The sequence below is a fragment of the Colossoma macropomum genome, unplaced genomic scaffold (genome assembly GCF_904425465.1).
Source record: "Colossoma macropomum unplaced genomic scaffold, Colossoma_macropomum, whole genome shotgun sequence".
Lineage (NCBI taxonomy): Eukaryota > Metazoa > Chordata > Actinopteri > Characiformes > Serrasalmidae > Colossoma > Colossoma macropomum.
In genome coordinates, this window is record NW_023494808.1 from 18,071,477 (window position 1) to 18,124,578 (window position 53,102).

Sequence of the window (53,102 nt, forward strand, 5' to 3'; positions counted from 1 at the left end):
TTTTAATTTGTTCTTGAGAAGAGTCCTAAGAAAAAGTCTATGTCAGATTCATGATGTGTTCTTGAACCGCAGAGTTGTTCGCACGTTCAAGAGCACAAAGGTGCAAAAATTCTATTCTTACCTAAGAACAAATCCCAAAAAAGAAAACACTGGTGAATGTTTGAACCTTTGTGAAAACTGTGTAAGTGGGTTTTAAGAGGAAATTTCATCTTAAGAATGGCTGGTGAATGAGGCCCAATGCTATTTTCATCATGGCAGAGTTCAAAACACCAGCAACATAGGCCAACGCCTACAGGATCCAGCTGTTGCTAATAAACACTCATTTCACAGCCTCAGTGTCCTGTTTATCTCTCACATAAACCACATTAAAACCCACTGAAAACTACCGCCCCGACATGCATATGAAAGATTGGACACCCCTGCTCTGTCTGGAATCTCCCTTAAAATGTCTCCCTTAAAATGTCCCCACTTCGCAGGGAACTATTAGGGCGATTGGAATGCACCCCCTGTTTGCACCCCAGGACGTTGAGCGCTGTAGACCAATGATTATTGTCTCCCCCTGGGGGAGGGTCTCTGATACTGCGGTGGGACCCATTTGTATACATGTTTAATACATGCAGCGTTCTGGCACAGCGATAATAATAACTGTGCTCTGACCTTAATAAGATCACCATGTCCAAAAAGACGTACTATCAGAGGCGCGAGAGCTTCTCCTCAGAGTACTGCTGTGTTCCTCTGTGTGGAGCCACCGCCAAGTACAACTCGGTGCTCAGCTTCCACGCTTTCCCGTCGGATGACGAGTTGAGGAAAGCGTGGATAATCAATATACGACGGGATAACATTACAATAACACCTCATACTCGGGTCTGCAGCCGACACTTCAGGCCAGAAGATATCAAGGACCGAACGGAGTACGGCGGCAGGCGGAGGCTGATAAAGGGCGCCGTGCCGGTGCTGTTTCAATGGAACGACTACGGTGTCGGTAAGAAGCCGAGGTTTGGAGCTGGAGTTTGGGAGAGGGAAGAGGGACCAGGGCGTCGGGAAAACGCAGAAAACGAGCGAGATGCGGAGATAAATGACACAAAAAGGGCTCAGTAACAGCTCTGCTCAGCTTCCAACCTCTCAACCGTGGACCTCCTCCTACTAACTAGCAGCTGCAGCTGCTGCAGGCTATCCGATTCATTGTTGAGGTTTTTGAGAAAGCTGTGAAAACAATTAGCTTCCCTGCTAACTTCACAAATGTCATTCACAGGAAACAAATGCACGACATTTAGGGTTTTCAGACGGGCGACGCCGTTATTTAGCCAGCTGCAGTCGCTGTTCCCAGTCAAAACTGTTCACCTGAACAAAGCAAGCAAGCTAGCTACCTGCTCCTTACTCAGACAACATGCTAACGTAGGCAGCTAGCATGCACGTCTGTGTGTGAGATCCTGCAGCCATGCATTCATTACGGCACCGAAGGTGCAGACCCGTGGTGTGTCGGGCTTACTTCACACCTCGTGTGGCCACTATTTAATGTTAAATATCACTACCAGATGTGAGAAAGACACACCGCTGTCATTTTTGCTTAGCTTCTTTTAACTACATTAGCTGCTAGCACACTTGAACGCACCCAGCGCTGCTTTATTCCACACACACTTAAAAAAAAGATGGTTCTGTAGTGAAGGGAATGGCCCTATTTAGAACCGTGAGTACCATATAGAACCATTTCATGGCGTGAATGGTTCTTTGCTTGGTGAAATTGTTCTTCTTTATGATGGGAAACCTGTTGTATGTGGTTCTTTAACCAAAAAAAAACTTTTTAAAATGGTTCTATATAGCACCAAAAAGTATTCTTCTGTTGTTACAAGCTTGGCAGTGTGACAGTAGAAGAACCCTTTTTGGTGCTGTATAGATCCAAACGTGTAGAACCACATACAGTACATTTTTTTATCAATCTGAAGAACCATTTCACCATGCAAAGAACATGAAATGGTTCCATATAGAACTATACATGTTTCTAAATAGAACCTTTTTTTTACTGAAGAACCATCTTTTTAAGTGTGAAAAAAGACACGTAGGGTTAAATTTCACTTACTGTAGGCTTCTTCATCAGGGGTCACAGGACGCTGTTGGTGGGATATTTTTGGTTGGTGGACAATTCTCACTCCAGCAGTGACACTGAGGTGCTTAAAAACTCCAGCAGCACTGCTGTGTCTGATCCACTCGTACCAGCGCAACACACACTGACTGAGAATGATCCACCACCCAAATAGTACCTGCTCTATGGTGGTCCTTTGAAGAACAGAGTGAAAGAGGCTCAAACAGAGTATGCAAAGAAACAGATGGACTACAGTCTGTAATTGTAGAACTATGAAGTGCTCCTATATAGTAAGTGGAGCTGATACAATGGACAATAAGTGTATATACAAGGAAATGTTCCTAATAAAGTGCTTGGTGAGTGTATATTCTCTATTTAAAAGTATGTAATATATTTAAAGTTGAATGCTTTTTTTATTTATTAAGTATTGCCTGCATATGTCTCTATATATGTGATTGATTCCATCGTAAGTCAATGGCAAAACATTAAAAACTTGAGAACACGTGAGAAACATTTGATTTTTTGGCACACTAGTTTATTTGGTAATTCATTATAATATGCATGATTTATTTAACTAAGCCTAGAGTGAAAGACAATAATTTACTATATTTGATCTTTCGTCATGTACTCGTGGCCTAAAGCTGGAGCTCTTGTTTTACAAGGGGGAAGACTCGACGGACTGAAACGACTTGTGCTGGAAACGGAGGAGGAGATCATTTCAGTTCTTACAGCTTCCCATGTTAGTGATGGTGGTTATCATTATGACACACAGCAGACAAAAGATATCATCTCAGCACGATATTACTGGCCTGATATGTCGAATCGCATAAAAACATGGGTAAGGCATTTACTTAGGCTTCTTATGTTCTTAAAAAACAAAAAAAAAAATTGAAGAGAAAGTACAGCACTGAATAAAGAATTGTGTAGTAAAATGTAAAATAATAATAGATACCATGAATAATAATACATTTTCTTCTTTCGTTTATTTATTATTTCTAGGTAGACGCATGTGACGGATGTGTAAAAATGGATAACGGAAGTTCTGGTTGCGCAACTGGTTATCTAGATGTAAGGCACAGTAACGTGACTGTTCTTGATATTATCTTGTGATTTTCACATAAATAAAAACCATGCAGTACTGTGCAAAAAGTCAGAGACCACCCGTAAGTTATTTAATTTACAGTCAAAACAGACCTTAAGTACAAGTTATTCATTTTTTCAGCATTAGTAAAAAACAGAATACGTATAATTAACAAAAAATTACACAGAAGCATCGACAATTAAATATAGTATCAACATTTTCAGTATTTAGTGTGTCCAACGTTTTGCCACTCTTTTGGGAGATTTTTTACAAAGGAATCTGCAGGGATATTTTTCCACATCTCTTTTTTTTGTTAATGAGATGTGAACACTAACACAAGAACCTTTTAACTTCAGAGTCCTATATCATCTTTGTCTTCTTTTAAGTGCTGTGTGAATGGAAACTTATGGGAGCTGTAGACATGTTTCAACATTTAAATGTGGTGGTGAAAATTCTTGACTAAGAAACTGAGAAAGAAACACTATTGTTCTAAAACATGATCAAATTGCCAGTGATACTGCCTTAGTGAAGTGTTTTAATGTATGGGTTTTTATTGGTATTTAGCCGTTATGAGAAAGTCAAGGAATCAGAAATATCTCTTGAAATGAATGACAGTTATTGTGCATTTTGACTGAAAATGAAATTAATGAAGGGTGGTCTCAGAATTTTGCACCATACTCTAGCTAGAACATAAACAGAGCGGTATCATGCCGTGTTGGCTTGTTTTGATATTGAATAGCGCTTTTGTTTTTTGTTTTTTTTTCTCTTTTTTCTTCAGAGAGCACCCCAAAAAGCCATCAATGATGCAAGAATCTCAGAAGCAACTCATGTTGTCAGAGAAGCTCAGGACATGGAACCTAAGTTCTCAACCACAGCAGACTTCAAGAAGCAGATGATGAGCTCTGGAAATGGAGGCAGTAACCTGCAGTGTCCATACTGCTACTTCCAGTGCAACACCAAATGCTCTTTTCAAATCCATGTTGGCTCCCAGCATCCCCTCCACTGTGAAGATGTATCTGTGGGCCGCTTGGGTAAAGTTATTTTCTACCAGCGCACAGCCAAGCTCTTCCACTGCTACATCTGCTTCTTCACGTCCAAAGACTACAGCAAGTTGTTCGACCACCTGTTGGTCCAGCACAGCTTCTCTGGCAAAGCACTACGGAAGGATGAAGCTTTGGGGTTAAAGCAGAAATCTGACGAAGCCAAGGAAAGCTGCAGAGCCAGTAAGGACAGCAAAGATTCAGATTCATCTGAGGTTGGACATGGGGAAGGAAGTGAGCGGGACAAGGTCCCTAGTCCCAAGATGCAACCCGACAGTTTGATGGATGTAGACACTCTTAAAACAGAAGAAGGACAGAGCATTGAAGGGGGAGCTTCGAACGGATCAAACGAAGACTCCAACTTTTCCAGCAGCTTGTTAAAGAGGAAGCGGAGCTCTGCGTCTTGCAGCGAAGATGACGACGACGAAGAGGAGGACGAGGACGAGTTAGACAGCAGCCAGGCAGCTAAAGAGGAGAAAAATGCTGCAGTCATGAAATACACTGAACACTTGAGCACGCGCTATTACTACTGCAAGTTCTGCAAGTGGCGCTCCAAGAAGAAAGGCTTTTTACTGTACCACGTCAGCCAGAAGCATGACGTCCCCAAGCCGCATGCCTGCAAAGAGTGCAAGAAGACCTTCATGCTGGAAACCCTGCTGACCAAACATGTTAAACTGTTCCATAAACAAGGGTTGTACCAGTGCCCGTTCTGCCCTTTTGAGTCCAATTTCCTTCGAGGGATCCGCCGTCACCTCAATAACTGTAGAGGAGAGGAGGGGGGTGAGATTGAAGGACACATGGATACTGAAGAAAAGGAATGAGGGTGGCAATTGGAGAATGTTGGAATAGGGTGCTTATAGATCATTGAGCTTTGGCTTAAATTGAAATTCCTTCTTTACTCTTAAAAAAATTAAGGTGCCAAAAAGGGTTCTTTGGAGTGATGCCACAGAAGAACGTCTTTGGTTCAATGAAGAACGTTTCAGTGGATTATTCTTCATGGAACAGTATTTAACGAATGAGATTTTTTTTTTAACATTTCAAGAACTTTTTAAACTTTGTTGTTCATGTTGCCAGTATTTTTGAACACTACATCCTAGTAAATGTCTTTTATACTGCATTGTTCGAATGGAAACCTATGGGAGCTATGGACTTGTTTCAACACCTTTACATGAGGTGGTGAAACGTCTTCACTCAAAAACAGAGAAAGAATCAGTAGTGTTTTAATTCAATTGCCAGTGATACTGCCTTAGTGAAGTGTTTTAGTATATGGGGTTTTATTGGTATTATCTTCAGCTGTAATAAGAAAGTCAAGGAATCTACTCACAATAGCATTTTGCTGTTTTAAGAAAAAAGCTATTATACGTATGTACACAGTTCATTGACAATGGTTATATAACCTTAATAGATATTTGTAGTTGATAAAGGTTGATCGCCTTTGCCAGACATTGTTTGTTATTGTTGTAGCCCTTCTCATCGTTTTGGGGGGCAAAACTGCCTTTTTTTCTCTCTCTCTCTTTTTTGTTTTACAGGGTCCATATCATGGAAGACCAAATGGGGATTTTTTTTCTTTGTTTTGTTTGTTTTTTAGATAGAATAATGTAATACAGAAACACTTTCAGAAGGTTTCAAAAGGTACCATACACTCCTCAGTCCATAAATGAAGGCCAAGCTGCAAAAACAGCCCATTTTGGGTTCACTGTTTTCGTGATGTCACGAAAACCAGCACATTTAGTAGTATGCACAAGTTTCCTGGATAATTTACATGTTGATTTCCTCTATGAAAATTAGTACACATCATCTACACTTCTGCACATTGTGTTTTATTTTGCTGAACTCAGTATAACAATATAACTATATAATATACCAAATGGTAAATATGCCACATTTATTTGGCATGTACAAAGGTTGTGGCACATTTAATGTATTTTATTTTTCCAGTGTGTTAAAGCTCAGCAAACAGGTTTACTGTAGGGGATGTGTTCACTTATTTTCACTCAGAAAATCAAACATGACCAGACTTGATCCACATGTTTAAATACAACTGTATATTGTCTTCATCTGGGGCTTCAGTTGTTGGATGCTCTGTGGGAAATGAATTGTCAGTAGTACTAGTTTGAGTAGTATTATGGTTTTGTAGCAGTTACTGTCAAATAGCTATCTACACTATTATTACACTAGCTGTGTTTGTGTACGAGTGTAGTGTGTCAGTACCTCTACTGTTTTAGCAAATACAGTGTTAATGTTTCAGTCTTTTCAGTGTTTAAATAAAAAATGCATGTTGTCATATATTAAAATTGATCTTTATTCATTACATTTAATTCTATAAACTGCATTATACCCCCACTGAATGTAATCTCTACAACATTCAGCATCACAGAAAAATCTTTTATTTCAGTTTTAAAAAATATATATTTTTTTTGTCTATTGTTTTATACATAGAGAGGTTCTCAGGTTAGGAACTATACCAAATTTCAGCTTTGCTAACTCGATAACCTTTCAGTTCTTTGATGCGGGTTTTTGACATTCTCTATACTTTTGTGTTTGCCTGAGCGAAAAATGGCCCTGTGTGCTCGTGCAGCAAGTCACGTCGTCCAGTTTCAAAATGACACACTGTGAGTTGAGATGATTGTAAATTAGTAAATGCAATGGATAATCACATTTAATATGAGAACGCAGCTTCAAACAGCTTTGTAGGTTCAAGCATGAGTCTGTTTGGAGGGTTTTGTTCTTGACAGGTGTGGTTTCCTGGCTGTGACATCATTAATGGTAACTTCCTGTGGAACCCAATGTTCAGTAGCAGTATGTTCAGGGTCTTTCTGTGTTTTAGGCTTCTTTTGCTTAGGAAACGCCCCCTTATGCTACAGACAGTTTATTTACCACTGATGAGGAGGGGGTACAGTTGATATGGTACACTAGTGATGTATTTCTTTGCATTTTTTTTAACGAAGTATGAGTTTACTTTCCTCAATAAACTTGTAAGCGCATGACACATCGGAAGGGGATTCAGGACTGACAGTCAGAGGCGTTTCCAGAGATTGCTTCCACTTTATCAAGCCATGTGAACTGAGAAGCAAGCAAGCATGTGTGCGCGGTTGTAATCTGATAGAGCGTAATTTATATTAAGACGGTTTTCCTCAGCCTTCTTGGGTATGTTTTTATTTCACATTGTTTTTTGCCTTTTAAATAGTAAATTGTATCTCCTAAGTAGTAAATATCTCTGGTAGAGTTTTGTTGTTTATTTATTTTTTTAGCATGAAACTGCTTTGTACAGTTTTGCATGTGGCTTTACAGTAAAAGGGAAACTTTATGTAGATGAATATATAAATATATAAACATATATGTATATAAACTAACTGCATAAGTCTGTAGATTCACAGATGATACTGTGAAACTTCTCAGTTCTTAGCTTGTTCTCCTTTTGTTTACCTTTGTTTTGTTCAAGAAACTGGAAATCACGAGGAGTTTCCACAACATGTTTTCAAACAGTGTCTAGCGTATGTGCATTTTTAGAGGAAGAACAGCTGCCTTGGGCGATAGAAATGAAAAGTAGAGTAGTAGAGGACACTTCTCTAAAAAAAAAAAAAATTCTCACGTTGTGGTGTTTTCCATTTTAGTTTCCTATGTGGTCACAGATGAGAAAACAAAATGTGTGAATATGTGAATGGAATTTCCCTTCAAGAACATTTCTCCTTTGATCACTGAGATCCCATCAGGCATGTTTAAAATGACTCCACCCAATCTAATATTAAACTCAGTAAAAAAAAAAATAACATTAAACGAGCAAATTAATAAAGAAGAAAATAGAATTCACACCAGTGCTTGACTTCGTAGCTGTAAACTAATATAAATAATCTTTTTAGAAAGCTTCTGTAGGTAACAATTTGACAAACTCAGCGCCAGCTCATTTCATGTGTGGTAAAATCACTGAAAACCAAGTCATATCTAGAAAAGAAATTAGCATGTCTGAGATTTCGTTAAAGTAAACCCCCACCTTTGCTCATAAATGCCTTGTTAAAATAATAATATACAGTCTGTACAAATATTTACTGAGTGCGAAAAACATCAGGGAAACCTACCTGATACGTTTACCCCACAGGATGCCTTACAGCTGTCTGCAAGACTGCATTCTAAAATAAATGTAATATAAAAAAATGCAGTCATTAAAATATAAATATAGTTGTATTATAACAAAGTATAAATTCTAAAAAAAAAGCTACAGAAAACTTATGGTACAAAGACTAAAGAATCTGGAGAGATTTTACAGTGAAGAAAACGCCCAAGATACTTTTATACAGTCGTATGCAGAAGTGTGGGCACCCCTTGTTAAATAACATGTTCTGCTGGTGTTATAAGTGTAAATAAGCTTACACGTCCTTCACTGTGAACACGCTTCTGCACATTATAATGCACAATTACTGTTTATTCATTGAATTTACCATTTGGGAAAAAAATGTCAAGTTGTGGCACATTGATGTTTTGTTTTATTTATTCTAATGTGTTAAACTCAGCAAATAAATAGAAATCGTCCACTAAAATCTGCAGAAAATTGTCATATTTAAGTTGTTCTCTGTAGAGGATGTTTTCACATATTTTCACTTAAAAAATCAACAAAACGTGTCATTTGACTGGGGGTGTTCAAACGAGTATATGTGCTCTACCAGCTCAACCATTAAATGAGAAGGTTTAGTGCTGTTATATTGACAAAGGGCTGCAACAAAGTAGTTACTAAATACAAAGTTTGCCTTTTCTCATATTTTCTCAGACAACTTACATATAAATAAAAAAAAAAATCTGTGTTATATAATCAGGGATCCCAGTAAATCTTTTACAGTCAGTTTGTTTACTAAAATCAAAACATTTTGCCGCAGCTGTTTTACTCTGAACACTTGATTAACTGTAACAGAGTCTTGGACTCTTAATTTGTGCCTATGATCAGGTTTGACCAAATGACAAGTGCTAGCCAAAATATTTGGGGAGATATTTCATGCAGTAAATAGAAATATAGGTAAATTGTAAATTGAGCCGGGCTGTTACTGCCCTATTACCTCCACTTTCCGTAAAAGACTAGCTAGTGACACCAAAGATAGCGCTTTCTAAACGGGTGCGCTGGTGTCTCATTGTGGAGGTATGACTAATTTCTGGAGAAAACATACGGTTATTTATTTAAAAATGACGACATTTATTTGCTCCCATGGTTACCACATCTCTTTATGTATGACACAGACTAAATTCAGATGCATTTGTGTCAGCTTTATATACAGTACAGCGCCAAAGTCTTGGGCACCTAGGCAAAATGTTTAAAACTGTTTATATGGGCAATCATTGTGTTCCTCCATGTAAATACAACATATAATATTTTAATATTAGCAGTAGTAGTTTTTAAAAAGAAGCTGATATCTTTTGAGCCGTTAGAAGAACGCAGGTTTAGTTCCTGATTTCTTCTCGATGCCCTCGGCCATCATACAAATTTCTTGAAATGCATCACCAGCAAACCTGATTTAGCTTAATAATGCATTGACTGAGCCAAACAAGGGACTGGATGATAACCACAAATTATACTTAATAATCTAATAGTACTTAAATGATCTAGATAAGGATCTGCAAATGGTTTAACTTTTCCTTTTTTGCATTAAAGGTATTTGTATTTATTCTAAAATTAGTGTTTTTCTGAGCAAAAACATTCACTGTCTGAATAAATAGCTTTTTAATAAAATTTTCTCAGCTGCCTAAGAATTGTGTTCTGTACTGTATAAATTTAGAATTGTTTGCATATATATATATAAGTTATTACTATGTAAAATACAGTTAGAAACACACAGGTTAAATTCCTTTGTGATTTAATGGAACGAATGATTGATTAGTTGAAGAAGGTATTGGATGGTAACTGTAAATACGGGACGTCCTCGAGAAGAGCTTTGGAAATGATTAAGCTTACACATCGATAGACATCAAATCACAGTGTCTTGTTTGTTTGTTTGTTTTAATTCTATTTTTAATTTTTCTGAGCAAATAAATGTCCAGATAAATGGTTTTACACATTAAGACTTTTGCACTGTATTGTGCACATTTATATAGACATAGACATACACACAATATACACAAAGCACAGGTCTATGAGTGTCATTAGGCACAATTTTTCACAGTTGATTATTTTGTGAACAAAATAAAAATGGTTGTGCAACTCAACAGTAAAGTGCATGGCAGGGTGCCTATTGGATATTAACCTATTAGGAGCAGTTATAGAGTAATATGTATTAACATTGCCATTGAGGATACATGCTCACTTTTTTTGTTTGTTTTTTTGTGTGTTGTTTCAGATCCACAAACTCCAGCTGCTCCAAAATGAACAATTCCTCTCAAAGTATAGACAATGCCACACTGGACGCACTGGTCAGCCCTCTAATGACTGTTGCTCTGCCTATCATCTACATCATGGTGTTTGTTATCAGCACTCCGTGCAATCTTATCGCCCTCATTCTTCTCTGTGGCCTTACGAAGCGTGCAACTCCCACAATTATCTATTCCATTAACCTCTGTCTTGCAGATCTGCTCTACAGCATCACGCTACCACTGCAAGTAAGAACAAACACTTCTTAAAAAATTATTTTATTTAAATGTGTATTTTTTTTAACACAACAGATCTTAATACAATGCAGTTTTACAGAAAGTCCGGACCCTTAACAAGCAAGCTGAGGACAATAACGGAAATGAAACGCTCTTTAAGAGCATGAGAAAGAAACCTTCAGAGGAACCTAGACTCAAAACAGCCCAGAACAACAGCAGATAGCTGAGTTGTGATAAAAGTCATACATGAGTAAAAGTGAGATACTCTGATGGGTGGCATATGCCAATGGCTAACGACAGAAGTTACCTAGGGCTGCTGAGTGGTGCAGCCATGTAAGCGTTGACTCATTGTCTGATCTCCAGCATTGCCACAGCCACACATGGCCAGGAGTCCTAGAAAACATAGCTGGCCTTGCTCTTTCTGGGTGTGTAGGATGACCCTTTATCTCCCCAACGCAGGCGTCTGTTACCTGATGTACCAAAGACTCCTGTAATCTTAATCTTTCAGTAGAGATCTCAGTAGTCACACATTCTGAGTTTTCATGCCTTGAGTAACTAAGGAATTTTAGGAGAATCACATTTAAGTTTCCTGAGCCATCAAAGACCAACGCTTGTACAACAGCTTAACCAGAAAAGGACACCCAGAAGATAGCCCTTCACCTTTTACCTGAAGAGAGAATCGAGTCACCAAAGGGCTGAAATAAACAAGTAGGTTTGCAGCCTATTTTAAAAAATAAGACTGTGTAGGAGAACCAAACACTGACAGGATGGTTATTCCACAGATCTGATAGAAGAAAGGATGGAACCTCATAATAGGTGATGAGTTCACTCAGTTACCTGCCAAGGCCATTTAGAGCTTTTTAAGTTTGTCGTTTAATTTGTTGTGTAACCTAAAGAGAACATGAACTACTTTCTCCACATCATGTGAAGTACATTTCTCAACATAGATTTTCTAGATGGAGGATGCGTGTTTTAGTAGTCATCTATATGTCAAGTGAGATTAGAATTAAGAGTGACACCAAGGTGTTTCACAGCTATACTTAATGCAAATAAAAGGCCACCATAAATGGCATTAACATAAACAGACAACTTGTTTCTAGAAGCTTTTGGTAAAAGCATGTCTGTTTTGTTTAAATTTTGCAGGAGCATTCATCATTGTTTGGCATTAAAAACATTATTTTTTTCAAATCATCTGATTTGGCTGATACAAGCAACTATGTGTCATTGTAATAGCAGTGAAAGCAAATGCTAAATTAATGGATAGCATTAACAGCAGGATATATAATAGAAATTGCAGTAGTCCTACAAGAGAGCCCTGGGGGATGCCACACTTTACTTTTGTGCTTGCAGAAACTTACATTTACGTTTACAAACAGTTAACAGCCATTAGAGTGTCACCTCTCAGGTCTTCACAAGTTCAAACAAATACACATAGCCCTGGTTGTATACTATCTGCAAAAATGCTGCCATGATGAGGTCTAAATCCTAACTAAAACCTTATATGTCAGTGATTCTTATGCATGTTTATCTTCAGACATTTGGCCTTTGACATGGTTAGATAAACAAACAATATGTAAAATACCATCATACTGCTTAATTTCAACTAATTGACAGTTCAGTCACTTCCCTGATTTTTCTAGGTGTGCTATCATCTTCAACGCAATGACTGGATCTTTGGCAAGGTGTCTTGTGGAATTTCAACAGCTGCTTTCTACTGCAATATGACCTGCTCAATCTTCACAACCTGTGCCATAGCTCTGGAGCGATACTGCGGTGTTGTACACCCTTTGAAAACCAAACATCTGCGAAGCACCCGAAAAGCCATCCTGATCTGTCTCCTCATTTGGGCTGTTATGCTTGTCTTCCAGATGCCTTATTTCGTGCATGATTTTACTCGGTTTATTCCTCAGCTCAATGTTACCACCTGTTTTGATGTGATTCCTAAAAAAGTTTTTGAAGGATGGAAAGGATATCTCTACTTTGTTTCCATATATTTATTCTTCAATGTGTTGCCAATGATCATTTTAGTTGCTTGTTATTGTGCAGTGGCTCGTGCCCTGAGACAGACGCTTGATGCAGGAGTCCAGCGTTCACACAAGCGCACACAGACTTTGGTGATAGTTGCGGCCCTTTGCTACATCACATGCTACCTGCCTAATATGATCGTCCAGCCCATCCACATGGTTTATCGGAGCAAAAACCATGGCATATATGCCTACTACAAGCTCACATTGGGTCTTAACAGCTTCAACTGTTGCTTTGACCCTTTTGTGTACTATCTTGCTTCCAGAGAGCTCCGGCAAGCGCTGTGGAGAGTGCTTGGCCGGTGGAACTGCTGTCCCAGTAACATGGGAGAGGAGACTGTTGCCTCAAATTTGTCTGAATTGCCCAGTGCCACCAGAGGAAATCAAAATGACAGTAGAGCCCTAATAAGTCAATAATGAAATGCTGTAAAAAGATTACTTGCTTCTGAGGGCTACATGAGAATGCGGAGCTTTTTCTGTGGTGCTCAGACAACGGGCAGACAAAATAATGTAAATAGCAATGAAATTAAAGTACTTAAAGAAATGGTTTGGTGAAATATCAAATTTTCCCAACTTACCCTGTATGTAGCCAAGACATGTCCAAATTTAGTTTATAACTTGAATGCTGAGGCTAATATTGCTAACAAACACTAGAACTCAAAAGTCACCCAGATAGCCTAAATTGTTTGTGTAAAAATATATCACCAAAACTTCTCTCAACCCACTCAAACCACATCCAGGGGGAATCCACTTTAGACTGTCTGTATTCACAAACCACCACGGGTAATGATGCAGCAGATGTGGGGGGGGTGAAGGGGACATGTCCCCTGCACTCTCACAGTCAAGAGATTCTGTCCACACACTTTTCACACACTGCGTTTTTCCTGAATTGAACTTGTGACTGGCAATCACAAATCACTGAGGAAAAAACACCCTTTTAAGATTAATAGCATTTATAGGTATAGGTTACTTGGCTGACTGAACGGTGACCCAGCCAATCACAATTAAGCAGCGTAGGCCGAACCAGACCAAACGCATTGCACAAAGTCTTATGAGTTTAAGAGAGTGGATTAAATTGGCTGGCAAATTTGCCTTGACTAAAAAAAATAAGAACATGTAAAATTTGACCACGTTCTGGTATTAAAAATATTTTGTCAAAAACTATTGAGTCAGGAAAAAAACTGGCTAGTAGTAGCTTGCTATTACAGCAGTCATCCGCTAGTGGATATATTCTGTTGACTAACATAACTGCTCAGTCAGAGATGTATCGCCTCCTGTTTGGCACTTACTGCTTCTAGTGATGGGGTGTCAACTCCAAAAAGTCAGTTCTTTGACTCCAGCATGACTGGGAGTCAGGTTTGATTCCTGGCCAACAACTTTGAGAGTCGCTTTGTCAAACATAACGTCATTGCATACTCATCTGAGTACTAGAGTTTTTCATAGTAACTGATGTTGTAAATATGCATTTTAGAGAACAATTTGAGCAGGAAGGGTTAGGTATGATAAGCAATCTGAAAAATGTGCTGTTAACAGGAGTGGTGGATGACGTGGTGCATATGTACCCAGAACTAAAGAAAGGATTCTAGGAAGTACAAATAGCAATGTTCAGATTTATGTATAATATACAGTCCAGCAAGCATTCTTCAAGAATTGTGTCCAGCAGTATGTGCCCTGTTGCTTACTGACAACTGTGTCCGCTTCACTTTTGATATGGCTGCTTTGCCCTGACCACCGGAGCAAGACTGCAGATTTAGAATCAGACAGTGACAGTCAAAAATACAGAGCAATCTGATCTAAGATCAGTCCTGCTTTGTGAATACCAGCTCTGGTGTCGTCTAAAATGGCTACCCATAGCGGTGAAGTTTAGTTTATTTTTATAGCTCACAGTGCTCTAAACCACATCAGCAAGTCTTTGCAACCTTAATGAAGACCTGGTTGCAGTTTAAGATGGCTGAGAGGAGTTTTGGAGACGTATTTTTTACAAAATCCATTTTGGTAACTGTTGTGTTCTGCTGTTTACTAGCTACGTTAGCCTTGTAGCTCCAGTACTGAACTAAAGAAACTACATTTAGACTCCAAACATGTCTTCGCTGACTGGCTACATCTAGAGTTAGTGGAAGATTGATTGGCCCAACCATTTCTTTAAGAAGATGCAGAGCACCCATTGCCTGCAGAATACCTTCGGCCATTATTGGATTTACGTCATTCTTGAACTATACCATCCTGAAAGGAAAAGAATCCAGTGTTTGAGAGCTCGAGGTGGAAATTTTCACACTCTGTGCTCCAGAAAATGTCCCATGGAGACATTGTTGAGAGGTTTTAGTTATGGAGGCAATGCAAAGCATTTTGCTTCATAATCACCATTCATAAGTTTGTTTAGTAATGTCCTTAGTTAGTTTTCAACACAGGCTACAGTTCAGACCTGTGCCCAGACATTTCGGAGAGCAAGAGATCAAAGAAATATTTTATTAAATTAAATTTAATTTAATTTACAGCATGTCTTTAGAGCAGTGGTTTGCAACCCTGGTCATGGAAAGCTACCTTCCCTTAGTTTAGTTCCGACCTGTATCCAATAAGCTGCCCTGTCCTCTAACTCAAATACATCTGATCCAGCCATGATTTGACTGATGTGACTTGGACAGAGGTTTATTAGCTGGAACAGGTATGGCACAAATTGTGGTTGAAACTAAGCTCTGCGGGAAGGTAGCTCTGCAGGATCAGGGTTGGAGACCACTGCTTTAGAGGAAGGCAAATGTCAGGTTAGGCGTCTCACCTAAAGTTTTGCATAGTTCTGATTTGAGAGCATTCTAACGAAAGAAGAGCATTGGACAGACAATCTCCTGTTTCGGAGCTATTAAAACCTTCGTAAAATTAAGTTGTAACTTTCTTTAAGGTGGTCTGTGCTCGAGCCCACAGAGCCCTACACAGTTTCATGCTTTTACAATAACAAAAACTTGATTCAGCAAGGTCGAAGCAGCTAAGGCAAAATCACCGAAAATGGCCGGTACTACACCAGAGGTGGCACCCAAGAGAGATCTAGCTTGTGGAACCTGAGCCAACCCACAAGTTCAAACCCCAGCACGATGCAAAACTCAGCCTCACTGAAACGGATCTTGAACAATGGCGAAGGCCAAATAAAATGCAGCTATTATACGCAATGATCAAGAGGGCACTGCTACAGTCTGATGGCGAAATGGCTCTTTGATCTTGCAAAGTGGCTTTATATTCATTCACTATTATCTAACCATGCATAGAATTAGACCTTATGACTCAATGTGAGGTGGCTGTTCGTGACATTATGGATCCACGCTTTCGGAGTTGAAAACAGACGTGGTTCGAAAGCATCTTTTGACTTTCTCCAATGTAAACACATCTGGATGTAGGAATGGTGAAAGATGATTAGTCAGATTATACCTCTTTTTCATTGCGCAAGGTAGCATTGTGCTTCTTACAGAAAGAATGCATTTCATTGAAACTGGGTCACGGAGATGCTGAATTAGGTTTGCGCTAATTTATGAGGCCCTTTTTTTAGCATTGACTTGTAAAAACTGTTCCTCTTTCCTGACTCAGTTGGTCATGTTTAACTATAAGTTTTGAGATAGCTCTATAAAGACAATTACATATTTTACATTTTTGTACATGCAGCAGGGCCTTCTAATATGTCGTCATTTGCTTGCCTCATGTATTTTCGAAAACGCACAAATCCAGTCTTTAACAGCGGATGTTTATTGTTAACTATTCAACCAGATATGACTCATCTGCTTAGCTGCCTTTGTAAATCTGATTTAGCTATTTAGCATGTTAGTGTTTTTCTTGTGGTGTTTCTGTTAATGTGTCCAACCTTTAAATGATGTGTTTTTGAAATGTACAGCATGTTCCTCAGGTAATTTCAGTTTTTGTTATGCGCTGGCCTGCGGGACATGTGTTTTGCATTAATATTATGTTTATTTTTAAAAGCTATTTCATTTTTAATGAATAATGACCATTTTTTGCTTCTGTGTATTTCATATGGAGATATTAAAAATATCAAAAAGCATGCAGTGGTGTCAGAGGGTCAGATTTGATGAGGAAAAAATCACTCATTCCAAATTATTTTTCACAAGACTGTTGTATTTCGAGGTTACGGCCAAAATATCCAGTTGTGGAAAAGAAGTGTCGTTCATTACTGCTTTAGCTAAGTCCAGGAATGAGTGCTTACTTGTTATTTTTCTATGTCCCATTAAATGGTGGGTTGCATGAAAACATGCAGGGTTGCGGCTGTCGTTACAGCCCAGTGAAGCTGAAAGGAAGAAGGACAGGAAAAACACAAGCCTCTCAAGAAAGAAAGACATGAATGTGGCTTCATAATCACTGCTTGGAAAAGCCCAGATGTCATTGCTAAAATCTGTGCCCAAAAATCCAGAAAAACGAACTGCCAGTTGAACATCATTGGTTGCTGCTAACTGGCTCTTATTTACCTGGTTTATACTTTATATTCTCAGTAACTGGATATAATCTGTCTTCACTAAATTAGGCTGCAGGTTAGCAGAAAGCTAAGTGGCTAGCAGGCTAACAATCCAAGATACACTTTCAGTTTAGGCCTTCACAGACTCTCTTTAACTGGTTTACACTAGATTCTCTGTAACTGAATATATTCTGCCCTCTCTAGAGTAGGCTGCAGGTTAGCAGAAAGATAATGGCTAACAGGTTAACAAAACAGACAGACAGATAGACAGACAGACTGAGTTTAAGCCTTCACAGAATAAGTTACTTCAAAACTGAGACATACAAAGAAAAAAAATGTTATTTGGATGTCTGTTATGAGCTTGAAAGGCATGTATTTAAACTAAAGCTAACATCAAAATCCAGTATAGTGCTGAGCTAAACCCACTAGCTTCATGCTAACATACTATAGTAAACATAGGGGCAGCATAGAGCTGGTTTAAAAAAACTTGCAAATGAACAGATTTCTGCATTAATGTAATGCTTTACGGTTTTATGTATGTAAATGACAGTGTAAACAAAATTAAAAAGTCAAAATAAAATGACTTTTACAGTAAATAATTAGTGAAGGCTATGAAGAGAATGCTTTGAGCAATGGGCTTCTCTCCTGCAGGTGCAGGTTTCTGTTAATGAATTGATTACAAGCATTGACACACAAGAATTTTATCAGCATCCCAAAAGAAAAATAAATAAATAAAAATTATTTACCACATTTTTTTTGTCATGTTAAGGTTGTTATTAGCATTTAACACATTGTCTGTTTACACTTTGCCAGAAGTTCTGTCCATACTTCAATACAAGGTTCTGTCCATACAAGGTTGATGGGGTGCAGGAATAAAATACATAAACTCGATAATAACTAAAAACTTTTACTGTGAAAAAAAATGGAACAGAAAAACAATGTAAATTATGATCATATTAACTATGAGACACAAAATGTTGCATTTTTTTTTTTTACATTTTTTTTATTGTGATGTTTCACAGTTTGTTGAAAAATCAGTTTCTCATGGGTTCTTTTTTTTCTCTCATTGTCACATAACAGTTACTTAGCAGTGTGGCTCCCTCTCACCTGGTGAGAAAGTAAGAATTCAAGTCTCTCACTAGGCAAAAGCATGACCCAGAAAAAAATGTACAAAAAGTCATGGTTCAAAATAAAGTAGTGCATGCTTCTCACCACAAGCCTATAACCACAAAATAACCTACACAAAGTTTGGGGCATGTACAGTGAGCTATTTACCAACACATCAAAATGCTCTGTCCAATTATAAAAGTTTGGTTGATGTTGTTACCTTTCCTTTATTTCTGTTCTGTGGTCAGTTTGGCTTTGCTCACATCTCTGAAATGGAAAATTAGAGGCACTGAACCTTTGGTAGTCAGTTAAATTGATTGACTTGAATTTCTGAATGTCATTTTTCAGAAACTCTTGGGAGCTAAAGCTATAGAATACAATACAGAACATAAAGCTCAGGATATGACATAATTTTACAACTTACACACAACAAACTGAACTGAAATAGAAAAAGCAATTTTGGCATGTTAAAATGTTTGGACACCCTACTAAGTCAGTACTTAGTAAGAGCCCCTGTGGCAGATGTTGCAGTTTGCAAATGCTTTTTGTAGCCAGCTAGGAGTCTTTCTATTCTTGTTTTAGGAATCTTCATCCATTCATCTTTGCAGAAAACTTCTAGTTCTGCGATATTCTTGGGTCGTCTTGCATGCACAGCATGTTTAGGATCCATTCCAAGAGCTTTAGCTGGCATTTCTGAAAGTTAGTCATGGTGATTTTTCAGGTATGTTTAGGGTTGTTATCCTGTTATAAAACACATCCTCTTTTCAGTTTCAGGTTCTTGACTGACTGTGTCACATTTGGTTGCAGAATTTGCTGATGTTCAGTAGAATTTCTATTAATGTTTCAGACATTGACTTTTGTGATGGTTGTCACAGATAAGGTTTCCTTCTGATGCCATGCAGACCATGTTTGTGCAAGTAACACTGCACAGTAGAACAATGCACTGCCACTTCCACTAAACTTTCTTGCTGTCATATGGAAGTTTGCTTTGACTTTCTGACCAGCCTAGCTGAGAGTTTTCCTCCAGATCTTGCCTTGACTTCCACATTTACCCTGACCTGCCTCTTCTAAATGACGTTTCAGACAGTGGACATTGGGAGCTGGAGGCACTTTGGTATCTTTTTACTGCCTTTCCCTGCTTAGTGGGCCTCATTTTCAGATCTTAAGCCAACTGCTTAGAGGAGCCCATGGTTGTTGACTGTTAGCACAAGGTTTGAAGAGTCAGAGAATTTATTACACTCTGATACGTCATGTAACAAGTTAATTAAGTTCTGCGACTTCACAACTGGAAGGGGTGTGAAGTCCAAATGCTACGATTACAACTATTGTTTTTCTTGTTTTTGAGTTAATCAAATATAGATATATAAAGTAATATATAAAATATAAAATAACATACTTACTAAATAGTTTTAAACAGTTTTCTTGATTTGGTAGCAACTTTCTGTTTTAGAGCAGGAGCACAGGTCAAACACTGGTCAAACCGGTGATGTGGCACAGTTTCTTGACAAATTCCAGCCAGGGTTTCATCTTTGCTTGATCCACTAGAGGTCACTTCTGACCATCATAATCAGTGAGTGTCACCACAGAAACTGGAGCTTTTGTACCAGCTAGTCAACGTTTTAGAAAACGTTTCTGGTATATACTTAAAAAAAAGTTGCCACAATAGATTCAGTAGCAATTAAAGGTTTTGTCCCAGAATCATGCATCCAAGTCAAAAACCGCTCAGAATTTCAGTATTTCCTCGAAAAGGACATTGTACATATTGAAAAAGACCACAGTTTGGTCTGACCTTTTTTGTCCAAAGTTTACCAAACTGTTTTTCTGTTCATCACTTTTGTGAGACAACAGATGTGAGTGAAGGCTTGCACTTTAGCATTGTTAATTATGTATAATTACTCAGTGCTTTTCTTTTAGAAAATGGCATGTGCTTTTTTTTTTGTCCCTGAACTTGAATTTCGTTTTGAATTTTGTCTGCAGCAAACTGAGTCTATAGTGCATGCCATCCACTGAGCCTATAGTGCATGCCATCCACTAAGTCTATAGTGCATGCTATCCACTGAGGCTATAGTGCATGCTATCCACTGAGGCTATAGTGTATGCCATCCACTGAGGCTATAGTGCATGCCATCCACTGAGTCTATAGTGCATGCCATCCACTGAGTCTGTAGTGCATGCCATCCACTGAGGCTATAGTGCATGCTATCCACTGAGGCTATAGTGCATGCCATCCACTGAGGCTATAGTGCATGCCATGTGATACAGAAACATGAAATCAAGATGCAGATGGTTGGTGGGAGTTGGGTAACGTTTCTACAGCATGACTGAAATATGGAGTTATTATTCATAGACTGCATTTCTTGTACTCAACAAGGTGCTTCTAAATTATTCAGCAGACACTGCAGACATTAAATGACAACCGAAAAACGATTTCCTTTCATCCCACTCACTTCTGAAATGTGTGCTCAGCACTAGTGAAATACTAGTAAAACTAAGGAAGGTGACCTCTGGTGGATAACAAAAAGAAGTTCAGCAGATACCCTTGTTTTAGTACAGAGGTGCCCAATCCTGGAGAGCTAACACATTCAGATCTGACACACCTGGCTCTAATATGCAGATGGTTATTAAAAGCCTTCATTACCTTCATTACTGCTGACCCATGATCGGCACTGGCAAACTGCATGTTAGCCAAAACTGGCCCACATATTAAAAATGCTCATTTGGCCCACATGTCTTAAAACAGATCTGCTAGTGTTGACATGAGCTGCATGACAATATGTTTTAAATAGGGATTAACAGGATTGTGAGGGGAGTATAGTTTAACTTCAGATCTTGGCCATTTATGGCACAGTACACTGTAAAAATCCAACCTAAAATGTTGGATAATGTTGGGTGAAAATGTTAATCTCAGTTACTCCAACACAATCTACTTCTGTACTAGGAACTCAGATTTAATTCAAGTTAATTCAGATTTAGAACAATAAAACTAATTTGATGATCAGTTAACTATAATTGCAGTAAACAGGCTGGATTCCGGCAAGCGTATCCGGCCCTCTCCCGTGTCATCATTCCATACGGTTTGTGGGCCACAAGTAAAAGCCGGGTGTGGCCATTTTAAATTTGCTATATTGTGTGTGTTAGAGTTGAGTTGGAGCTAATCTCTGTAGGGGGTAGATATCCAGGATCAGGATTGGTCAGAATTGGGCCACCACTTCAGAGCATTTCTTGTGGTAGGTGATTGGTTGGGAGGTATGGACAGAATTGAACAATCCATGCTCTGCCCACAGACCTGTTCATTCTTAGCTAACACAGGCAAAAATCTCATTCAACCTAATGAGTAATTGTAACGATCTTGGGGATGATTCTCTATAAAAAGTTGAGTTTCCAGTTTGAAATGCTACACTACTGAGCCAGATTATGTTGCTGTAGCTAAGTGAAAACAGGCAGGTTGAAACTAACAATGACAAATTTATCACCATGCTTCTGTTAACTTGAATATGCAATAGAAGACTACACTTAGTCTATCCCAATGAGACCCTTCACACGCATAAAAATAAATATCTAGAGAGAACTAGAATGTTGATCTGCAGTGAAAAGCAACGAAACAGTAAACAGATCAATTAAATGTCTACAAATGCTGTAGGTTGTATGTGTAGTTCATTTAGTCTTGGAATTTCAAAAGTCAGTCAATGAGAAAGTTGTTGCTAGAGACGAAGGGCTTGGCTAGCCCAGGGGTCAGCAATATGCGGCTCCAGAGTCACATGCAGCTCTGTTACTAACATAAAATAATACCCATTTGCAGTAAAATAAAGCTCTGCTGTTCGTTCTCACAATAAATGGTCTTAAACGCTGGAGTTAATGTATAACTGCTAATTCACCCTATAACACTGAAGATTGGCGCCAGACTGCCAGTCACCATAGCAACGCAGACAACGTTACCTAGTTAGTACCTAATGAAAAGAAAAAGATTTAAGATGAACATCATCATTTGGAAACGATCGGACAAAATGTTTACATTTACAACCCCAGTCCTAAAAAAGTTGGGGCGCTGTCTAAAATAGAGAGCAATCTGCAACTAACTCACATGACTGTGTATACAAAGAGCATTTTAGAGAGGCACAGTCTCTCAGAAGTAAAGATGGGCAGAGGTTCACCAATTGTGGAACAATTGCAGAAAAATGTTCCTCAATATAAAATTGTGAAGACTTTGGATATCCCACCATCTACACTAAATAATATCATCAAAAGATTCAGAGAATCTGGAGAAATTCTTGTACTCAAGGGACTGAGGCAAAATGGAAAAATGTCCTGTGGTCAGATGCATCAAAATTTGAAATTCTTTTTGGAACCATGGATGCGCACAGTTCAAAAGCCTCCATCTTTGATGGAATGGGGTTGCATTAGTGCCTATGGTGTGGGCAGCTTACACATCTGGAAAGGCACTATCAATGCTGAACAGTATATAGAGGTTTTAGAACAACATATGCTCCCATCCAGAGAATGTCTCTTTCAGAGAAGGCCTTGCATATTTCAGCAAGACAATACTAAACCACATCACAACAGCATGGCTTCACAGAAAGAGAGTCTGGCCAAGAAGACCCAGGACTGTTGAGCAACTAGAATCCTACATCAGACAAGAATGGGACAACATTCCTCTCCCAAAACTCCAGCAACTGGTCCCCTCACTTCCCAGACGTTTACAGACTGTTGTTAAAAGAAGAGGGGATGCTACACAACGGTAGACGTGGCCCTGTCCCAACTTTTTTGAGATGTGTTGCAGCCTTTAAGTTTTAATAAGTTAATATTTTTTCATGAAATGGTAAAATGTCTCACTTTCAACATCTGATATGTGTTCTGTGTTCTATTATAAATAAAATATGGGTCTATGAAATTTGCAAATCACTGTGTTCTTTTTTTATTTACACTTATTTATATTTTACACAGCATCCCAGCTGGTATCCTGATATGTTTAATCTGCCTTGAGAAACTGTGAAACATTAAAAAGTTGCACAGCTGAAGTCAGTTTCTCCCTCACCAGCTTCTTGTTTGAATTTTCCCATTCGACCTTAAATGGTGCAACAGTTACATTCTGGTACCTCAGGCACCATTTAAGGTGGAACGGGAAACTTCGAACAAGAAGGTCAGCCTCGTAAAAAGTCGAATGTTGAGAGACATTTTTCAAGAAATTATTTTACCTTTGAGAGAAAGTTTACAGATGTGAGAAAAGCATCTACAGTTCATCTAAAATCGAAATGTTTTCATTTATATTAAATTTTTTAGCCTATACTAGTACATTAGCACATACTGAGACATATTTACAGCCAAGATGGTAAAACGTTATGGTGGTAAAAAATTGTGGCTCCCAAGGTGGATTGATTTTTGTTGAAAGGACAGAATGGCTCTTCTTAACATTTGAGCTGCCGACCATTGGCTAGCCAAAAGGTCTAAGCCTTCTCTGTTGCCAAATTGCAAAAATTGTCATAGTGTCAATGGCTTGAATTTTATATTTCCTGTGAATTAAACATGTATAAAACAACATTTCTTAAACTTTCAGAAACAGACTGTTTTTGTTGACTCAGGATATTCATTTAAGTACGGTGGAAACTCTCATGGCTTACGTGTGTAATCAATGTGTAATTTGTAAAAAGCTAAAGCACAACTGAAAGAGGTCTCCAGTGACCACTCAGTTTCTTCATGACTCTTGACTTCAGACTGTGGTTTAGTTTCTCAGAAAGATGAGGTTGCCCACCCGATTTCACAGCCTAGGATGATATGCATGTTATTATCTGCTTCAAAAGAAGTTAACTTCATTGACATGACTCCTTGTGCAAGGAAGTCTTTTTGTAATTGTAGGTACATTTTGTGTGGGGGGGTATATTTTTTGCTGCATTTATAGATTTGTAATTGTTTTGATTGTTAAAACCACCTATTTTAAATACAAAATTCATATACTGCAATGTAGGGAATAAGAAATGGTGGATGAAGATGCTTAAGCAGTAGGCTAGCGTTAACACCCTGACTTCAAATTCAGCAAACCAAGATATAATGCCTAGAGTCCCTGGGCAAGATAGCTCATGCTACCTAATGCTTATATCTCTAAATAAAAATGCTGCTAGATATGCAAATGCATTGCTTTTCGCTCTTTACCTGAAAAAATGTGTTGCGTAAAATGTGATCAGTGACGATTAGAGAGGACATAAGTAGTTTCTAGACAAAAATTCAGTGTACAGCTCGCATGAATACTTCTTAGACCTCCAGATTTCCATCTATATTAAACAGGAAAAGCAACCTGAAGTAATGTATCCAGACAGCTAGATAGCTAACTAGCCAATTTTAGCTTTTAGCACATTGTCCCCCACATTTTGATAGTCATTTGTTTTACTTGAGTAGTTCACGCTCTTCATTGATGACTTGATGAAAAAAGTTACCAATGTTAAACTGTGGTAATAAGATATTCCTAGCAATGATGTTAACTATCTGTATGTCTTTCTTCAGCATTAGCCAGTTAGTGCTAAAAAAAATAGAATAGCCTATGCAAAAGTATCCACCTAGGCCTTTCAAGCATTCCTCCCACCGTCTCTATACATCATCAGAAAGAGAGTTTTTTCTATTCTTTGGAAACTGGAAAATCTTGGTCTAGAAAAGGTTAAAGAGCTTTAAAAAGGGCTAGATGGAATGTGCTTGGGAATGTGCCTCGTAGCCACCGCATACTTTTATAATAATTATTTCACTTCAGATCAGTGAGATTATTGATTCTTGGCTTTTTTTCTCATTTTTTCTCAGCAAAGATAATGCTAATTTCTGTTGCATCTCTATGGGATTTTCAATGTCAGCACCAAGCTGAGTACATATATTTTGTATATTCACTGTTTGATTGGGCTTAATAGCACTTATGGTAACAGACATTTGAAGCTTGTAAGAGATTTTCAAATAACATTTCTTATCTAATCTTCATTAAACCTTTTAGCTTAACCTGGTGTGGGTTTGTGCCATTTTCTTCTCAGTAATGCATTTTTCTAATAAAATTAAATATATATACACAGTTGTTTTTCATTTAGATGCAGTCAATACTAGAAGAAAATCTTAGCCTGCCTCCTTCTGCAAATTATTCAGTTTTCTTGATGCATCCAGGATTATCCAGTCTCTAAAAGTCAATCATGATGGAGGGTTTAAACAGCTGTTTTCTGTAATTTGGATAGTGGGCCATTTATGACATGCCAGACTTGGGCCAAAAGTACAGAGCTGTAAATCAACAAATGTGCTATAGCCCTCTTTCAGCCCAGCCCAAAGAGTGTTTGCTCTGTGAGCATTTGGCCACAGGTTCAATCTATTAAATGAACCCCTGCTTTAGAGACCACTATCACCCCTATAGGGAGTGAAGATGGTTTGCATCTTAAAATAAGTTCTTTTAATCGGAAGAATGTTGTTCAATGTCACTTAAATGTTCACATTTCTTCTGACCACCAGGTGGCACCAAATATCAGCACTGTGGACAAACCTTCAAGATGTTTCTGGGTGTGGCTCTGAGATTTAACCTTCCCTGGGATCATTTCTGTGCCTCCTCAAACTGGCTTTAAAAGCCGCCAGAAAGTTGATGAGTCTTTTAGAAGCTTTCTGTGTGCAGGAGCTTCGGTGGGAATTGTGCCTTGCTTGTGTTGTAGTTGTCTATTTTGCGAGTATCATTTCAGTTTGGTCCAGGCAATATGACAATATATATCATTATCATGATGGATTATGTCACAGTACAGCATGCTTTTCTGAACACATTGTGTATATCATCAGTACTTGTAGAACACTGACCGACTGCATGTTTCACTATAGAGAGAGCAAGATTAACTGGATATAGTGCAACACAGCATGCCAAATATATAAAAAACACTGAACTCACAGTTTTCTGCTAAATATCAGTCAACTTTAAATGTAGCTTCTGCTGCTATGGCATTAGAGTCCTTTCTGCTCTGCTCCACAGTGCTGTCCAGAAGAAGATAAAAAAAGCTAACTGTATTTCATAATAAGTGAAATGTCAGCCTGAATGCTGCTAAGAGTGGGCTTCTGTGTGCATATTCCAATTATCATACACATTGGCTGAATATATCACATACCAGCTACTGGTTATAATAACTATTGACAAGAGCCATAGGAAAAACACAAAAGACATGCTTGAGTTAGTTGAAGGTTGTTGAGCTGAGGTTGATTGTTCATTTGGCAGAGTACTGGCTGTTGATTGGGTATCATGTTGGGCCCTGATGATGGTGGCTTATTCTGCTTTTAACCGTCTCGCAACCTCATGGAGTCCAGCAGTGATGATAATCACACTGAAGGATTTTAAACTGCACAAGTGTTTCTTAACACATCTGATCAGGCTCTCTGCTGAAAGCATTAGGTGGGGTTCACACTGTATGCATTTCTTAGCAACAGGGATTTTCTGTTGTTTCCAAAGGGAGAGACGTGCTTGGCAGCTGGAAGTGATTACAGTGCCAACATTATGAGCGTTTTTTTATGTGCTGATGAATCAGTTCAAAGGTAAGAAAGACCATCAGTCAGAGTTGCTGTTCCTGAGTTACTAGTAGATCACTTTTTAAAAGGGAAAGTGCAAGATTTTTGTCTGTACATATCAAAACAATAGCCAGTAAGCACAGCTGAGTGACAGCTATAGGCACTTTCCATGAATATGAGTTTATGTCCCATCACCTTTTTAAAAGCAAAAAAGTGACTGACTTTTAATGTCTAATATATAAAATGAAGGGATCTGTACCTTAACCAAAAATTTTTAAGGTTAACATTTGAATGATAACTAAACACATAAAATGTCTGTATCCGCCTTCACTATGGTGATTTTGGGCTGTTCCACTTCACTGACATTAAACTTCTCTCTTCATTAAAATCCCCAACTAACACCATAATTACAGTGTTCTTTGGTTAATTTCCAGGCTTTTTGTTTAGACTATGTCTTAGATTATATCTGCCCGTATCTGCGTGAGTTTCCTCTGGGTCCAAAGACACGGAGCCAAGCTAACTGGAGATACTAAATTGCCTCTAGGTGTGAGTTTGAGTTTGTGCGTGTATGTGTATGTCTGTGTTTCTGCCCTGTTATAGACTGAAAAGCCATTTGTCTGGGCAGTAACTGTTTATGTAAGACAAATACATAGTACATTGTGATTTGATGCATGTTAGCTTAACCATTTTCCAAAGCTCTCCTCAATGAAATTAAGTATTTACAGTTACCATTCTATGTAGTCAATCCTTCATTAAATTAAAGAGGAGGTTCTGCTGACGGAATTGAACAAATCCATGCGATGGCTGGAATGCAGAGAAACAGGAATCAAACTCGCTCTTCTAACTGTATTCATCTAAACTACATAATAAATAATTTCATTGACAAACAACACATTCTTTTTACTGAACTTTACTGTGTTTGTGTTTATATGTTATATAGCGAACCGACATAAACATGTGGGTGGGGTGGCATGCCTTGAGAGCATCAACGTATTTGAGACATTACACTAGCGAATAAACATGCAAACTACATTGTCTTTTTTACTGAAAGCATATTTCATGTTGGAGGACAAGCAATAATTGATTTTGCACTAGGACCCATGAGACCCTAGTTACACCAACGCTTAACATTAACTCAGCAGCTCGGAAATTGAGCCCAAGGCAGCAAAGAAAGGATGCCAGGTGTCTAGTTCAGGAAAATAGGTAGGTTTAAAAGACCGAGCACTTGGGGACATTTAAATACTACAAGTGCATGTATTTTACTGTTGAGGTTTTGCATTTTTGAATAAACATTGGCCAATTCAGGTTATAACAGAACATTAATTAAAAATAAAATAAAAACGTTTTTTCTCTGGCCTACAAATTTGATGAGATTTTTTAATATGGCTATTTTACTGGTTGAATTTGACATCCCACATGGCATATTTTCACAACAAATTCTAATCAGCGTGTTGGATGATCTTTGTAGAAAGCACTAGAGGTCTTTTCACCAGCATAACAAATATGGCCATATATGCATATATCATAAAGGGTCAGGCATATATAGTCTAAATATATGTACATATATATAGATGTATAGAAAGTATCAGATATTATATTTGTATGCATAATATATGGATCATCCATATACGTCTGATACATAGTTGAATACATCCCAGTAAAGTTCTGATTATGTTGTCTGGTTTTAAATATTAAATTATAAATGTAATATATTATTTAAATATTTTAAGGAACAATATTTTATTTCACAATGTAATGATTTTATTGCATGGCTCTCAATATGCATGTTTTTAGAGTTTAGTTATGTAGATGTGAAACTAATTTTCACTTCATTAGGAAGTATGTGGAAGAAACAAAGATTCTTATTTTAAAAATTCTTATTTAAAAAAGTAAGACAAGAATTGAAAGTATAGCATACACATTGAGGTATTCACAATCATACCCATATGCACACAGTGTGTTCATTTCATTGAAAAAAAAGCATCTGCTGATTTTCCACCCATCTTCAGAGGCCTACATTGTCGCTTTCTTCTGAGTTTCATTTTGAATATTGTCTGGTCCCAATTTGCAGAAACAAACTGCCCTACAGAGCATCGCGACCACTGGTACATGTGATTTAATAGAAGTGGGTGTACTGTGTCTGTTAGGCTTATTCACTTTTATTCACATATTATTCAGCTGACACTGCAGACAGATTTCCTCCCACTCCCCTCTGAAATGTACAGTCAGCAGGGGTGGATCAATAGGGTGGTGCTTGCCTCCTGATTTGCCAACCTATTCTGCAGCTCTTAAATATGATGCACAATTGTAAAGTGTACTATGTTAAAAATAACATATCTACACTCCAAAAACTCAAAGTGGACAAGACTATGGTAGAAATCTATTACTCATTAACACAAGGAGCCCACTGGTTGAAGAAATTAAGAGACACACGTCTGCAGTGACGGGGGATGGTTTTTAAGTTGAGGGTGCTGATATTTTAAGTAGCATATATGTGACATGAACAATGATGTCATGCAAAATTATTCGCTTTTTTTTGCTAATTTACATCAGAATGTGTCACAGTGCTATAATGAGGAGACTCATACTGGTGTGGTAACACCAAGTGGGAGATATAAATTGTAATAAAACAATTGTTATATTTGTAGCAGTTGTAGTCCTGTAATCTGGGATTGCTACAGCCCGCCTAAGCACCCCCACTTCCTGCATCCCTGCGCATCTGTGTGTGTGAGCCGCTTTCCCACACGGAATGCTGGGAACATACGCAGGGAGTGTCACAGTTGGTGGAGTGTGAGTTTGGACAGAAACAGCAGCCTTTCTGTGTTCATAAGATTCATATAATAAAAAACAAGCAGCTAATATTTACTGCAGTGATTCTTAATCTATGTGTCGTGAACAGTTTTTCCACGTTTTTGTGCTGGGTTGCCACTGTGTATCAGTGTGTTTGCATGAGTTTCAAGTGTGTGGTGGGTTTAAGGCCTTCTCACACAAAGTCTCATTTTAACAGACTAAAAAACACAAGTCAAGATGTGAAAACGTTAACATGCATATTAACACTGTCCTTCCTCACGTCTGAAGCTGATGGACTGAACACCGCTTACATTTTTAAACAAATTTGTGTGTTAGATTTGTGTTTTGTGGATGTATTAATAAGCAGACTGACCAATCAGAGCCGTGTTGTCATGGTTACTGCTGTACACTCTTAAAAAAGATGGTGCTTCAGGGGTTCTTTAGTAAAATAAAATGGTTCTATATAGAACCATGAACACTTAAAGAACCATTTGCATGATTAAATGGTTCTCTGCATTAGAAAATGTATCTTTAGATTGATGGACACTAACAATAGAAGAACCCTTTTTGGTGCTATATAGAATGATTTTCTAAAAGGTTCCATATAGAACCATCGATGGCACATTCTCCATCAATCTGAAGAACACTTTTATGATGCAATGAACCCTTTAAACATGCAAACGGTTCTTTGAGTGTTCATGGTTCTATATAGAACCATTTTCTTTACTAAAGAACCCTTGAAGAACCTTGTTTTTAACAGTGTAGTTTATTTTCTCGTTTCTAATGCTTACAACAATTAACTTTGACAACTTCATCAGCGTTACTGTTCAATTAGTACATTCTTTCTTTTTCCTGCGCTCTCAGTGTGACAAAGCACACAGATGGGAAAGTTCAGGGTGTTACAAATCACATCATTTCTTGAAAAGCTGTGTGTGATTATAAAAATGCTAATGCAAGACACACGACTGTCAGCGCTACAGTATAAATCTAATAGATAATTCCACCATCTTCCAGTCAGCACATGTAAAACAGAAGTGAGAAGTAGAAAGAGGCAGTTTGTAGATTTTCATATACGTCAGTCCATCGTATCACTCTATTTGTTTAAACTGAGAGCCTGATTCGGCCACGAAATCATGAATACTTGCCAACTTTGCATGTCATTACATTGCAACCTTTAATGCAGAAACCTTTTAATTTCTCTGTTTATTATGATTACCAGAACTAGCATAATAATAATTTCTGCTAATGGGATGTTTTAAGCTTTCTGAGGTGTGTATTCACTTTTTATAGCAGCTACAGCCTAAAACAGACATTAGAGGCTTATAACGTTTACATGTTGTAGTGTAATAATAGGCCATTTGTACATTATCATGGCATTTGTACTATTTATGTGTCCATTTGTACTGTGTCTTCCTACCAGGAGGAAGGGTGGGGTGTAGTGTTGGGTGTGTGTATGGTGGGAGGCATTTCTAATTTGCATATTTCTTGGATTCTTTATAAAGGTAACAGTGTAGTGTATGTTCATTTCCTTGTGTTCTGCCAAGTCATGATAATCCCATGCTATATTGTTCTGTATTGCACACTGTGAATTGTAGTTTAGAATAATTGAAACAACAAAAAATTGTTTAGAGGTGCATTAAAGTCAGTGTATGTGTACGCGTACATGTTGCATACAGTTGCCGTATTAGTGAACTACAGAAGCAGGCACAGACAGCGCCAATGACTGAGTTTACCCTCACTCAATAATCCAATCATAGTCGGATTTCTGCAGTTGTCCGGTACCAGGAGACACACAGACCCTCTTTACACAAGACAGAACTGTTCCTCTTCAATCCCACGGCATGCAGAAGCTAAATAGGGCGGAAAGTCTACTGAAGATACTATATTCAAAAGGCTTGAGAGCATAAATCAAAAGAGACACAAACCAGCACAGCAAAACAATGAGGGTGTTAGATTTGTTGTTGCTGACATGCTGTCAAAAATTGCACCACAGAAAAAAAGCTGCAGTGAAGTTTAAAGTGTTTCAGCTTCTGAGGAAGAGCAAAATCAGACTGAGGAGTAAGAATAGGTGTTAAGACACAAAAGTGTTAAAATATGGGGAACTGTTTTAAACCCATATGTTTCTTTTTGTTCAGCTGATTTTATACAGTTTCAGTGTTCTAGCCCTTTTATAAGGAACAGCAAAGTCAGACTGAAGAGTATTCATAGATGAAGGTTAAAAAACAGAAACGAAAGGGGAAATGTTTTCTAAACCCACAGGAGCTTTAATTAGTTTTTCAGATGTTTTAGTACAGTTTTACTTAAGACTTACACACTTGCCTTACACTACAGCACATAAAAATGTTAATATATGAAACGGTGAACAAGGTGAACTGAAATGTTCAGTAGTTCTTAAAAGAAACTACCACAAAAAAAAACAGAAAATGTGATTCATATTCAAAGAAACATGAACAAGTGTTTCAGATTACACCTTTGTAACCACCTACAATACAGACAAAAATGAAAACACATGGAACCATATCTAGTTTTACTTTTAAAGGGAACTTCTCAATAATATCACCTAGGCCTACATCTATAAAGTTTCTCAGAGTAGAAATACTGATCTACTGAGCTTCATGAATACAAGCCCAGATGGGGGAAAAATATATTCCTCAATACTAAAATAGTGACACAGTACAGGAGTGTTTGTATGAACTCTGATACTTTTTTAGTTCTATTCTCCAACATAACTAAACACCAGCTAAAGGGTCAAAGTGTTATAACAAACTGTAGTTCAACAAAAAAAGAGCTTGAAAATTAGACTCATTACATGTAGAAGAGCAGTAGCTTGAATATGTTCAGAGAGTGTGTATAGATAGTGTGTCCAAGGCTGGATCTGAGAAGTACTGTCACATGTAGCTCCTTTAATTTAGGAGACCTCTCTTGATTACACTGTTCTGCCAAGGCACAAGACCTTGAGGTGACTGAAAAAATGCTTTAAAGTCATTACGTACCGCAATAGCAGCCCAAGATGCCCTTGCACCGGGAACCTGTCCCAGATCCAAGAGGTTACTCTCCCCTGCCACCTGCCGCCTCCATTCTCCTGCCAGGATGTCCCCTGATGCAGTGGTGCTGTCGATGAAGTTTGGTGGTATGTAGTGAGTGACTGGACATTTGCTGTGTCAGTGTGGGCGAGAAAGTGGAAGGGCCACACAGTCCTTCATTTTGTTTGATTAACTGTGGCATCTTGATTTTGTTGATGGAATATCCATAAGTTGTTGTGTTGTTCCTCCTTTAAGTGAACAAACAACATAAACGCTTTAAAAACAAATGCTAAACATCCGTGTATGACATACTTGTCTGTGAGCAATATCTGTGTATGTATAATGTGCAAAAAATTTTGAGTAGATAGATTTCTAAACTCGGTGCAGTGCTGTGGCCTTCAACAACAGGAGTCTGACTTCTTTGCCTTTGGTCATAGGTTCTCAGCCCTGCTCCTGGAGTATCCTTTCCTGTAAACGTTCCTGCTCTAACAAACCTACTTCAGCTCAGGAAGAGCTTGTTGATTGGCTGATTAGATAGGTCAGGCATGTCGGGAGCAGGGGAAACACTGAAATGTGCAGGGCAGGGGGTACTCCAGGGTTGACCAGGGTTGTGAACCACTGCCCTAGGCGATGCAGTGCTAATTGTGTGGAGCAGGGGTCTTAAAGTCCGGTCCTGGAGGGCTGACATCCTGCGAAGTTTAGTGGTTTCCATGTTCAAACACACTTCTTAACCTGGTCATTAATTGGTGAGTTGAGTTAGGTGGATTTGTACAGGGAAATCACCAAACTGTGATGGACTCAGGCCCTAAAGGCAAGACCTCGAGAGACCTGTGGTGTGGAAAATGTGTGACATCATTACACTCCCTTCTTGAGTATTTTTTGTCATCAGAATTACTACTACGCTGAATGTCTTTATGACAAAGCTGTACTAAAAAGTTATGTTAATGACACATACAATAGAATAACTTATCAGGACAGGGCCACATGAGATTAGAGTACAGTGGGAAAGTGGCGTCTCCAACGAATACATATGGAACAGAGGTGCTTGTGTCAGGTTGGTTGGCAGGTGGAGGTAAACAAAGAGTTCCCTGTAACAGGTTTGACCCAAACTTGCTTTCCTGGAACACACCACCATCACTTTCACGTCCATAGGCTCCAATGTCAACCATGGTGAATCGATAATTTGCATCATATACTCCCATCAGGATGATGGAGTTTGCTCCTTTGTAAAAGTTGTAAAGGTCACCCCCTTCAAATGGTGGTGCTTTAATTTGGACATATTTCCCATCAATACAACCCAAACAATTTGGGAAATTTCAACCCTTCCAAAATTCACAGGATAGGTCTTTCCACTTTCCCCCTCAGTGCCACTTGGAAAGGCAACAAAGTCTTTGCTAAAAGCTTCCCAAAGAGCCTTGGAGATCTCAGAAACAATCAGTGACACTGTGGTAGATCCATGTTTAGAGCTTGCAGCAACACTTTGTTGAGTACTTCCGGAGGCTAAAACTCTCAGACAGTTGGACAGGGATGGAGTGGGTACTAGCATGCTGAACGAAGGGTCGAATGCCATACAAAAGGTCATCGAAACGGTGGGCAGACATGCGAAAATCACCTTACTTTGTTAACTGGTCGCACGGACCATCTCCTCCTCCGTTTTCTTCCAAAAAGTAGGAACAAACACAACAGCTCCTCACCCAGTGCGTTCATTTTCTGATAAACAATTATTTTCCTGTGCCTCAATCCATCAATGCCAAATCGGTATTTTTCACACAGGGCCACCTAGCGGATAGGAGAATATCGTCGCGCCTCTGCTGCGTGTTGCAATTAGCATAAAACGCGTCATTTGCTACGTTTACATTACAAGCCTCATTTCTCAAATCCGATTTTGTGCTCAGATCCAATCTCTGTTCACACTGATTTAGGTAAGTGATTCAAATCTGTCATTAATGTGAACGAACCCGCATGCGCACATCCTACTCAGCAACGTCACGTGAATGAATCGCGTGTCACGTGCATCATCAGCAAGCAAACTAACGGTCAGAACTAGCTTCGCTGTGAAGATAATTAACCCTGATCAGCTCTCAGCTGTTCATTATTAGAACGAGACAAAGGTGAGACGAGCTGCTTTTCCACCGTTCACAGGCTTTAACTTCTGTTTGGCGCTGCTGCCATGGTAACGCTGAATGAAAAATCACATGAATTCCGACCTGACCGTTCACATTAAGGTTGCGTGGCCACGAATCGGATACGTATCCCGGACCACATATGAAAGTGGCTCAGGTTTTGGAAAGTGGCTCGGATTTGAAAAGATCAGATTTGCGTGTCCACACAGCCCTGAAAACATCAGCTCTGAGTCACTTTAGGGCAAAAAAATCGGATTTGTGCCACTTCAACCTGGTAATGTGAACGTAGCCTTTGTCGCGAGGTACGCGCGCCCCTTCCGTCATCATTCGCACGACACTGGATGCGTAACCAGCCTTAAGCGCCAAAGCCGGGGAACAATCGTCTGCTTTGCCGGGGGGAGAAAGAAAACGAGGAAACAAACGAGCGAAAGCTGCCACAAAGAAAAGTTTCGGGTTCTATTAACGACGTACGGCGTTTGGTTGACTGAACCTGTTCGTTTTTTATTAAAATACCTTCATCGGCGTAGATCCAAAGGTCGCGGGATCGATTCCAGGCTGGCTTCAAATATACAGCACTGTAGTTTTTAAATGAGATGTTTAGCAAATGCTTTACTAACCATTATTATCAATTATTCACGGTTAATGTACTGTTTTATACTTAAACAGGTACATCAGTTTTGTCAAAATGACTAAACTAAGAGACCTTAATAAGAGTAAAACTGCATTTTAAAAGAATTTATTTGCCAACCCACATATTACTTACAGTATATCAAAAAGTGATGTTTTCACCAGTAAAACAATATATAACATGAGAATAAATAAAAGTAACCATAAATAAGGTACAATATTACAATATTTTTTTCTGAAAAATATTGTTTAGAAGGATACAGTTAGAAAAAACACCAGTTTGGCTCCTGACTTCTCGCTGCACTCCAGTCACAGTATAGATTTGTTCAATTCCACCAGCAGCACATGTCCTCATTTAATGAAATGAAACTAATATTGGATGGTAACTGTAAATAATTTCTCAATATTTAGCTCAGTATTTACAGTTACCACAGATGGAATTGAACAAATCTGTGATGGCTGGACAGCAGAGAGAAGTCCGGAGCCAAACTTGTGTTCTTCTAACAGTATTCCTCTAAACACTATATCTGACTTTACTGACATTCTAAGAACAGAGGTGTTTTACAAATCTGTATGAATCAGAAGTCTTAATGTAACAATAAATATAATATTTACAATAAATTCTTAATGTAATAAATAAATGAATAAAGAATAAAACAGCCTTGGCAAATGAGAAAATTAGGCTGAGAGAAAATTATAATTTTGTCTGAAAAATACACAATATAAACAAAATACACTATGCAACACTATACAACACAAACCTGTACAACTGAATATACAGTGCTCTATATAAAACAACTAGAAATTTTGTTAGACTATTTATTCTCTGGATTTTTTTTTGTCTCAGGTTTCAGGTAACCATTTCATATTACGTTCTGTAAGGTAGCTTTTAGAAGAAAAAACATTTCATATGTCTGGTTCCTATCACCACCACTGTAAACAACAACTCTCTATGATGTACCTTTTACAGGCATTAAATGATTCAGACATTGATACCAATGTGAACAATTCTGAGCAAGTTTCTCTAGAACGGAGCATTTCACACCAAACCATTCTGAGTGGCTTTGTTTACATCTTAATGATTTAATTATGTAGAAGTTTTGAAAAATCGTTTTTTCCCCTTTAATGTTACACACCAATGATCTAACATACAGTTCCCCTTTAATGTTACACACCAATGATCTAACACAGACCTACTTAGTGGAGTCCATTTTTAAAATGGAGCCAAACATGGAAGTAATGGAGGCCTTAATGTGGTTGACTTGACTCATTATGTCCTTCCCATAGACTGTAAGAAGCTATCTGTCTGTGGGGACTGCAACAGGCTGTGGGGGCTCCTGGAAGACAACAGGAAAAAGGCTGGGATGCTCCACAAATGGTTCACACTCCCCAAAATATTGCTTGAGGAGAGGTGGGTAGCTTTACAAGAGGTGCCATGAAGAGTCTCTGTGACCATCAGGTAATACCTGTCAATGTCCAAGACATGACGCACTCTTTTGTGGATTCCACAACCAGTCAGCTGCCTGTTGCAATCTGGGCATTGCAGCTTGACCTTCCACAGGTCGTATGGCATCCACACAAGAAGCCGATGGATGAAGAAGGGATCTGGCGTGGGCATCTGGTGGTAAATCAGAGCTGGTGATGGTGGCTCATACCACAGCTTCAGGCCTGTTCGCAGTCGTTGGTTCGCCCACAGTGTGGATGCTATCCATTTCTGGTCTTGCAGAGGGATGGTTCACACAAACACACACACAAAATACAGATTAAAAATGTATTTAAGCAACAGAATACAAGTGTGTTACTGAGAAATAACATCACAATCTCGAGTGTTCTACTTCTTTTATACAACAGTTCAATGAATAAAGTAAGAAATAAGTAAACTGGGCCATGAACGTGGCATTTAATGTTCACAGCTCCTTCCGCCAAATTATAGATCCTTAACAAGCAGCTTGTTGCTATGCTACACTCGCTGCACAGCCAGCAGTTTGTTCTCCAGCTGTTTAAATTGTGTATTTAGTGTAGTGTCATCTTCAGAGTCTGACAAAATTGGCTGTAGATCTTAAAAGTATCAATTTCCTGTTTGTGGGCAAAGTAAGAAGTAAAAACATTCAAATGGCTTGAGTGTCTCCTACAACTGTCAAAGTCGTTGCTTAACAACAGAGTCTCGGCGGAGTGATACAGTGTTTGTATAATAAGAGAATCAAACATATCACATCCTAATTTGAACACTGAAGAAAAACATACAGAACTGGTGGATGTGGCAGGCATTAAGAAGGACGAACTCTTCATCTTCACAGGGGAAGCTGAAGAGGGCGGCAGGGAAAAAGGGGATGTGGTTTGGATGTATGTCTTTGCAGGACTGGACAATGGCTGGGGTGTGGCAGAGGTGGTCCTGGCAGTGGCGGGGCTGGTGAAACCAGGTGGGCTATCTGCAGCAGTGATGGTGGAGTGAGGCCAGAGAACAGAAATTCATTCAATCACAGCTGTCCGTAGTAAATGATAAAGATACTGATAGGTCAAATGATATGATATAACAAGCATTTACATCCAATTCATCATACCTGAGCAGGAAGCCTCCTTGCCAAATTAAGGGTTGGCTTTGCAGCAGCAACATGTTTTCCGCCAAAACGGAGTGTTGTAAACTAGAGGAAGACAAAGAAAAAAATTAGAGCAGCTCCTTAGCAAGGGAGGACAAAGTACAACACTAGAAACACAAGAAACACTATACTCAAGCAGTATTGTATCAAAATTCTATTCAATTAAACATGGAAGTAAATGTCAAAGAGTACGTATATTTAATCATATAAATTGCCATGGATGTTTTATTTGACACTGATAGGGATTTGACTGGGTGTTGTGATAAAAACACTGTTAGAGTGCACAGAAATTTGACTGAATGGGAAGAGAAAAATAAAACAAGAGAAAATAACTTTGGGGTCTCTGGCTTTTGTCATGTGTAATAAGTATTTTGAAGCTCTAAATGAAAACGCATGCAGTAAAAGCTGTTTTGAGTAAGGAATATTCTTCAATAATTCTTCCAGTACAAACCTTCCAAAGAAGTATACTGGTATGATATAGTAACAAAATGCAAAGTACCTTAAGCATTCTCCAGCCCTTTTCCTCACAAAGGGTAAGAAGTGAGTTAAGAATACTACACTCACCATTCCAGTGTTTAATGTCTGTCGCAATGGTACTGGGCAGCTGGGAGTAGATATGGTGGAAGAAACACCAGCTTCACTCGATATGCCTGGTACAGCAACAGGGGCAGCAGTTGATGCTGGTTCTCTGGTGAGCTGAAGAAATAAACAAAACATAAAGCATGCCCAACCACTACAAATGACCTAAATATATAAGTTTGTCTGCCTATCTGCTTGTTATATTTACTTATTCCACACCTTAGCAGAGTGGAACCCACACACACAACTCTGCAGACCCCCAAAAAGTGACGTCTGTCTCTTGAGCAGAGCTGGGCACTTCTCTATCTGCAAGAAATTCAGAAAATGTGTATAGCCTGTAATGCAGCACTAAAATAAACAGTAAGATTTCGAAACAGGACAGTACTGTATCTACCAAAAATGTTTATGTGCTGTAATTTAGCAATAAAATAAATTATTAGAAAACAGAAAACCCTGGCTCAAAATCTTATTGGCTAAGAGAAGTTGGGGCTTTGTGAGGCAACATTCAGTACACACACAAACTGAACGACCACTTCATTGTGAGCCAGGACCACCACTGCGGGGGTCCTGACCTTTGGAGAACAGGGTAAAAGAGGGCTAATAAAGTATGCTACTACAGTCAGTAACTGTAGAACTGCAAAGTGCTCTGATATAGTAAGTGGACCAGATGAAATAGACAAAGAGTAATCAAACTAGGAGGCGTAGTTAATAAAGTTGGTGTATAAACGCACGTTAATTCTGTACTGTGTGACAGGCTAAAAGCCATGGCAGAGCTCATGGAATAATTTTTACCTTTATGCAACCATAGCTCACTCTTGCAGAGGAATTTTTTAGAATGTAATTAAATGGTTAAGATGTAAACAAAGTCATTCAGAGGGCTTTTAATATAAAATGCTCCATTCTAGAGAAATTTACTGTCAGAATTGTAGTGATTGGAACCAGATATCTGAAAATTTCCTTTAAAAGCTCCCTCACAGAAAGTTTACATCAGATGGTTATAAATGCACTGCCTGATGTCTGAGACATTGATTTACAGTAGTTATGACATAAGGTTTTGACCTAAAAAGTATTTTTATTCCATTCATAACGGAGGGCAGTGTAAGGCAAAATAGTTCCCAAAGAAAACTTTTCAGACTGACCACTGTTTTACCATTATCAACTATACATATGAAAACTCAGAAGACACATGTAGGTTCACTGGTGGTTTTGGATGGTGATGGCTATATTTGTGTGTGACCCCTGGTTCTTATTACCACCACTTTAGACTCTTCACCTCTTCCCAGTGGGGCCTGAAGAAGAAGAGAAGAGAGAAGAGGGAAGAGGATAGATGTGGGCTAAATCATAGGTTTATCTCATACCAAATCATAGGTGTTATTCTATCCATCTGCACATATGGACACTTTACTGTACATATTGCACTTTCTGTAACCCCTACCGTGCGTCTTGCACATCTAGACACTCCACACTAGACACTTTATTTCAGTACTAATATATGCACATATTTATTCAGTATTGTCATTATATGTTGTTACTGCCCTTTTCATCTCATCTCATTTCATAGATTTTGTTGCAGATTTTTGTACATTTCCATTTGTATATATGCCTGTAGATAGGGTTTTTGTATTTATTCTGCTTTTTATATTGTTTCACCCTTATTATTACTGTCCTGTGTTGTGTGACTGCTACTGGCTGCTAAATTTCCTTGGGGATCAATAAAGTATCTATCTATATATCTATCTAACTACTGTAAAGAAATCTCTGCAATCAACCATTCCATATTAAACCACTCAAAATGACTTTGTTTGCACCTCAGTCACTGAATTATAGATTTTTTTGAAAATCGGTGGAATTCTCCTTCAAAGAACACATTGATTCACAAGAATTGTTCAATGCCTAAATTGTTTAAGTAATAATACTTATGTAACTGGTATTAATTGGCACGAATAAAGCGAAATAAAACCAAATGCTTGCCTTTTGATAGAAGTCATGCCACCTTTTCTGCCTCGGGGCTGGCCTGTTCCCTGCCTCAGAAGGCCAAACGCCTGTATCAGCAAACTTCTTCAGTCTGGCAACCCACTCCTCATCTCCCATGGCACGATGCTTTTTTAGATGGCATCTTCGAAACCAAAGATGCTACTTTGATAATTTGCTTGAAAAAACTGTTATCTGCCATTAAATTAATTATGATCGCTACACTTACAAACGCACTCAAATACGCTAGCAAGCACATGATCAGAGGCCGTTCGTGGCTAAAAACAGTAATCTGTAGTATAACCAAAGATGCAACGTTAATAAAGAGTGGAGTTACCTGCCGTTAAATCATTTTATTGTTGCTACGCTTACAAACGCAGTCAAACTAATACGCTAACTAGCAAGAACATATTCAGAGACTGTTCTTGGCTAAATATAGTAATCTGTAATATTACCATAGCTAGCTAACTAAGTTAGTTAGAAACATAAGCAACACCAAAACATTTTGAAAAGTAGTTAATGTACCTTGTCAAGAGCGAAGACAGCCGAGCTACGCCGTTAGTTCGCGGTGACATCCACGTAAAAGGCAGCTCTTCCAAGTAAAAAAAAACCCGCTTCGACTTTAACTTGTGGCGCCTAGACAGCGGTGCTATGGCAACGGCCGCTGGCGCGACGCGATTGGCAAGAAAAGGAGCGGCGTCGGAGATTTTTATTGGTCAGCAACGCTCGGCGGCTCGCGGAGAGCATTTGATTGGTTAGAAATGGAACGGGCTTCGAGTGCGGAGCCGTTAGCCGTTTCTATGGCAACGGGAAGAGCTGCGATTTGATTGGCAAGAAATGGAGAGGCGCAAAAGCATTTCATTGGTGAGAAATGGACGGTAAACCGAAGAGAAGATTTCATTGGTGAGAAATGGAGAGGGCGCTGTGAGCCGATTGGAGAGAAATGGAAGCGAGAATGGAGCAGGAGCGAAATGATGATTTTCTGAAAGCAGACGCTTGTGCTGTAGGGAGCCCTCCAGTTAACCATCCATCCATCCAACATCCAAACCGCTTATCCTACTGGGTCGCGGTTCCAGTTTACCAATTTCTTGCTAAATTTAAAAAGGATATCAATCTCAATTGTTCTTTCTGTGAAAGATAGAAACTCTTTTACACCTGTTCTGGCACTGCTCCCACACAAAAAAGCTTTGGAAGGATGTATGTAGATTTATCATGGATTGTATCGACCCTGATTTTAATCTCTCTTTGGATAATGTGTTGTTTGGCTTCGGTCATTATAAAAATGAATATTATGTTATTAATTTGATCATTCTTTTGGCACAATTTCATATACATAAATGCAAATGTACTCACTCCAAACCAGATTTTCTCAAATTCAAAATAGAAGCTAAACAATACACAACTTCTATTACCCTCTCCAAAAACAAAAAAGCTGTCAAAACAATGAATATATGCACCTTATTTAATTTTTTCTGCAAAAACGTGTTCATTCCCCTGGCTTTCTTTCTCTTTTTTGTTTAAACTTTGTTGTAAATTTGTTTCCACCTTTTTTCTTATGCGATTTGTTATCTGACTTAACTATATCTGTTCTGCTTTATATTGCTTTTGTACAAATGTAATTATCTAATAAACAATTAGCCGAAAAAAAAACAAAGAACAGACAAAGCAGCTAATATACAGACATGCTTTCTACCTAAACATCCGTCTCCACCAGTATGTCTGTGCTGCTCTTCTTAGCCGGTTTTTCCGGTTTGTTTTATGCTATCTTTTGCATTTCAGACTAACATATTTTCTGCATCTCTGAACTCTTTACTAGCTGTTCACTTCTCAGTTCAACTGAAAAACAGCGCTGCAGTGTCACTCTCACTTTGGTTCGTGCCACAACACACTTTTCAATGCTGTTTCTCTAGGTACACTCTTACTGCATCTTACGGGCGCCTTCCTGCATCCAAATACTGCCCGAGGAGGCAGTGTTTGTCACAGTCTGGACAGCCTGAGAGAGTCTAAGTGTTGTCCTCGTTGCAGTGCTGGGTGATCCTGAATGGACGCGTTCAAAACATTATGGACAGAATTTTGTTTTTCCCTGGGAATTTCTGTACGATGTTAATGTTCAGGGAAACAATAATGAATAGAATGGGGAACAACAGAGCGCGGGGGGACTGTTCCTTCAGATCGCTTATCTTAAATTGCAGACAGCTGGTTCAAAACTCCACCCCCTGTTGTGACTTCCTGAATATGCTTTCCAGTAAAGTGTGTCAAACGTTTCCCCTTTTCAAAAGTACGTCGTTAATTTACCGCAGTAGACAAATGCTTTTGGCTGAAATTCATCTCATATCTCTACGTCTACCGTCATATGGGCTTCCTCTGAGAGGTAAACCGTTCTGTTCAAATCTTTACATCTTTAACATTTATCTTTTTCAAAGATTTTATGAGGAGCTGTTGTATCGAAATTGATACTGCTGTCACGTGTGAGCTGGTTTACCAGCGTTTCTTTCTTTCTGTTTGTTAACCGTGGTTAGTAGTTTGTCCAGACACGGAACACAGACTAGAATATAGAACATTTATATTACATTATAAACATTACAACCGTACAATAAAATCATATATATATATATATATATATATATAATATATATATGAATTATGTCAAAAACTACAAAAATAGTGATACAAGGTTTTTTTACGACAGCAGCGATTTTATATATTTATAACATAATAAACTATTGATTAGCCAAACCAGATATTGGATGATAACTGCTAATAATGGTATATAATAAAGGGCTGCTATGAGGAGAGATTTGGAAATGTTAAACAGGCACACTTTTGATCACTACTTATTGTATTGTTATTTTTATTTAATCTTCTTTACATGTTTTTTCTGTGCAAATAGCCACTTACTGACCTGATAAACAGTGTTTTAAAACTTTCTCAAGTGCCTAAAACTTTTGTACTGTATATATGTTTTCCTCAGATTCGAAATGAACAGGGTTGAAACTGATTTGAAGTGTTCTTTTTTGTTTGGATTGATGATAAACTTTATTTATTTTGAATTTCAGTTGAGTAAAACGAATTAAACTGCTTGTTGGCATTTGAAGTCATTGTTTTAGGTTAAACGGACAAACTTTTTAATAATGTACAATTGTTTATTGTAAACATTCCTACACGCGCTGAGTGTGCAGTCAGGGCACTTGTGAGAACTGCTGGTAATCTGTAAGCTTGATTATGTGTCTCTCATTAACTGTAACCTTCCTCATACCTCAGTTTCACTATGAGGCTGTATGGATCGCTGCTGATCATTTCCTTGGTTCTGGCTGGCAATGCTGCTGGTTAGTAGTTTTTTCAAATAATAAAGATAACGTCTTCATGCTGACTGTCACACGCAATAAAGCGCACTGTTGTGTGTGTGTGTGTGTGTGTGTGTGTGTGTGTGTTTTTTTTTGTTTTTTTAAACACATGAATTTTAGGCAGTGAAAGTCACGAATATTGCGCTACACCGGACTGCCATTCGGAGGTATGCTTTTATCTTATAATTTTGTAGCTCAAAAACCCCATTTAAACCCTTTTAACAATTTTTTTTTCCCTCTCTTTTGTTAGCTGGACGAATATGATTTATTTGAGAACGTTGATAGGAATATGACTGAGAACATGTCTTCATCAATTTATGCTGAAGATTCAGATCTCCCTGCCAGTAGGTTTTTACATTGTTTTAACAAAAATAATAACATTACATTAATAAGCAACTGTAAATAAAAAGTTTAGTTAAATAGTATAGTTACAGTTTTCACCAGCAATAATTATTTCTTCAAAGCAGTTCAGTTCTGTCATGTCATTTCTCAGGTCTTCATAATTTTGGGTGGAGCAACATCTCCTGCGTCATCTACAAGTCAAGTCGATTGAACTGCTCCTGGAGCACACACATGCTTCCTGCAGATGCACAATATTCAGCTTTTTTCAAGTAAGTGTCAGTGATTGTCATTGTGTGTCGATTGGCGCTATCTGATTATTCTTGGTTGAAATGCATCAGCTTCTAGAGTTGAGCAGAGTGCTAGTGATTAAAGTGCAATGTACATACAGTCCAATGAGCTGGTCGAGCTCATATGCTGAGCAGTTTTCACCACCCTGTGCAGGGCCTTATGTTCAGCAGCAGTGACGCTGCAATGGCAGACCATGATGCAGTTTGTCAGGATGCTCTCCACAGTGGCTCAGCCATCATAGGATGTGGAGGTGTTGTTGGGCCTTTTCAACAAGCTGTGATGTTTTGAATGACCAGCTGAGATCATCGGCTACGTGGACACCGAGGAACTCGAAGCTGCTCAACGATTGTCCCCTCTGTGCTCAGTGGAGCGTCAACAATCAAAAAGAAAGTACATGATCCAGTTGCACAATGTGTGACTTATTGCAAAGTATTTAGTTTGTAGATCAGTCTGGACGAGGTGATGATATTGAAGGCAGCGCTGAAGTCAGTTAACAGCATTCTGACATAAGGGAGACCCCATCATCAGTAGACAAAGGTGGGGGTCCAAAGTGCTAGGAAGACTGCTCATTATATGAGCTAAGATCAGTTTTTCAAAGCATTTAATAACTATGGGTCTGAGAGCGATGGGGTGGTAGTCATTTACACATTAGAAAATGGGTTTCTTTGGGACTGGGAAGATGGTTGCGGCTTTAAAGCAGGCGGGAAACATAGGCTGTGCCAGGGAAATGTTGAAGATGTTCGTGAAGGTGGCAGCCGGCTGGTTGGCACACACTTTCAGGACCCAAACTGGAATGCCATCTGGACCTGCTGTTTTCCAAATTGAGACCCTCATCAGAGCTCTCCTCACTTCCTCTGTAGCCAGTGTGAGTGCTAGCTCCTCTGTGGAGGGGGGCAGGGCAGTGGTGGGTAGCTGAGCCTGAGCAGTGGTCTCAAACCGAGCACAGAAGGTGTTCAGTTCAGCAGAGAGGGAGGCATCTGTGGTCGCTGTGTTACTGACTTTGCTCTTATAGGCAGTGACCGCTTGGCTCCCTTGCCACAAGTGTCAGGGATCCGAGCAACCCTGATACCAGCCTTTAGGTTATGTCTGGCAGCTTTTAGTTTCTCAGATCTGTTGCCAGATTTGAAGGCTGCATCGTGTGCTTTCAGCAGAGTGCAAACTTTACTGTTCATCCACAGTTTTTGGTTTGGAAGTATGCAGCTATGCTCTGTTTGAGCCACATCAACTACACACTTCTGGATGAATCCAGTGACAGATGTTGCATTGTTGGAAAAATATTCATTTACATCAACCAGAGTCACTGTTGGCTGCAGTTTTAAACATTTCCCAATCAGTACACTGAAAGCAGCTTTTTACCTTTTGTAAATATAAGCTAATTCCACGTTGATGCCTGTAATACATTCCAAAAAAGTTGGGACAGGGGCAATGTAAGACTGGGAAGTTTGTGGAAATTTGAAAAACATTGAACATTGTCATATCCCAATATAACCATAACAAAAACTTGCAAATTTCACTATAATGTGAGCGGTCATGTGATTTTCAGTTAATGAGATTTTAGAATTTGCTATAAAACACATTACAACAAACAGTACAACAAACATGCTAAGCTTGTCATTTGTGAACATTCCAGGCCACTTCTAGGAGAGGGTTCAGTTTGATTATCCCTCAAAAGAGCTCAGTAATGCAAAGAAAAGTAACATCATCACCTAGATTTATCAGTCTACTCAGGCTCTAACAAGATTTTCAGTGCACTCTTAAAACAAATGCATTTGAAACAACAGCTTCAGTCTTTAATTAGACATATAGGTGTGTTTAGTTCATACCATCATATGTTATTTTTAACAGAAAATGCAATAAAATATCTCTTCTTTTGCTACTATGAAGTCCTCATCTTTGTCACTGTTAAAAGTATTTGTCATGTGAATACCTGTTGTCATGTTTTCTTACTTACAGTTTATGCAAAGATGAAGCAACACAAGACTCACCCTTCAATTTAAGTTGCTCTTCAAATCATGAAAAGAAAATAGTTGAGTGCTTAGGTGAAATTTATCCATCGAGCATTGTGAAGATTCAAGTCAGTATCTCCATAGAAAGCCACCGGTACATCATTTGCAAGACATTCACAGAAGAAGACATCGGTGAGAAATCATCGTAAACACCCCCCCCCCACACACACACAATCCCTCTTGCACACATTCAAAGGGCCATTCCTGAACATTTGGGGACCCTAACCAAAATTTTAGTTCAGGGTCCCCATCCACTCCAGTCATATTATTTTGTAAGCAAGAATGTATATGAATTCATGTTTAATATTGACGAGTTTAACAAATGCTTAAGGAAAGATGAAAGAAAACAATACTGACAACACGTGAGATAGCAGATTCTACAACATTGTCTCTATAAATAATAGTAATAAATTAATAATTTCTGCTTTCTTGATGTTTTGAGGAAAAAATCATCAATGGTATATTGATAGTATATTTTTTGTCAATATCAAGATTGATTAAATAAATAAATCCATTTGTGCCTTTGGATCCTAAGTAACTGTTTATGTCGCTTATTGCAAGCAACAGCCCTGGTTGGAAGATTATTAGTAAATAATTAAATTATTGGCTTTGTAGTTAGGAAATTGTGGAGGGTAATGATACTAGGTCTTACAATATGAAGGCCTTAAACACCTGTTTTTTTTTCAGAGATCTTGGATCCCCCTGAAATCACATCTGCTATAATAAAGTCAAAAGATTTGGAAATAAATTGGTTGCAGCCAAAAAGTATTAATCCTGTAGAGAGTCATTGTTTTACGTACGAATTAAAGATCAACGATGAGGTAAGAAATTGTCTGACTTTGTACTTCTCTCTATTATTCACATTTCCATTTTCTAATTCACTTTTTACTGTCACAGACTGTCAGTATATTACCGAATTTCCATGGCACTTTGACATATACAAAAAAAACATTGATCTGGCAAGAAGCTACAGCGTTCAAATAAGAACACAAATGGTTGACTGTATCTCTAATGGACAGTGGAGTGATTGGAGTGAAAGCAGAGGTGAGCTATATCTTGGTATTGATTTTGGCACTTGGCATTCACATTGAACAGACAGTAACATGATGCTATATGTGTATGCTCTTTTAATTAGTGGTCGGCCCAACTGAAAACCCTTACCAGCTCAATGTCTACGTGATCGCGACCATTGCATTCGTGCTTCCCATGATTCTTTTAGCTTTTCTTCTGGTCTGCAAGTTCCAAAGGTAAGGTGTTCTTTATTTCTTTCTTCTTTTTATTAGCTCTACTGCTTGTTTTTTTGAACAGTGGAATTATATGGTAAAATACAGTATTGTGCAAAAGCCAAATGTCAAGTCCTAGTCCAAGTACAAGTTATTCATTTTCAGTGTCAACAAATATGTTTCACAGAAAATTACACAGAAGCCTCCAACACTAAGTATAACATCAATTTTATCATTATTTAATTTGTCCACTCTTTACTTTTGTGCACTCTACTGCTGCACTTTAACTCTTCCGTCATTCCAGTAGTGACACTAATGAGTTACAACTGAGTCCTCCCAACAAACGCTGGTCCCAGAGCTGCAATTGACATTATGTCCCCTTTCAAACAGACACTGACATTCACACAAGCAACTACACAACTAAAATGGGTAAAGGAGACATTTTTGAGGAGATAAATATAAGATATTCACTTGAATAAGGAAGGAGAAAGTCAGGAAAATTAGTGAGTGGATATATAAAAAGACAGAGAAAATGGGACTGTTAACAACCATGCAAGATCTGGTAGACCACCAAACCTGTCACCATCAGATAAACAGTATTTAAAACTTTCACCTTTAAAAGAGAGGAGAAAATCAAGCTCCACTCTTGATTCAGATCTGAAACAATCCACTGGTGTTTCTGTCCATCCTTCCTCTGTGAGAAGACTCAACACTATGAGTCTGAATAAATATGTATCTGAAGAAAGGAAATGGACAAAAAAAAGAATATGTGCATTAAAACACCAAAACTGGACATCCTACATCTGTGGAGGAAGGTTTTATGGAATGATTAGTGTATGTTTGTAATTGGGGTTACCTGGATTGTGAAAGGGAGAAAATGCAGCCAACTTCTAAGACTGAGCTTAACTTTGTTAAAACGTTTGACGCAGATTTCTCTGAAAAACACCTGAAAAGAATGCCAGCTGGAAAAAGGCAAAGGGTAAACTCATTAAATACCGGAAAAAAATAATATTTAGTTGTTGAAGCACTCTGAGCCTTTTCTGTTAAATATAGGATTTCACTGAAAAATGAAATACATAAATGGGTAGTCTCTGACTTTTGCACAGTATTGCATATTCAGAGCGTGTGGCATCATTGTTTGGAGTGCTGTTCAGAGTGCAGTTGATTTTTAAAGTCACTGCACTTGTAAAGTGTAAAAAGGAAATGTCGTCATTAACATGACCCAACTGACATACTGCAGAAGAGGGTGTTGGTCATTTCACAACCTACATTTGTTCTGACAAACAACCTACACATCAGCATTGTGACTGCAAATATTTCAACTCACCCCATGGCTCAAATCTAACAAACTGAGGAGTAAAATGAATATCATTAGTGAAAAGAGGTGTCAAACATTGGTTGTTGTTGGGAGGCTTAGTTGTAAATATTGTTGGTTAGTTGGTTGTTGTTGGGAGGCTCAGTTGTAAATATTGTTGGTTAGCTAGTTGTTGTTGGGAGGCTCAGTTGTAAATATTGTTGGTTAGTTGGTTGTTGTTGGGAGGCTTAGTTGTAAATATTGTTGGTTACTTGGTTGTTGGAAGGCTTAGTTGTAAATATTGTTGGTTAGTTGGTTGTTGGGAGGCTTCATTGTAAATATTGTTGGTTAGCTAGTTGTTGTTGGGAGGCTTAGTTGTAAATATTGTTGGTTAGCTAGTTGTTGTTGGGAGGCTTAGTTGTAAATATTGTTGGTTAGCTAGTTGTTGTTGGGAGGCTTAGTTGTAAATATTGTTGGTTAGCTAGTTGTTGTTGGGAGGCTTAGTTGTAAATATTGTTGGTTACTCGGTTGTTGTTGGAAGGCTTAGTTGTAAATATTGTTGGTTAGCTAGTTGTTGTTGGGAGGCTTAGCTGTAAATATTGTTGGTTACTTGGTTGTTGTTGAAAGGCTTAGTTGTAAATATTCCTGTTTAATTGGTTGTTGTTGTTGGAAGGTTTAGTTTTGTGTATATTGCTGGTTAGTTGGTTGTTGTTGGGTGGCTTAACTGTAAATTTTTTTTGGTTCTTTGGTTGTTGGGAGGCTTCATTGTAAATATTGTTGGTTAGTAGGTTGTTGTTGGGAGGCTCAGTTGTAAATATTGCTAGTTAGTAGGTTGTTGTTGGGAGGCTCAGTTGTAAATATTGTTGGTTAGTAGGTTGTTGTTGGGAGGCTTAGTTGTAAATATTGCTAGTTAGTAGGTTGTTGTTGGGAGTCTCAGTTGTAAATATTGTTGGTTAGTAGGTTGTTGTTGGGAGGCTTAGTTGTAAATATTGCTAGTTAGTAGGTTGTTGTTGGGAGGCTCAGTTGTAAATATTGTTGGTTAGTAGGTTGTTGTTGGGAGGCTTAGTTGTAAATATTGCTAGTTAGTTGGTTGTTGTTGGGAGGCATTGTGTTAAAACTAACCCCACCCTGTGGAGGCTGTACTTAAGCCTGGCTAACTCTGACAGTGAGGTTGTTATATGCTTTAAACAGTTCTATATCACAGCACCAAGAGGATGATTGACATAACTCACTCATTCACTCATTAGCTAAGTCGCTTATCCTCCTGGGTTGTGGGAGGTGCTAGAAAGTATGCTAGGGCTTATTGGGTGGAAGGCAGGAAACACACTGGAAAGGTGCATCACAGCGCAGACACACATGTATATATACATTCACACACACACACACACACACACACACATTTACACCTCGGGCAATTTAGTATCTCCAACTCGCCTAACTGCGTGTCTGGACTGTGGGAGGAAATCAGAGCACCCCATCCTACGCACAGTTCCCAAGAATAGGTTGTGGAACAGAGAACAGACATTTGAAATAAATAAAGAAATGCTGTCAGGATGTCCTGCATTACCACTTCCTGTGTTTTGCGTCAAGACCTTTTCTGGAAAGTGTATATGTGAAAGGAATGGATGAAGGAAACGCACATATACAGTCTTAAAAAGATGGTTCTTCGAGGGTTATTTAGTACAAGGAATGTTTCTTTTTAGAACCATGAGTTCTATATGGAACCATTATATGCTCAAATTGTTTTTTGCATAGTGAAATGATTCTTTAGATTGTTGGAGAATGTGTTGTATATGGTTCAGTATAGAACCTTTTTGAAAATGGTTCTATTTAGCACCTAATATATCAAGCTCGTAACAATAGAAGAGCCTTATTCGGTGCTATACAGAAACACTCTGTTTGGTGCTAGCTGTGAAGGACACGCGCTACCAAGCAGTGATACACCGACTGTCTCAGAACCTACTGTCATGTTACCCAAAATAACTACCTGGTACACTAGAGTTTGTACCTCACGCCTAACTGGTTAATACCTGTAACTTAGGGGCAGGATTGGGGAACTGAGGGCTGGAATCAGCTGATGAGTTGAATCAAGTGTGCTTGAGCAGGTAATTCACCAAACTGAGCAGGAATCTGGCCCTTCAGGACCAGAGTTCCCCCCATCTCACCTTAGGTGACCTGCAAAAGAAAGCATTACCTGGAATTGTGCTGTAAGTACAGTGCTGTTGTGTTGAACAAATCATCAAAATCACAATAACTACTGTAAACACACAGTGTGCTTCTGTATGTCTCATATAATTCAGGACTTGTTTTTACAGCTAAAGATACAATTAGTTAATAAGAAAAAAACAATTCGTAAACCAGACATCAGAACTACACTGAATGACGCTAATTGCTCTGAAGGACAGTTTAATTGCCTTCACTTTATTGGACTATGGTTGATGTTTATTCACTAGCATGTTACTGGCTGTTAAGAACTTTAAGAATGGACATCAGGTCCCAGAATTAATATTAAATACACGAACAAACAGGCATAAAAACAGTGTGTTATTGTAAACTGTCTTATAAATAACTGTAAAATTGTATTTTTTACAGTATGGACATGGCAACATTACAGCCTGTCCAAAATGCTGCTGCAAGAAGCTCATGCTAGAAAAAATGGATCATATTATAACCTTCATTCTTATTCTATCTCTTTTTTCTCATTCTTGTCTCTTCTTGCTTAAGCTTTCCCTTGCGAATCACCCTATTCTGCTAAATATGGTAATTAGTAGTTGGTAGCGGTTTGAACATGCAGAGATCTGTTTGTCATGACATTAAACACACAATTCTTCAAGTTTAGAACTGTCAGGACGCTGATGGAAAATAAATCAAATTATAAAAAGAAAAATTTGTTAACCGGACACAGAATCTTTCATTTTCAGAAATTAATATCTCCACTAGTTTTCACTTACTTGCAACCAGATTTTGATTCTGTATAGTAGTAATAAATTTCTACCACATCGACAGAGCCAACTGTGTTCTGGTTAATCTGATAACAGAGTTACAGGGAAATACTTAATTTGATCATATTGATTTAAAATATCTGAGTCAGTTTTCATTCTGCTGGCAGAAAGGCCACTAGAGGGCCTGAAGAAAGGAGTTCATTAGAGATGGCACCGGATCAGCTCCGATATCAGAGGAAAAAATGATTTAAATACATGTAGCCTGAAATTACACAGAATTACTTGTAGGGCCACAGAATGTAAAGCAGTGTAAAGCAAGTCCCATTAAAACAGTGTTTCAGTAGTGACACTAGCAAATGACTAGCAAACACAGTTTTGAACAGTTGTACACACATAAAATATTTTTCATTAAAACACAAAAAGTGGACTTAATTGCAGAAAATATTTTTCAGTAGTATCAATTCTCAATGTTTGACACTGATTTTCTGACTCATTTACTTTAAAACATTGCGATCTACCTGCTCACCATGTGGCCATGAGGAACAGGGATGCAGCCTCACTTCCTCCTCTAAAATGCAGGGGTGTGGCTAAAATAAGGCTCTGCCCATGGATTAAAGCTCTGTGTTTTACTAATGGCATGAAAACGTGGGACTAAAGATATTTTTTGCATTGGAAAAAATGCAAAAAAAAGTATTATTTTCACAAGTTGATATTTGGGAGTTAAGGGTTTGGGACACACATGTCCCTATAGAAACTTATTATAATAATTATTAATGTCTAGGGGTAAAATAGATCATATCATAACCCTTGTAAATGTCTAAGACATGAATGCTTGATCATTTTTTAAAATTGTTAGGTTTTTGTTTTGTTTGTTTGTTTTTTTTTACTGTGGGAATTTAGTTGAATTGTCCATCTGTGATCGGGACGAAAAAAATCGTAGTTTATATTTTTGTGCATAATTTGACAGTGCTAACTGTCCTTTACATTGTGTGAAAATTTCTTAATTAATGGCAAGTAAAACTGGTCTGAGTGCATCATCACCCCCTCCTTTGAGCTCTGCCTTCACGAGGTGTTGAACTGGTTTCGAAATTTCACACTTCATTTGTTCTCACTCTAAGTT

The 53,102-nt window shown here is 38.4% G+C and overlaps 2 protein-coding genes across 2 annotated transcripts; both read left to right on the forward strand.

The window, feature by feature from the left end:
- Positions 1 to 578: 578 nt before the first annotated feature.
- LOC118798089 (chromosome alignment-maintaining phosphoprotein 1-like) lies at positions 579 to 6,166 on the forward strand. Its single transcript, XM_036557427.1, has 4 exons — positions 579 to 982; positions 2,743 to 2,918; positions 3,080 to 3,148; positions 3,940 to 6,166. The coding sequence occupies exons 1-4, from the start codon at positions 673 to 675 to the stop codon at positions 5,020 to 5,022; spliced, it is 1,638 nt and encodes a 545-aa protein (XP_036413320.1). The 5' UTR covers positions 579 to 672; the 3' UTR covers positions 5,023 to 6,166.
- A 758-nt stretch (positions 6,167 to 6,924) lies between these two features.
- LOC118798375 (P2Y purinoceptor 8-like) lies at positions 6,925 to 16,785 on the forward strand. Its single transcript, XM_036557806.1, has 3 exons — positions 6,925 to 7,348; positions 10,519 to 10,777; positions 12,406 to 16,785. Exons 2-3 carry the CDS (start codon positions 10,544 to 10,546, stop codon positions 13,204 to 13,206), a joined length of 1,035 nt encoding a protein of 344 aa, XP_036413699.1. The 5' UTR covers positions 6,925 to 7,348; positions 10,519 to 10,543; the 3' UTR covers positions 13,207 to 16,785.
- Positions 16,786 to 53,102: the final 36,317 nt, after the last annotated feature.

Coding starts and splice junctions, on each gene's coding strand:
- LOC118798375 (XM_036557806.1), top strand. CDS start 10,544: ATGAACAATTCCTCTCAAAGTATAGACAATGCCACACTGGACGCACTG. Junction 10,778..12,405: donor GCATCACGCTACCACTGCAA/GTAAGAACAAAC, acceptor TGATTTTTCTAG/GTGTGCTATCATCTTCAACG.
- LOC118798089 (XM_036557427.1), top strand. CDS start 673: ATGTCCAAAAAGACGTACTATCAGAGGCGCGAGAGCTTCTCCTCAGAG. Junction 983..2,742: donor ATGGAACGACTACGGTGTCG/GTAAGAAGCCGA, acceptor TTGTTTTACAAG/GGGGAAGACTCGACGGACTG. Junction 3,149..3,939: donor GCGCAACTGGTTATCTAGAT/GTAAGGCACAGT, acceptor TTTTTTCTTCAG/AGAGCACCCCAAAAAGCCAT.